General features: G+C 33.9%; 3 protein-coding genes across 6 annotated transcripts; 2 read left to right on the forward strand and 1 right to left on the reverse strand.

Annotated features, from left to right (window-relative positions):
* Nucleotides 1–3870: 3870 nt before the first annotated feature.
* LOC133174353 (trafficking kinesin-binding protein 1-like) lies at nucleotides 3871–33452 on the forward strand. Of its 4 annotated transcripts, none has more exons than XM_061309465.1 (17): nucleotides 3871–4041; nucleotides 10710–10913; nucleotides 16178–16254; nucleotides 16636–16752; nucleotides 17823–17917; nucleotides 18223–18319; nucleotides 18524–18602; nucleotides 18688–18818; nucleotides 19425–19499; nucleotides 19832–20055; nucleotides 20659–20937; nucleotides 23198–23347; nucleotides 23669–23823; nucleotides 28119–28265; nucleotides 28568–28664; nucleotides 28976–29014; nucleotides 30198–33452. In XM_061309465.1, exons 3-17 carry the CDS (start codon nucleotides 16204–16206, stop codon nucleotides 30871–30873), a joined length of 2412 nt encoding a protein of 803 aa, XP_061165449.1. In that variant the 5' UTR covers nucleotides 3871–4041; nucleotides 10710–10913; nucleotides 16178–16203; the 3' UTR covers nucleotides 30874–33452. The 4 variants fall into 4 exon arrangements, with proteins under 4 accessions (XP_061165449.1, XP_061165446.1, XP_061165447.1 ...); XM_061309462.1 differs by lacking the exon at nucleotides 3871–4041 and adding an exon at nucleotides 10128–10236; XM_061309463.1 differs by lacking the exon at nucleotides 3871–4041 and adding an exon at nucleotides 10128–10236 and having other exon boundaries at nucleotides 18226–18319.
* A 4797-nt stretch (nucleotides 33453–38249) lies between these two features.
* LOC133174059 (uncharacterized) lies at nucleotides 38250–48633 on the reverse strand. Its single transcript, XM_061309100.1, has 14 exons — nucleotides 48551–48633; nucleotides 47030–47110; nucleotides 46700–46796; nucleotides 45514–45636; nucleotides 45095–45161; nucleotides 44371–44508; nucleotides 43893–44277; nucleotides 42509–42920; nucleotides 41956–42178; nucleotides 41362–41558; nucleotides 39665–39843; nucleotides 39287–39465; nucleotides 38994–39081; nucleotides 38250–38570 (listed from the first exon to the last, which is right to left on the reverse strand). Exons 1-14 carry the CDS (start codon nucleotides 48585–48587, stop codon nucleotides 38302–38304), a joined length of 2475 nt encoding a protein of 824 aa, XP_061165084.1. The 5' UTR covers nucleotides 48588–48633; the 3' UTR covers nucleotides 38250–38301.
* A 6085-nt stretch (nucleotides 48634–54718) lies between these two features.
* On the forward strand, nucleotides 54719–58522 carry LOC133174060 (prolyl 4-hydroxylase subunit alpha-2-like). Its single transcript, XM_061309102.1, has 9 exons — nucleotides 54719–54757; nucleotides 55011–55175; nucleotides 55452–55504; nucleotides 55613–55733; nucleotides 56619–56669; nucleotides 56830–56925; nucleotides 57089–57157; nucleotides 58052–58148; nucleotides 58455–58522. Exons 1-9 carry the CDS (start codon nucleotides 54719–54721, stop codon nucleotides 58520–58522), a joined length of 759 nt encoding a protein of 252 aa, XP_061165086.1.
* The last annotated feature ends 2830 nt before the right edge of the window (nucleotides 58523–61352 follow it).

Here is a 61352-nt window from a genome sequence, read left to right on the forward strand (position 1 = left end):
CAAAAAAAAAGAAAGAAAAATAAATATAAAAATTAAAAAATCCATTTCCCAAAAGTGAAAAACACATATTCGTGGTAGTGATGGCGGGGTCCACGTTTTCTAGGGGGGTGGGGGTCCAAAGTCATTTTTTATTTGCTTCAGTATATACTTTTAATTACTATGCAAATTCCAGGGGGGGGGAGGGGGGTCCGGTGGACCCCCCCCCGCGACCCCCCCCCCCTTCTAGATCCGTGCATGGCCTCGCAACATTCTTAAGGGAATGTCAAAGAGATTTGCACTTTGATTAAGTTCACCCTATAGTAAATCTAGACCGGAGAAAGTGGCATGGTTGTTCCCCTATGCTATAGTTGATTTTATGGCACATATATACATTTCTTTCAATTCATTGATTTCGATTGGGAGCACCTATGCATAAATTGGTTGCTTTCCATCCCTTTTTAAATGCATAGATTGCATACATTGATTCTCTGTCCTATATTCTGTGTCATGTTAGCCCAAAGAAGTGTTTCCTGCACTTTACATTTTGAACAGTAGTAGCTGTCTATACACTGTATTTAGATGCATCGAGGAAACCATTGGGAAAAAAGAATAGAAAAAAGACTTGCTTTGTAACATGTGTAAAATTACTCGGAAAAATTATTTCATATATATACAGAACTGAACATTTTATTTCTAATTTAGAGCCCAGACAAGTATGAAATTATTACAATAATCAGATAATAAGGAAAAGATATGCCAACGAACAGCTAGCATAATAATCAGTAAATGACATTGCTCATTTCAACAATACTCGTGTACTGTTTAAGTTCAAAGCAATCTGATTAAAATCAGATCTTTGTTACGCTCCAAAATTCTGATTTTGGAGCGTAACAAAGATATGATTTTAATCAGATTGCCCTCCTCTTCTTCTAGAGGAAGATATGGATCCGCCACCCATTACTTACAAGTTTCTTTCACTGTGTATGATTGGTGAAAATGTTGGAATTTAACCAATCAAAATTGATTTTGCATTGCAAGAATAAGTTTTAAGTGTCATGGCGGACAAGGGTAAGTGAAAAACATATGAAAAGTATTCAAACGATAACTTTTAAACAAGTATGATGTTTTTTGACATTTCAGAGTTATAAAAAGGATCCATAACAAATATATTTTGCTTATCATTTACTAAGTACATGATCTGATCATGCATTGTTCGTATTAAATTGGTGAATCACCTGATAAATATTCATAAAGCAAATATTACTTTTGTTCAAATGTTTAAATTGGATACTTCCTTGTTCACCGTTTACCTTTGTATTAAGAAATTAAAGGCCCACTTATGTATTGTATCCGCAAATTTGGAACGAAATATTTACATTGTTTGATTATGTTCGAATTTCCTCTATTTACATAACCTCAGGCCAGAGGGAGATTTGAACAGGTTGGGACCAATCGCCCAAATAGGCTATAATAACCCATCTGAGATATAAAATCCCAAATGGGATGTAAATTTACAGTGCAAAAAATAAAATTTTTAATTTTGTTATTCCCCTTTTATATCCCAGTTCATTTGGGAGATGGTCCCAACCTGTTGAAGTTTGATAAAATGTTAATTGTTTAACTGAAGTCAAAAGTTCTGATATCATCAAAAAGATCATTGAAATACATTATTTTATCAGAGTTGTGGAAAACTGCTGGTCATGCCTGCAAAACCGATTAAAAGTGCATGTGACTGGTAAAAGCGCCATCGATGTAGGTCAAATGAATGCGGGTGGTTACGTTTCGATTACTTGTTCGACCCGCGTGGTTTCGACACGAATCCATGTTCGACCCAAGTGGTTTCGTTCCCCAGCAATTAATTAACAATTACTTGCTTCGGAACGAAATTAATTAACACTTTCAACAGTTTTACATTTTATTTTTTCGTCTACTTTTTTTTTTTTATATCGACCACGTATATTTGTGTTAATTATCGTATGTAATTTAATTTGGAGAAACGTACATTGTTTAGACAGTGCATATGCATGATATGTGATCACGGTACATTTGAAGAAGTATTTGATTAATTTTTATGGAAAACTGTTTAAATATAATTCATTACTAAATCAAATTTATCAACATTCATGCTCCGCGATAGTTGAAAAAAATGTTAGGAAACCTTCTCACTGCATGTTGACTACACATACGGAAACAACTACCTTTTGACACGCACATCTCTGAAGCCATACAATATACAGCTACCGAATATCCATTTGTTTACCTCACAGTGTATACCCCTGTACTCAGATATTGACATGTAGGGATATATATTAGCAGCTGATTAGAGTAGGTCGAAACCACTTGGGTCGTATCCACGCGGGTCGAACACGGAATCGGAACGTAACCACCCGACACCGGTCAAATGACAAGCCCTTTTTTTGGTTAAGTTTTGTTTTTGTTTTTCCTGTTATCATCACACTTTCCAGCAAAATTGTCCTATAAATATAAAGTGCGATTGCATAATACTTTTTCTTTATACGAGATTGAGGCTAAAGAAAGCAAAACCAGCATGGCCTGTGGCCCATTAAATTTACAACTGGAGTGAAACCAGGTAAAACACATAACTTTGAAATCACTTATCAGGCTGCTCACCTTGCTGCAAAAATGAAACCTCTCCTATTTTTGCCTATTTTGTCTATATCATATGACCTTTTTCTGGGAGAGGACTATAATTCCATAGGATCTCCATATTGAAGCAAAAACATAAATTTTAATAACTATGGGTGACATCAGGCAAAATAGATCATTTTTGAGTGAAGTTTCTATCGGATAAACATGGTACATAATTTTTCAATAGTAGCCATGTCAGACAGATCTCGCATCATTACCTGTGACTTAAACTTAAAATTTAAATAAATATAGGTGTAGACAAGTTAACCTGTGGTATGCCAATCACTAAAATATAACTAATTAAATGCATTCAAGATGGAAAGGATAAATTCCTACAACAAATGTCAGAGGCAAACTGTAAATGGACAACAAAGCCTTTTTAATATACATGACAATACATGTGGACATCCCATTGATTATTCTTTGGGCCAGGGAATGCATTTTTATGCCACATGAAATTTGTATTCATCGATAATCTAATGATATCAATTGTCCACAAATTGCCTTATACAACGTGTTCATTGGAGTGGAGAACACTAGAATTCTACATAAAAAAAACAGTTGTTTGTACATGTGAGAAGAGAAATATCGATAATAATGTACAAACCATTTCTAGTCTTTGAAATGCAGCATGGAAAAATACTGGTAAATGTGTCTTTCCAAGGTCTGTTTTTTTTTCCAAAGCATAAAATGTCTCTATTTTTAATTTTTTTTTGAAGAACTTAAAAATAAATCATTTTACCGATTCGTCAGTTTATAAGTCATGTTTCTGCCTCATTAGCATTTCCATGACCTGTTTGTAATGGAGAAGGGTAATTGAATTTTTATGTTTTAAACACATCATTTGAACTTCATGAAGATTTTCCTGATCACCACACTGTGATTTTCTGAATCTATATACATATACTGTACTAATTTCTGAAACTGATGATTTAGTACACAGTAAATATAATAATAAAAAAGTTCCTTGTAAATCTATTTTGTTTATATTGTCTGACTGATCCAAATAAATCACTATATATTTAGCTAATGGTAGAAGGGTATATATAATGAACTTATTAGCTGTATCACACCTTAGTGACAGGCCTGGATCATCAGATCAAACTGTACACTTCCTGTCTCATTTGATCTGATGATCTGCGGCCATCAACTCAACATGATCTGGCTCGTTTGATCAAGCAACTGTATCTTTCGTTTCAGGACCATATTGTTTGTTTCTCTCTGTACAATTGTGACACAAATCAAGGACAAACACCCACACCCTATATTTGAGGGTGTTTTGGAATGGTGTACTGTTAGCCAACAAACTGGACCCAAATGATGAAACCCTCTATGCAACATGTGATGTAAGCGCCCAAGATGGAGCCCCAAATGACCCCAACTTAGAGACCTCAGAAGCTGGCTGTTTGACTGGTAAGAAAAACCACTTAGCAGTCTTTGTTAAAAAATGTATAAATACCAAATATAAATAACTCTTGAGGGTTAAAAATCGCAATATTGATGGTAGATTCTGGGACTATAACCTATTACTTCAAGTATATGTGACAGTGACAAACCATATACAGTCAAACCTTGTTATCTCAGACTTGATGGGACTGAGAAAAAACTTTGAGATATCCGAGGGTTCAAGATGTAGAGCAGTGATTCATTTTGAAAATGGTTATCATGGGTCCAAAGGACCCCTCTTAATGACAGCAATGAGTCCCGTACCAAAATCAATGCGTCCAAATCGTACCGTATATTAGATGTTACAGAGGAAATTCTGTTGAAATAAAAAGGGGTAATGCACGAAAGTGCAAATGTTTTATTGTAGTTGTGAGTGATTTATATTTTTACTATCAATTGTCCAAATAAGAGTACATGAGTTTTTGTCATAAAAATAATATATTGTCCACTGTGCACTTTGGTTCTATTTTTAGATCGTACATACGATCTCACACATTGTATCAGTCATAAAATGCACAGAAGCAGAATGAAGTGAAAAAAAAAAAGCGTAAGAAGGAATGATAAATAGTCAGAAATAAAAATGATTAAATTTTATACTTCTTAGCTTTTATGGAAAAAAACGAAACGAAAAAAAAAATAATGATACAGGTTACAGCTTAAATACAAAGGTATAGTATTCGCTTCAGAAACGTTCCACCGTATAGACATAACCATTGATTATCAAACTATGCTATCTAACTTTCAAATATTTTCTGATAATTGCTTTTAACTTGAGTTGTGAAATCTGACCTGTTGTTGGCAACTTTATACCTGTTAAAATCGTTCATGCATATCGTTTAGCACGTGGATATGATGCAATCTGTCAAGTTTTGAATCAGATTATACCGAAATAATTTAAAATAGTACATGTCCTTCTATAAATTTATTGCGTTCATTGGGATGCACATTTATTGAAATAATGCTTCCTGGGCAAAATTTGTGCGTAATTTACGCAGGATGCACACCAAAATGAATCACTGGTAGAGGGTAAAAGACATCAACAAAAAGTGGTTGGGACTTCCAAATAACTTTATATGTCCGTGGTATTCAAGATATCAATGTTTGAGATACATAAGTTCAACTGTATAAGAAAAAGTGATATAAACAAGTTTATGCTAAAGCAGACTATAGCAGTTTTTGAATAAATGTTAGATTTTCAAAACTGATTAATCAGTCGCATAAGAAAACTGGTCAGAAATCATTGCTATCAAATTAACTGATCAATTACTGTGTACCAATTGATGTTTGTATTCCAATGCATCTTTATGCTATAGATATAAATATGGTACATAGTAAAACATTTAAACTTGGTGTTAGTTTTCATTGAGACTATACTCATTATCATCGTCTGTTTAAATACTTTCATATTTGTATGCTATGATTTTATGATAATATACAGGTAATAGAGGTATGGATGGTAAGTGTGAAAGAAAATGTATTCATGAATCAACCATATTTGGGAATAAAAACTAAAAAGAAAAGGATAACTCAGGAACAGTAACTCTTGCATCCCTGTATTAAAGATAGTCAACACCTTAAACTGTTAAGAAGAATTGAACTAGTCAGAGATACCATATTCCAGTTGGTTTATTATAACTGAATAGGGATGCCTTACTATTTGAACAAAATTTCAATACCAAATCTTTAAAAAGTTGCTTGTTCTTGCAATTACAAAAGTAGTGGATGAGCCAAAATGTATTGAATAGTCCATCAACTTATATGTATCAGCCAAGGAGTAATTTTTGTGTTGGAATAACTCCAGTTTGGATTTTTTCCTCAGGAATTGTGCAAATCGGAACAAACTCATCAATATGATGTGTTCCCATGGCAGCATTTTCTTTAACTATAAAGACAACATCCAAAGCAACATGGCTTTTTAATTAGCATTGAACTTTTATCTGAGTATGATCATATTTTTGTGTACAGGGGTATGAAAAATATGCTTTGATTGTGGAAAGTATCCAGATAGAGGATATATTTACAGGTATATATTATACTTTTTCGTGAATTGTTGAGAAAAACACTATTCTCTCTGAACAAAACCATGCCCTCCAGCATGATAGGATTTAGCAACAGTCAACATTGCTTGATGAAGGGTGATATGTTCCCAAAAAATATTGACTGCATGGAATTTACGCTTGCACGCTTGACCTTAATTTGTACAATGTATTTGTATTAAAACATTCAGTATTACCATGGTAATATAATAAATACTGCATGTAGTTGAGGGTTAACATTGAAAAATTTCACTCTAAGAAAAACCATTGTCAACCGAAGCACAGCCTTGGTTGACAGTGGTTTTCTTGGGGTGAAAATTTTCAATGTTAACCCTCAACTATATGCAGTAATGTGTATTTATATAATATATTAATTAATACAATGAAGAAGTTATGGACCTGTAAATCTTGTCCTCCTTCAATTTTGTTTGTTTGTTTGCATATATACACTTCACAGACTTCTTTCTATGGTAGAGCAAATTAAAAAAAAAGTTTTATGATCATGAACAAAGAGGGAGGTTTAGCCAAGATAAGAAAATGTCACATGTATGTTACATAACCAGGGGTTGATATGGAGAGAAAAATCTCAGGATTTTGCTAAGTTTGCAGAGAGTACATTTTTACCTGTACGTTCATAGTGACGTAGGTATTTAGGACAGGATATATATATTCTACAAGTGAACTTGAACTCACCTGTGCAAATGAATGCATTTACCATTAATTTGTTTGGGAGGTATGATAACACGATACGTATATAAATATAAGTACATCCATATCAAAGATCACATGTCACCTGGATTTATATAAACAGGTAAAGATTTATGTACATTGATTTTAATACTAATACATGTTTTTTTTGTTATACAGTGTATTTAATAATTTTTTTACACGATAGCATTGATAAACATATTTCACCATATTATTAATCATGATAAGTGTCCAAATAATCATTACTTACTTAGACTATATTAATTACTTTTACCTCTGTGTATAGATTTACATTTATAAAATTCTTTACAGACATTTTATCTTCTAGATCAATATAGACAAAGCAGGAAATATTACCCAGTTCACATTCATTATTACAGGGTTTTTTTATTGTTAGATAACCTAATTCCTTTCTTTTTCAGTGATATACCACTTAATATTTAGATTTACATATAGTCTAAAAATGATTCTATAATGAACTAAGCAAACTGCAGTGTTTCCTATTTTGACTAAGAAGGAATATAAAATTGCTATTTCAGGAAATCTTGCTGAATATTTTATGCATTATGTAATTAAGTATCTAAAGTGGGATTTTTTTTTAAAAATTTGATTGAAATTATGAAGGTTTAGAGTTTTGTAATTCATGATTATGAGTGTATAATTGTAAATACATTGATAAGATGATGATAGTCACATAATGTAGTAAGACAAAATAACAGAACTAAGGGTCACAAAATATAGGAATATAATTATCATAATGATGACAACATTATTGAAGTTCACTCATGCAGTACTGCATAATTATTTAAGATTAAAAAAAACAACTTAGTTCTCATATATTGGCATAAATTAATGTGGTGTATTAAATACTTTAAGATAGTGAGACAAAAGTCTAATGCGGGAAGTATGTTTTTTTAAATTACTCTGAAAAGGTTTTGTTAAATAGGATTGCATTTTACAGAAGTCAGATTGGACAATGTGTTTATATAAAAAGCATTTTGATGAATTATCCATAAATGCAGTGCACTCTTGGAGGTAAATACTTCAGAATTCTATTTATTGTCCCACTGGCATAACTCCTCATTTTATTGACTTTCAAGACATAAACTTTGAATTCTAAACTTGAATAAGTTGTGATGAAACATGATGGAACTATAAGGATTTGAATTATACATGTACGTATGAAACAGCAAAATCACTTTACATGATTTTTAGCTCTACTGGTCAGAGACCAGAAGAGCTTATGTGATAGTAAGGTGTCCGTCGTCCGTCCGTCTGTCTAGCTGTCTGTCTGTCCGTCCATCTGTAAACAATTTTTCAAAATGCTACTCCTCCTACAGTTTTGGTCTGATTTCAATATAACTTGGCACACAAGTAGACTACACTAAGGTACATAATTCTGTATATCGGTTTTTGATTTCAATGAACGGTGTTGCCATGGTTACTAAAAATAGAGATTTCTTGGAAATACTTTCAAAAGGCTATTCCTCCTACAGTTTTGGTCTGATATCAGTATAACTTGGCACACAAGTAGACTACACTAAGATACATAATTCTATATATTGGTTTTTGATTTTAATGAACAGTGTTGCCATGGTTACTAAAAATAGAAATTTCTGTGAAAAACTTTCAAAAGGCTACTCCTCCTACAGTTTTAATCTGATTTCATTATAACTTCACACACAAGTAGACTATACTAAGATATAAAATTCTCTTTATCGGTTTTTGATTTCAATGAACGGTGTTGCCATGGTTACTAAAAATAGAAATTTATGTGAAATACTTTCAAAATGTTACTCCTCCTATAGTTTTGGTCCAATTTCAGTATAACCTGGCACACAAGTAGACTACACTAAGATACATAATTCTCTTTACCAGTTTTGGATTTCGATAAACAGTGTTGCCATGGTTACTAAAAATAGAAATTTCTGTGAAATACTTTCAAATTGCTACTCCTCTTACACGTTTTTTTCTGATTTCAGTATAACTTGGCATACAAGTAGACTACACTGAGATACATAATTGTCATTATTGTTTTTTTAATTTTGTTGATTGATGTTGCCATGGTTACTTAAATAGAAGGCTACTCTCTTCCTACAGTTTTATTCTGATTGCAATAGATATTGCTACAAAAACAAAACAGACAAAACCAAGGATCATTATTATATTTATTACTGTAGCAAAGTTTCAAGTCCAATGCTACTTTTATCTTTCTTTATAAGTACAACCAGTAGAGCTACAGTCTCATCAGAGACTTCTGGTTACTTACTAATTACTTATTCCTAATTATAGTAAAATTAAGTATTATAGGGTTATTTAACTTATATTGGTAAATACTGGCACAAGTTGGCTGTACAAATGCATGAACTTACGTGTGCATTTGTACAGCAAACGAGCGCCAGTATTCACCAATATAAACTCTATAACTCTTTCATTATATAACTCAAGCATTTTCCTATTGATTTATATTAATTATTATTTAAATGAAATAACTTGAAAAATAATGAAAATTACTCAATATCAGTATTTACATTGAAAGTGTGCAATATTAACGTCTGTCCTGGAAGTGTTTCAAATGACCCTACCAAAGGTTGTGATATGCTTAATAGGTTTTTATTGATCGAGGCTTATAGACACTAAATTATTAACTAACAATTTAAATTTTGTGTAGAAATAGACCCATCTTACGTAGGTGCCATTACCCATCTTAAATATTGCCGGTGAGCGATTGACCAGATGACATTTTTTGTTTACAACAGCACGTTTGATATTGTATGCTCATGTTTGAAATGTTTTGGAGCTTACATAATGCAAACTCTGCATTCAATAAAACACCAAGATACTGAAGGCTGAAGTTCTCTAGACTTCTAGTAGTTTGTTTATTAAAGATTACTTATTAGCTTTATAATAAAAATAAGTTATTTATTTACGTATGTAAAGATTGTCACTAAAGTCCATATTGGTAAGAGAGAGAGGGAAAGTTCACAAAACTAATTAATTTAAAAAAGAAATCAATATTTCTTAATTTAAGCTATTTAAATGTCATGTCAAACTGTGCTATGAAGTTTAATATATACTAGAAGGTACAGAGGAGGAAAGTTTCTGCACAATCTTTAACTTGAATAATACTGAGGAACCATATTTAACAAGAAGCAAATAAGTTACTGTCAATTTATTCGGTTATGTTAGCTTTGATAATGATTAAAACACAACATAATCAGTATTAATATTGGAACACATCCCAGACACTGACTTCAGACAGAGTACAGTTTCTGATGCAAGTTATGCGCATCAGTGTCGATGATCCTGAGAATCAATGTCATTGAGGAGCTTTTGTATGTAATACAATGTTAAAGAGAACAGAGTGTATGTTTGTGATGTAGATTTCATAGGGATAAGCCTACAGCTGGTAAAAAATGTGGATATTGTCATATGTATTATATATAATATTGTGTGTATTCACTTAATATTTGTCATAGACAATTTGTAGGATGACTATGCTATGTCAGAATTTTTTGGTGCTTTTCGATAGACACATTTAATAATGTTTGATATATACAAAGAAGTTTATCTATAAACAACTTGCCTTTTTAAATAGCCAAGATATTTACTTTAATCTGTGTTTGAGCAAGTTGTTTTAAAGCAAAACTTCTTTGCCCCAGATTTCTTGGTTGGTAATGTAATGTCCCACATGGACCATAATCCATGTCTGAATTTAGCAGTACATATTAATAATTCACAGACATATATGTAACTATATAAATACAAAGACATCCCAATTTCTGCACTTGGTTTTTTTTTTACTGGGTACAGTGTATTAATTTGATATGATGTTTTCAAAGGCTGTCTTTATACGCTTTATGTATAAAATTCTTTGTTTTTTTTTTTTAGATGTGTGTAATCTTGCAAACCTCCCTGAAGTAGAAATCCTCAGTCTAATCGAGGAGCAGATCCCAAAGTATCGCCTGCGGGCCGACACCATCACCAACTTTTGTGGGTACGAGAACGAGGACTGGATCCAGACCCCCCTTATCCCCATTGACGAGGATCTTGAGCTCTCTAATGACCAGATCCAGGAAACGCTTAAGTACTTTGGTAAGGAACTGGGAGGGAATTCATTATGGGAGGGGTGTGTTTGTTAGGGCTGGATTTTGTTGACAGTTACAGAGAGAGAGAGAGAGAGAGGGGGGGGGGGGGAGGCACTTTAAAAAAAACTGTTTACCATGGACTGTTTTGTGTAACTATTGATTTTGTTGTACACTGATATAAAAGAACTTACTGAAATGAATTGAAGCAAGAACTGTATTGTCTGTGTGAGATTGAGTGTATAACAGAAATTGCTTCATCAGTATATGTATTGGGAAGGAGAATTTTTTTGAGAAATCATCTCCTCTCTCTGTGAATAGCTTTATTGACTTGTTAAAGGAGTTCTTGGATGAATTTCCTTATAAACAACAATGTGATTATTTCTCTGTAGAGAGATGAAAACATTCTTCATCAGAAGTTTTACTCTAAGTCTTTTATTCTTTTATGAGATTTACTAATTACTTTGTTTATTTACATAGGCATATTTTGAAATGTGTAAAAATGGCTGTGTTTTTTAAAGAAGATTATTAAAGTTCAGTTTTACCTTTAAGAAATTTAGTCCTATTCTTACAAGTTTTCTTAACACTTTTGAACTTGCTTGAACTACTGTGACCTATAATGTACAAAATTACAGTATATGGATCTATGTGTGCAAAAATGTTACTGAAGTGGATAATTAGATTAGCAAACTTGCATTTTTATATAGATTACATATACCTTGTGTATGGGAATTCAATAGGTCTTAAATAGTTCATCTAAGCCAATTGATCCATTCATAATGTATGTGCGAAACAAAGTTCTGTTCCAATAAGTACAAATGTTCTTTTCAATATACCGTGAGTATGTTAATGTATTTCTGATGGGTGTCACTTTCTGCAAGTTACGGGGGTGAATTTAAACTTACTGACCTAAACCAAAACTGAAAAGAATATGGTAACAGTTTTTGGGGTATAACAGTCATTGATTTCAATCAAAGGCCTATTTGTAAGGTGTAAAATTGTTTTGGCAAAGTGTCTTGCTTTAAAATTTCAATGGCTTTTAATTAACATATAAATTAAGATTGGAACTCTGCCATGTGGTGACTTAAAAACAGAGTGTTGAAAAATTCTTTGTCAGACTTGGATTTATAAATTATGGAATATTAATTGCTAACAGGATTATTTGATTTGTGTACATGTAAAGCTATTCAGATTGCATGAATTGACATAATTGGATTAGCATCTTGCTTGTTTTTGTTTGTTCACATATAAGTAACAGTTTAGGTTTGTGTTTATTTGAATCAAACTTTGACTCATCATAGAATCTTGACAAACTTGATAATGCTGATTTAGAATTACAAGGAGACTCAATTCTTTCATCTAGAATATGCTGGTACAAAATGGGGGAATGCGACTGGTTTCATCTATAATTCCTTCATGAAATAAGGCATTGTTTTGCAGTATATACTTGTTGTGTGTATTGAATGAAATTGCAACATCAGCATTTAATAATCTGACATCAATTCTTTGATTGGATTAAATGTCATTTACCTTGCGGATTTTGAGATTTCAGATCTGGTAATAATTCTGATAATAGGTAAAGGACCGGATTTTAATTCCAATATTGATGTGACTGCTCTGCTTTCAATAGTTGAGTTTGAACATGTATGCAAAAAAGTACCGAGAAAATTGATGCTGTTTCCAATAGCAACAGATGGGGACCTGTCATTTGACGGTGATTTCCTGGAATATTGGCTACCTGGGAATAATTTCCCTCATGGAATATTTATCCTGGTGACTGACTGTGTGTATTGGTGAGATGGCAATAGATTGAGTATTGATCTAGTGATGTGTATTGGTTAGACTTGTATTTGGGTGGATGTCGGCTTTGTGTAACAACTCTCCAGCATGTGTACTGGGATTATTGACAAGAACTATGGGTATTAATGTGTGTTCCCCAAGGTGACAGAACCATGGTCATCCCATTAACACTTCCTTTGATGAAAAACAATTAATTTAATGGAGATTTTGGAAATGTTAAAAGAGGGCAAAGAAGCTTAAATTCTTAGGAAATATGAATTTCTGTTTTAACAACTGGCTTTAAAGTTTAGTAAAATGATGCTTTGAATGTTTACTCAGTTAGTAGTGAAAAATAAACAAAATTGTGAAGCTTGAATTGCAACGTTTATTTAACAATGGAGTATGGATGATCAGTTTGAGTCGGGGAGCAGTGCAGACAATAACCTATGGAACCTAGCAGGTACTCAGTTATACAGTTAATCTCCATACACGGGGGTTTTGGCACATACTGCATGTCTTTTATGTAGACTGCATAAACATTATAATACACTCCATATATAGGCGACGTCAAAAGTTTATCGGCATGTTTTGATCTTTATTTGAATATGAGCCAGGCATTTAAATACACAAGATTAGTTCAGCAAATTCAAAACATTAAAAAGGAAAATTTTTGTGTCAAGTGTTATGTAATTTCTTAGAAATGAAGCATGCTAAACTAGATTTTTTTAAGCTTTGTAAACTTGACAAACATGTATTAATGGAAGTGAAAGATCCCAGTGAATTCAAATAAGGTTGAGAGATAAAACTAAATCATCTGGGTTAGACTATTTTGCCCATGATTACTCTGCCAACTGGATTTTAATACCAGGGTACATGCACAGGTTTATGCATAATACTTCAAGAAGTTAAGCTAGTTTGTTATTGGCAGAGTTTGCGTGGGTTGGCTGAATTTTTCATATTTTATGGTAAGGTTTTGGAATTGTTCATTTGAGAGTTATTATATCTTTATAAATAATTTTAAAATTAGATGTTAGATTCTCATTCTCAAATATTCTAGCTAGTAGTGTGTATCCCCATAGTACTAGCTTTGCAGTATTACCTAGTATAATGGGAGGGAAAGTTTGTATAATTGTAGAATTCTTTAATCTCTCAGACTTGGTATGGCCAGTAATTAAAAAAAAAAATAATCAAGGAATGAATTTAATAGCTACCCAAGTTTTACTGGTATAACCTGGGTTGGGGCAGTTTACACTTTGTAAACCGTGAAGCGATTTATAAAAAAGCGTAAACTGTTCCAACTCAGGATATACCAGTAAAACTTGGGTAGCTATTAAATTCATCCCTTTTAATTTAATTTTCCATCATTAAGTGTAATAAAGTAAGACATTTCTCTTCAAAATGCCTTCAAAATGTACACATTCTAAATATAACGTCAAGCAGATTGATACGTTTTTGATGTAAGTAATTGTGACGTAGGCAACCCAGGTTATACAATATAGTTTCTAATTTTTTTGTCCAATCAAATGACGTGTTACAACTAGGGATGTCAATTTTGTCAATAATTAATATTCGAATATTCAATGAAAGTATTCGAATATATTTGAATATTCGATAAAATAAATAAAATCTGTTTTATTTCAAATGTGCGTCATGAAAGGTTAAGCGTAGGTATACTTATATTGGAAGTAAAATTGTATGAAGACTTTTGCAGGTGTACAATAAGAAATTCCATTTGATATTTGTCAATGTTTGAAATAAATAATTGATTTAAATGTAGAAAAGTATAATTTTAACAAATGAAACTTGTATCTATAGTAGGAACCAGTCGTCTTACCAAAGGCAAGATATAGTCGTAACGGTATACTGTTCAGATTTCATTACGTGTAATGAATTACAATTATCTGCCTAATAAGAGATATGATTATAATCTTTGATACAATGTAAACAAATATTTCCATAGACAATTTTCCTAGGTAATTAACTAATTTCCTGATAATGAATATAAAATTCAGGATTATGTACAACCCGAGATAATCAAGTAATTTACACATTTATTCTGAAATTAAGCCCTTTACAATATTAAATACAGACTAATTCTGTCGGACACCCGTTCAATGCAATGATCAATTAATTTATACTCTTCATGCCTTTTAGACATTCTAAGATTTCATTTTGTTGTCCTCGATTCTAGATCCGATCATATCTAACTAAAAAAAATATGAAAGTACGTTTTGTATTATACATAAAGCATTATTGTACAATTCTTTAACACCTTACTCAAAACAAAATACATGTAATTAATAGTAGATCTATAAGATAAGAAAGTAGTGAAAGAAATCAGGCGATCAAAATTGATCGCTAGTAAATTAAACAGGGATAATTCCAGCACTGTTCTAATCAAAATTTATTAATCACAGTACTTCTTTTTATGAAATCTGAAATTTACCGAATATTCGAATCTTAAATTCATATTCGAATATCAACTCATCGAATGAATATTCGAATGTTTGAATATTCGTTGCCATCCCTAGTTACAACCAAAATTAAATTATTAAATAATAATGCAGGAATTTGACTTCTAAGTACATAAAAAGAATTTGCAAAAAATCAGAAAACAATAAAATGTGCTTCATATCAATTGAAACAAAATCATCGCAAAAATCCCTTTCTGCTGGCTCAAATATGCGTTTTCTCAGTTGTTGGACAAAATTTCAATTTTGCAGGATTTCTTCTTTGTATATGAATGTGAATAGTATGTAGAGGGTATTTATAGGCATTGCCTGTTGCCCAATCTATTCATTATTTTGAATAAATATTGTTTAAATCAATAGTATGTTTGGTATTTGATTTTTCTGTGGATTTTATGAGATATGGTCAGAAAGCAAAACATTCTTAATAAACAAGTTTATTTTTTATTCTTGGCTAAAGATTCTGTGATAAGAAAAATTGCAAAACTTAAAACTTTGAATCTGATGAGAAAAAGATTTTAATATTACTGGTAGTTAAAATGCAGTTTGGCGACTTTGATTGCTCTACATGTATCCATAATGAGTATGATGACCACACCAATTACAGATATGTACCGCTATTCAGATATGAATAAGATTATGAACTGGTTTCTCCCTTTTACACTGAAAGGTGTCATATGAGGACATCTTAATAGGTCTTACATTAATGAATATTCATGAAATCTTTGTTCTATAATGCATGTATCTCAACATTTGATTTGAAATGAGTAACTGGTCTGGGTAACAAATTTTTCGATGAATCTGTTTATTTTTTAATCATAGGACATTGTCAAAAATTTGCAAAATTACAGACCATATCACTTTAAGTCAACACTTGAAAATGACAGAAATTAGATTTTGACAGAAGAAAAGGATTCATTACTTGCTAGAAGGAACAACTTCACCCTAAAGATAACACACTTAGAAATGACCTCCTGTTTGGTATCTCTGGGATGCACATTTATTTCATTTTTGTTTTTTTTTTCAGTGCTATGTTCGGATCGTGTGACCCAGATGACTAAGACATATAATGATATAGAAGCAGTTAACAGACTTCTGGAAGAGGTACATGTAAATCCCTCACCACACAAGTATTGGTTCAAGGTTTACCCCTAAAAGAAACCCAGTTAAAAGTACATGCATGCACAACAACTACAGAACAGAAAAGGGGGATTTAAAAAAGACATGCAGAGTTGCAGGTTCATTGCATTAAGATCAAGGCATTGTTTGTACAACATTTTGACAGGAAGTCTTTTCAAATTTATGATGTCTGGCTTTGATATGCAATGGAGCCGGAGACATCCTGCAATATAAAAAAGACCAATTTGAGATACGACTTTCAATAATACCACCTTTTTACGTAATTTTTATCATTGATAGAAATTGCAGAAGTTTAATGCATCATTTGACATACAGAGAAATTTATAATTTTATTTTATTTTGCAGAAAGAAAGAGATTTAGAATTAGCAGCTAAAATTGGACAAACTTTACTGACAAAAAACCAAGAACTTTCAGAAAAGAATGATGTATTGGAGGAACAGCTAGTTCTACTGACAGAAAAGGTATATAATGGCAGCAATAACGGCATGCCGAGATAACGGAAACAATAACAGCAGTGATAACTGGTCAATCTCGTGCAATTTTGTTTGCAAGGGCACCATGTATAGGGGCAAAAATAAATGTTATATAGTGAATATTTTACAGGTTAAATCTTAAGATGCAATACTGAAGGCTTGTTTAAAATTTTAGTCAATTTGAATGCCTACCATTGTTCATAGAAAAAAGGAATAAAACAAACACATAGATTTTAAGTCCTATTAGGATAGTGACTGGTTCCTACACATGTACGTTTGTGTTTATGTGAGTGTTTAGGTTTCATATCAAGAACACCACCTACCCTACAGGACAGTATCTGATACCCATATGTGTGTGTGTGTGTGTGTGTACGCGGTATATGCAAATGGTTAGGTTTCATATTAAGAACACCACCTACCCTTTCACTCCCATACTCATTACAAAGATGATAGTTGGCTGGAGGTAGAGCCCAAATAAATGGTTATTTGATGAGGACCTTTTGTCGTAATTATTCCTCTCATATCTAATTGCTGGAATGCTAGGTTATTAGTAAAAGAAACTGATAGAGTCAGGTAGTCAAGGACAAAATAAGTGATTGGATATGTTAGTTTAGATACAATTTTAAGTTTTTGTATGACCATAGTCACCACATAGTGTTATACAATATACTTGGTATAAAGATTATAGATTGAGGAAAAGGGTCATGTCAAAGTCAGAATTCAGATTAAATATTTGTAATGTTGTGAACTTCACATCAGCATGATCAGTTTAACATTTGAGAAATTTTGTTCAGATTTTAAAATCAGTTTAGGAGGGATGTTCCACTCTGCAATACTTTTGTTGAAATTGATGTACAGTTGATTGCAGGTGTGAAGGGACCAAAAACTGCATGGATCAATATAATCCTGTATAAAACTTAATTATTATGTGAATGTTTGGATTAATGTTTGGATTTTAAATTGTAATTCAATTCCAAATTTGTTTTAGAAATATACATTATAAAATACATAGAAATACTTTGCATTTTAACTCATCATCTGTGTTTTTTTTTTTGTAGGTAAATCAAATCAAACATGAATTATCACTGAAGGATGGTCTACTCCAGGCATTCTCAGAAACAGCTGATTTGTCACTCAGCGAGGAATCGTCCAGGTAACACTTGACTAGTCATCATTACAGAGTTTACAAAGAGCATTAGTTTTATCCAAGATTTCTGTTATTATTTGTTAAGAATGTACATTAATGTTACTTAATTTGTTTTTTACCTGTACTTTCATGAGTTGGTACATGTAAGTTACATGTTTCTAATTACATGACTTGTGTAGATGTATAATCTGTAAATATAGTAATGACAGGTGTTACATTTTCTTTCATTCATATTTTAGTTACCTTGACATGATTTTCACCTGTGTCTGTACTTAATAAGTGTAACTTGAATTGTCCCCTGATATTTTCAGCAGCAGCAATGACTGTTTACAGCACATCGGAGGAGCTTGTGCTTTACAGACAAAAGTTAAAGATCTGGAGGAGGAAAATCTCAAGCTCCGATTAGAGGTCTCTGTTAGATTTAGCCTAAAAGTCCTTTATCTCTAGAGTTAATATTAAATACAAGTAAATAAATGTTATTAATCCAAAAGTTGAAATTTTAGGACAAAAATTTCAAATTGAAGAACAAGAAGCAGCTATGAAAAAATTAATAAGAAACTGATAAATACATATATATGTTAATGATTGTGTGTATATTCATAATTTGAACAGACTGAGCAGCTTTCTGCAGAAACCTCGAAGTATGAAGAGAAAGAGCAGAGATTAGTGGACGATTGTGTGGCACAGCTAAGTAAGTAAACATAACTCTTTAGATTTTTATCCATTGTTTGTGACATTGCATACTCTTTTACTAAACAAAAATAATTTATCATCAGATGCCAAGAAGAAGGAGTTGGACCTTCTGGTTGAAGATTTATTGAAGAAGACGGAGGAATGCAGTGGTCAAAAGGAGGAAATCACCAACCTGCTGGCCCAGGTGGTGGATCTACAAAAACGTATAAAAATCGTATGTATTTCTGTACTTGACTGATGGTGGATACACAAAAACACAAAAAGCTGTCGTGACAATTGGTGGACCTAATAAAACATTTAAAGATCATGAGGGTTTCTGTCTGCAATGGATCTGAATAATTTATTTTCTTTTTTTTTCCATTGTTGTTAAGAAGTTTTTATGTATATATATTTTATAATGAGATTACGTTCATTACACATATTTGATAAATATATAAATAAAAAAAACGTCTTCATTAATTTCATTAAACAAATTTTTGAAATGCCATCAATGTTTTCATAAAATATTTATAAAATGTCAAATGCGCGTGCTAAATTGCATCACACGCAGATAAGACATTTTAGCTTTAAGTGACTGATACCAGGGTGCAATAAGATATATGCTCTAGATCTCTAAATATAAGGCTAGATAATGTGTATTACACTGTGGGTAAGGTAAAGAGAAAAATCAATATTTCCCGGAGAGCTACGTGCTTTAGATGAGGATGTCAGTGGTCTTGTGTGACAGAACAAATCTAATGTAATGTATGGATTTACTGGATAATTATAAGATATTTATTGTAATTATATGTGTATATAAATGTTGTTTTATTTATTGTAGGTGACTTTGGAGAATATGGAGTTACAGAAACACCTTGAAGCTTCACAAACTGCTCAAAGAGAACTAACTTCAGAGGTCTGTAGCTAATCACATCCATTCATTCATTAATCTGTTCTTCATTAAATCTTTCATCATTCTTTCATTCATTCACTCAGTCATTTGTTCATTCACAATCAATTGTTCATTCATTCACTCATTCATTCATTCATACATCATCATCCACCCTGATCATGTATTCTTTTAGAAGTCTTTTTATTTATACAGTCATTCATTGAGTTTCATTTTATTTCATGCCTTAAGGGAAAAAAATACCCCTTTGAAATAGGTCTTTACCATGATTGTTTCTGTTTTTTTCCAAGATGCTAACCACATTATTAATATAGATTACTATTTTCTTTAATGACCAGCTTGCCAGTCTGAAGGATAAACATGATGAGATGTGTGCTATGTACGAGCAGGCTCAGGAAGAAATCCGTGAACTGCGACGTAAACAGAAGCCTGGGGCCGTCAGACATAACTACATGTCCTCATCAATGCTCAGTCTCCCATCAGACTCGCTGGCCTCAGAACTAGAGAGCTCGCTACGGAGCGAGTGTGATTATCCCCCAGGTTACTCACCAGCTGAGAGAAAGTAAGAAAACTTGGACTGTCCTCTTTTTAATCAAATTAAATTGGGGTCCTGTGAATTTACTTTGCTCTATCCGTAATTTGTTATGTCTGTATAATGAATTCATTAAAGTACATGCATATATAGTGAAAGCACAGTACATTTAAATACATGTATGTCTGCTGAATATGTTCTAGGAAGTATTAAATATAAAGCTTTTTGGAGAACTAAAGTTTTCTGAAGAATTTAATTTCATTTATAAATACTTACGAAAAATAATTTCAGTTTTTTTAAATTCTGTGATTTTTAAAAATTCACTTTAAAAGATATATATTTTGATATTTTTAACCTCTACAGGACATGAAATCAATTTCCTATATCTGTAAATATGTTATTTCTGCCTTTGTTATAAAAGTAAAATTTTACAAAGAATTGTTAAGAATTTTGCTGGGGATCCCAGAATTCTTTGCTCTATCTGTTCACTATATCTTTGTTCATACTAAAGGAGTTTTACCATATAACCTCACTGGGAAATATATCGGGGTAAATTCTGTAAATGCCTTTAAATATAAAAAATGTACTTGTTATATTCTTTCTGCAGAAGCAAAAAATTATTTCGTTCTTCAGAGTACACAACTGGAAGATCTTTGAGACTGCTAAAGCTGCGCTAAAGGCAGGAAATTCCCGCGGCTCTATACCTGGATCAAGAAGTTCTCTTGCCCCATCTGTTAGCCCGAGCATGCTGAATCTAGGTCACAGTCCCCCCGGGGCCAGTAGCCTGGACATGAGTCGTAACGACAGTGGTGGAGAATCAGCATCGGTTTCTACAAGGAGTTCTATGTACTTTGCTGACGTGGAGGGAAGTGAAGCCCCATCAGATTTGGCAGGACTCAACAGTCTGTACAGGTAATCAGAAAACAAGATTTACAGCATTCAGCAATATACAGGTGTAAATACTTAATTACAGGATTTTCAGCATTTAGCAGTCTGTACACAAGTAAATAGGTACAGGACTCAGCAATCTGCACAGGTAATCAGATAACAAGATTTACAGCATTCAGCAGTGTACAAGCACAGGGGCTTGCTCCCGGCGTGTAATAATTATTTATTTAAAAAAATCATATACGTTAATACTAAAACTACACAAGGGAGGACGCCATTTTGGACCCCTACCTCGCTTCAACCTCTGTTTTCGTTATATTTTCCCGTATTCTACTGACTCACCGCCTCGGATCTGTCAAGTAATGATTCTTCTAGGACATAATACAGGTAAACTTCGGTATCTCGACATCGGATATGTCGACAACCTGGGATATGTCGACATCCTTCCGCGGTCCTGGCAGTATTTACTATATAAATGATTTGCAAAAACTCTGATATGTCGACCTCGGTAATGTCGACAACCCGGGTTATCTCGACGTATATTTACAGTCCCAAGAGCAAAATTTACCTGGTATATGTCGACATCGGCAATTTTCTGCTCTACTGAACCTAACTGTTTGTCAGATAGGGTCGCTCGTCACGCACGGACGACTCCGGGTATCTCGACGTCGTCAAAGTTTCACACCCATGTTTTGACTGCACGCTGCTTAATTAATTTTATAGACTGTGTTTGTAGGTGAATCCCAAGCCCCTTCGGCGTCTTTGAGAAGTTGATTGAGCTTGGGTAATATCATTACTAAATCTACACGATTCTGTAAATGTACAGAATGTTATTTATATCGAAACGTAACATAACTTTTAAATTTGAAAAAAGATAACTAAATAACAATGAATAAAAAAACACACTGAAAAATTCAAACTAAGGAATTAAAAAAATGTTTTAATGATATTTTGTAGTTAAAATGTATTCAACAGGAAACAATCCAATTAACGACACGATTGACCGAATCAGCCGTAATTCGTGCATCTGTAACATCACTACGTTAGTTTAGATACACAAATCTCTTTTAAAAAAAATTAATTTTAATGTATATTCTTCCAGAATAAAATAAGAAAAAAATAATCCGCATTTATATTTTTCTTTTACCGTATATCGGATGTCGACTTTATACGGTTCGAAGTTTATAGAGCGCATTTCGTATCCTGTTCTGACGAAAAGGCAAGTTACACGCGAATGCAGCTCAATGCTGTAACTTTGTGCTGAAACTTTGTGAATTTAGAAATATTTCGATAAAGAACACGTTTCATAAACAAGATTTTTAAAATAACTTCTTAGATTTTTAATTAAAATAGAGAGATTCTGAAATATGTTGAGCTACAGTCTATATTAAAGTCATGTACATATAATAAGCTTGTCTGTTTGTCCAAACTCGCTCTTTAGGACAGTTGATAGGGACAGAAAACGAAAACACATTCGAAAATCTCGGGGTTTTTCTACTAGTTAACACAGCTGCTAATTATAAATTTGAAAAAACCGCGTTCTAATTCCGTATTCGAATGTAAAACGCCGAGGTTACTTTCGTTTTCTGTCCCTATCAACTGTCCTAAAGAGCGAGTTTGGATTATTATTAGTCTGAAATGTGTATTGTAGAGGCTCCAAGGGGAAAATTTAAGCATTGTGTCCTAGAAGAATCATTACTGTACAGATCCGAGGCGGTGAGTCAGTAAAATACGGGAAAATATAACGAAAACAGAGGTTGAAGCGAGGAAGGAGTCCAAAATGGCGTCCTCCCTTGTGTAGTTTTAGTATTAACGTATATGATTTTTTTAAAATAAATAATTATTACACGCCGGGAGCAAGCCCCTGTGGTACAAGTAAACAGGTGTAAACACACAATTACAAGATTTACATCATTCAGCAGTACAAGGTGTAAGTACATAATTACAGGATTTACAGCAGTCAACAGGTAAACAGGTTTAAATATAGGATTTACAGCATTCAGCGGTGTACAGATAAATAGGTGTAAAAACAGGATTTACAGTGTTCAACATTTTGTATTAGTAAACAGATAAGCACATGTTTTACAGCATTCCACAGTCTATATAGGTAAACAAAAGAACGAACATGAATTATATAGGATTTAACTTTAAGGTCTTTAAAACTGTTTGCTTGAAAATCAGATTTTAGGGAAAATTTTAAAAAGTAATTGCAAACTTACAGGTAGGACTAAATGTTGTTTTATTTGAAGGAAAACTTATAACCACAAAGACAATTCTTTTGTAGGAATGAGAAATGTCAGTATGGTAAACCAGGGATTCCAGGGTCGAATGACCTGGAGACGGCTCTACGTAAGCTGTCAATAAGGCGGGCTAACGAGCTTAATGAGCGTGACTTCAGGGAGGATGAGGAGAAAAGACAGAAGGAAAGGAATAGGTATGACGTGTTAAGGCAGAAGTAGGCTGGGTAGGGCCCAGATAGATGGAAAAAGAAGTTTTAGTGTTTTGTTTTAGTTTATTTCAGGGATAATAACATAATGACTATGATTGCAGAACAGTGACACTATAATACGATAAAAGATCAAATTTGTCAGGATCAGTAATTGTGTGTTGTAGTTTTGCATTCAAGTTCTCATTAATTTGAAAATGATATAAATCTTCTGAGATACATGTATTTGTTAATAAGATTAAGTTAAAAAGAAGAAAAAATTTTCTCAAACATGAACATCTTGCTGACAATATGGCTTTGATCTGACAGGACAGACAGTGATGTATACGACACCCCGGGCACCTGTCGGACTCCTGACAGTACCTTATCTACAGGAAGTGGTCTGTCACAGTTCTCAATGACAGGAAGTAACAACCCCTACTACCGTCTCCCACAGAAACTCCGAATCATCAAACCACTTGAAGGTACAGACAGACTTCAAAAGATCTCAAATTGAAGTTGCAGCATTTAACATGAAATTAACATTTTTTATCCCCCAAAACATAAACTTTAGTTGCCAGAGATACTCTCTAGATTCAAAACTCATAAATATGATAGACTTGAAGTAAATAATTAGTTTCTTGTGAAATGAAATTGATTTCTTGCACATAAATTTTACATGTACCTAGAGGATCAATTACATGGTAGTCAAGATAAATGGTAGCACAAGTGTAGTATCAAAAATATATATGCATGGAGTTATATATACTGTAAGGCACTTTTCGAGTCTGGTTTTGATGTGAAGGGCACATTTTGACTGTTTGGGGGTTTTCTGTACAAGTTTTGTGACCTACATTGATAGTTGATTAATATTAAGGGCACCTGTTGACTGGCTCTTTGGTTTTCTGTATATGTTCTGTGACCTACATTAATATTGGATTGTTGTTAACTGGTTATTTGGTTTTCTGTATAGGTTTTGTGACTTACATTGATATTTGATTGTTGTTGAGGGCACCTGTTGACTGGTTCTTTGGTTTTCTGTACTGGTTCTGTAACCTACATTGATAGTTGATTGTTGTTGGGGGCACCTGTTGACTGGTTCTTTGGTTTTCTGTATAAATTCTGTGACTATTACTGATAGGTGATTGTTGTTGAGGACACCTGTTGACTAGTTCTTTGGTTTTCTGTATAGGTTCTGTGATGTACATTGATAGTTGATTGCTATAAGGGGCACCTGTTGACTGGTTCTTTGGTTTTCTGTATAAATTCTGTGACTATTACTGATAGGTGATTGTTGTTGGGGACACCTGTTGACTGGTTGTTTGGTTTTCTGTATAGGTTCTGTGATGTACATTGATAGTTGATTGCTATAAGGGGCACTTGTTGACTGGTTCTTTGGTTTTCTGTATAGGTTTTGTGACTTACATTGATATTTGATTGTTGTTGGGGACACCTGTTGACTGGTTCTTTGGTTTTATGTATAAATTCTGTGATGTACATTGATAGTTGATTGCTGTAAGGGGCACCTGTTGACTGGTTGTTTGGTTTTCTGTATAGGTTCTGTGATGTACATTGATAGTTGATTGCTACAAGGGGCACCTGTTGACTGGTTCTTTGGTTTTCTGTATAAGTTCTGTGACTATTACTGATAGTTGATTGTTGTTGAGGAAACCTGTTGACTGGTTCTTTGGTTTTCTGTATAGGTTCTGTGATGTACATTGATAGTTGATTGCTATAAGGGGCACTTATTGACTGGTTCTTCGGTTTTCTGTATAGGTTTTGTGACTTACATTGATATTTGATTGTTGTTGGGGACACCTGTTGACTGGTTCTTTGGTTTTATGTATAGGTTCTGTGATGTACATTGATAGTTGATTGCTATAAGGGGCACCTGTTGACTGGTTCTTTGGTTTTCTGTGTAAGTTCTGTGACTATTACTGATAGGTGATTGTTGTTGAGGACACCTGTTGACTAGTTCTTTGATTTTATGTATAGGTTCTGTGATGTACATTGATAGTTGATTGCTATAAGGAGCACTTGTTGACTGGTTCTTTGGTTTTCTGTGTAAGTTCTGTTATTATTACTGATAGTTGATTGTTGTTGAGGACACCTGAGGCCTGTTCAACAGAGCGAACGATCGCGAGTGCTCGCGAACATTTCCTTTGGAAAGATAAGGAATTTAGGCGAGCGCTCGCGAATGTTCGCTCTGTTGAACAGGCCTCTGTTGACTAGTTGACTTTGGTTTTCTGTACAGGTTCTGTGACCTACATTGATATTTTGATTGTTGTTGAGGACATCTGTTGACTGGTTCTTTGGTTTTCTGTATAGGTTTGGTGACCAACATTGATAGTTGATTGTTGTTGAGGACACCTGTTGACTGGTTCTTTGGTTTTCTGTATAAGTTCTGTGACTATTACAGATAGTTGATTGTTGTTGAGGACACCTGTTGACTAGTTCTTTGGTTTTTAGCTCACCTGAGCTGAAAGCTCAAGTGAGCTTTTCTGATCACATTTTGTCCGGCGTCCGTCTGTCTGTCCGTCTGTCTGTCCGTCTGTCTGTCCGTCTGTCTGTAAACTTTTCATATTTTCGACTTCTTCTCAAGAACCACTGGGCCAATTTCAACCAAACTTGCCACAAAGTATCCTTGGGTAAAGGGGATTCAAGTTTGTTCAAATCAAGGGCCACGCCCTCTTTCAAGGGGAGATAATTAGGAATTACTGAAAAAATAATGGCATCATTTAAAAATCTTCTTCTCAAGAACCATAGGGCCAGGAAAGATGAAACTCATGTGGAAGCATCCTCAGGTAGTGTAGATTCAAGTTTGTTCAAATCATGACCCCCGGGGGTAGGGCGGGGCCACAATGGAGGATCAAAGTTTTACATAGAAATATATAGGAAAAATCTTTAAAAATCTTCTTCTCAAGAACAGCAAAGCCATGATGAGTCATATTTATATGGAAGCATCCTCAGGTAGTTTAGATTCAAATTTGTTCAAACCATGGCCCGCGGGGGTAGGGCGGGGCTGCAATGGAGGATCAAAGTTTAACATAGAAATATATAGGAAAAATCTTTAAAAATCTTCTTCTCAAGAACAGCAAAGCCATGATGAGTCATATTTATATGGAAGCATCCTCAGGTAGTGTAGATTCAAATTTGTTCAAACCATGACCCCTGGGGGTAGGGCGGGGCCGCAATGGAGGATCAAAGTTTTACATAGAAATATATAGGAAAAATCTTTAAAAATCTTCTTCTCAAGAACAGCAAAGCCATGATGAGTCATATTTATATGGAAGCATCCTCAGGTAGTGTAGATTCAAGTTTGTTCAAATCATGACCCCCGGGGGTAGGGCGGGGCCACAATGGAGGATCAAAGTTTTACATAGAAATATATAGGAAAATATCTTCTTCTGAAGAACTGCAAACCATGATTAGTCATTTTGATATGGAAGCATCCTCAGGTAGTGTAGATTAAATTTTGTTCAAATGATGACCCCCAGGGGTAGGGTGGGGCCCAATGGGGGATGGAAGGTTTTACATAAGAACATATAGAAAAAATATTTCTTCTCAAGAACAGAAAAGCTATGTTTAGTCATATTTATATGGAAGCATCCTCAGGTAATGTAGATTCAAGTTTGTTCAAACCATGACCCCCGGGGGTAGGGCGGAGCCACAATGGAGGATCAAAGTTTTACATAGAAATATAAAGGAAAATATCTTCTTCTGACGAACAGAAAAGCTATGTTTAGTCATATTGATATGGAAGCATCCTCAGGTAGTGTAGATTCAATTTTGTTCAAATGATGACCCCCAGGGGTAGGGTGGGGCCCAATGGGGGATGGAAAGTTTTACATAAGAACATATAGAAAAAATATTTCTTCTCAAGAACAGAAAAGCTATGTTCAGTCATATTGATATGGAAGCATCCTCAGGTAGTGTAGATTCAAGTTTGTTCAAATGATGACCCCTGGGATAGAGAGGAGCCACAATGGGGGATCAAATTTTTACAAAGGAATATATGGGAATTTTTTTTTAAAAATATTCTCAAGTACAAAGCCATTTGTTATATTGACATGGAAGCATCATCAGATAGTTTAAAATTCAAGTGCCCCCCCCCCCCCCCCCCCCCCCCCCCCCCCGGTCTTTTCAATACTGAACTGATTGTGCTTTTGCCTAGCCAATGTGCTCAGGTGAGCGATGTGGCCCATGGGCCTCTTGTATGTACTATAGGTCCTGTGATGTACATTGATAGTTGATTGCTATAAGGGGCACCTGTTGACTGGTTCTTTGGTTTTCTGTGTAAGTTCTGTGATTATTACTGATAGTTGATTGTTGTTGAGGACACTTGAGGCCTGTTCAACAGAGCGAACGATCGCGAGTGCTCGCGAACATTTCCTTTGGAAAGATAAGGAATTTAGGCGAGCGCTCGCGAATGTTCGCTTTGTTGAACAGGCCTCTGTTGACTAGTTGACTTTGGTTTTCTGTACAGGTTCTGTGACCTACATTGATATTTTGATTTTTGTTGAGGACATCTGTTGACTGGTTCTTTGGTTTTCTGTACAGGTTTGGTGACCTACATTGATAGTTGATTGTTGTTGAGGACACCTGTTGACTGGTTCTTTGGTTTTCTGTATAAGTTCTGTGACTATTACTGATAGGTGATTGTTGTTGAGGACACCTGTTGACTGGTTTTTTGGTTTTCTGTACAGGTTCTTTGACCTACATTGATATTTTGATTGTTGTTGAGGACACCTGTTGACTGGTTCTTTGGTTTTATGTACAGGTTCTGTGACCCTCAGACAGTGGCAGCAGCTAGCCACACCTAAGATGGACAATCTGTTTGAGTCCAGACCTGGAGTGGCCACTAAAGGAGAGAGGAAGCTGGACGTAGAGGTGGAGACGTATAACCTCAGTGACTTTGAGGAGGATGGTAATACAAATCTTACTACTCATTATAAAGCAGTATTCACCAGGTTGTTATTACTGTAACAGTTTAAGATTTATCTTTAAAGAAGAGAACAATTCAAAACTGAAGTGTTAAATACTGGTCATTATATTAACTTTGTCTGATGTAGAGAAGTAAGATGTATATTTTAGAATGTGGAGCTTGTTAGTTAGAACTTCACCAAAGAGTTTACATGTTCCAAAGCAAATACCGTAATCAAACAGCAATATCAGTAATGGTGTAGGTAATTTTCAGTAATGTATGTGATTGAGTGACTTTCATTATAGATGATTACCAGGAATGTCCAAGTAAACGGTTTGAGGAGAGTTCTACCATCAATACAGTGACAGACTCCAAAGTCCGACATCCATCAGACTACAGCAGGTAGGAACCAACATAATATACAGCATGACTTCTGTATGATTGTGTAATACTGTGTAGTTTAATAGCATTATAATTATTTGTTAAATGATTATCAGTTTATTATTTTAGTCCATTATTGTATTGAAAATAAATTTTATTTTATCAACATAAATTAAAAAAAAAAAATTATCATGCACTTGAAAGCATTCTCTGTCCTCAATTATTAGAGTTTAAATTCTTTTTCTATTTTTTAATTATATTTTTTGTTGCGGAAGCCTGTTTTTTGATTGGTGTGAATTTTTGAGTTTGATTTGAATGTTACTTTTAAACAGTGATGAGGAAGAGACACTATCTGAATGTGATAAAAATGAGTGAGTTATCTCCTCTTGAGTGACACAATAACTGGGATAAGATTGCTCTGTAGTGCTACTGATCTATATATAACCCATTACTGTGTGCATGAAATATACACCTGATGTAGTCCATGGTTAGGCCTTTATATTTGATTTAGCATGCATTTGTTTTATCCTTTAGAGATATCTGATCTGCACAAGCAAGTTTTTAAAATTAGAATTTTACAAAAAGAAATCTGAAATTTCATGCATTCTCCTAGAGTGGCTATGTTATTTTTAAAATTTTTCCAAATATCACCCTTTTCTCAGCCATTTAAAATTTAAAACCCTATTAATGCATCTATCCCTGCTCATGTGCATTAATGAGAGCAAATATACTATCATTGAAATAGGACAGTACAATGTATCAGTATTAGTTCACAGCTAGATCTGCTGATGCTGTGTGTCTGTGCTTATTTGCTTCATCTGATGAAAACATTGCATGTAATAGGTGTAGTCCTTACATTTTCCAGAACCAGGCGAGTTCATTTTGCACCAGGTACAGAAAGTGCCGTGTTCTATTGTTCTGGTAATGCTTTAGACTGTTCAATAATCTGTCACTTTAAGTGAAACAACGTGCAAGATTTCACTCCACATTTTTGTTTGTTTTTTCGATGTCACTGCATGCATTTCTGTTTATATGAGGATTTTGGTTCGGAAAACAATCTAACAAGTTACCACATTTAAATACAGTGGTGTTTTGAATTTACATGAAACAGGTTTTATTTTGAATTAGAAACTTTTATAATATGGAACACAAATTTTTCTAAATGCTATATAAACCAACTTTTATAAATATGTGACAAATATCTGTGAGATTGGCAATCAACTTCAGCTCACTTAGATGGTTACTGAAAAAGTCAACCTCTGTTTTGAATTTTATTAGTCTCAGACTGTTTTTTAGTGGGCAATTCACAAATATAAATTAAGATGATATGCACATCATTGGTTTACAATACAGATAATTTATATAGTTACCCATGAAATGTGAGCTTTATTCAAGGTACGATAATTATTAATAATTTTCTGACTACAATGTCAAAAATGAGAAATTTGGTTAAAAACATGGAAGTCGATATCTATTATTTTTATTACTAGTATATTTACTTATGATATTACTAAGGATAACTCTTGAATTTGTATATTATGTTCTTTTTTTTAGCCCCAGAGTTACTCCAACATCATTTACCTCAAGAATGGCAACAGGTCACCAAAGTCACAACAATGCCACTAGTACATTCAGTGTATCAATGGGGCTGGCATCCATTCTGAATGAGAGAGATCTTTTTCCACCATCAAAGGATCCGAAATGTAAATCAGAACTGGCAGGGAATCCAGAAAGGGTCGACAGCATTGTCTCCGATTCCCATTTTGAGTTTTCCAAAATCACAACGTCTTCCACCTACACCAGCCAGACAGAAAGCAGGACAGAGGTGTCTACTGGACTAAGTTTACCCACTTCTGGTACTGATACACCAGAACTGAGATTACCCCATCCTTCTGCTACACCGTATAGGGGATTACCATTTGATCATCTTAATCAGGGCACACATGTTTTAATGGACACCCTGAAACATACTGGATATTCAGTCTTAAACTCTAGGTACCTTGGGGGAATTCTAGGGTCACAGAAAAAAGAGACAGACACTGGACCTTCTTCTGTGTCCACTACTCAGAATCCAGTGTCTTCAACAGCTGACAAATCTGATGTAATTCATGTGACTGCTGGCAGCATGACAAAGACTGAAGTGTCAAGAATAAGTTCCTTGTTTGGGCGTGCCCTTCCAGGGGGTGTGTCGGGGGCATTAACACAGCTAAGGCAAAATGGGATCTTCTAAAGATACAGCAACTAAAACTCAGTAGAGGACATGATTAACAGAGACATTGACTCTGGGTGACGGGTTACTGTGGTGTGTGCCTTATCATCTAGCATTATAATTGTTTTCACAAGCATTAAATATCTACCTTTACCTGCGTACAATCATCTCTGTGGCATTTTTTGTTATTTGCTTTAGACGAATCATTGCAATTTCCAGGTATCTTAGTAATAACCACCTTGTTTGTCATGACCCTGTCTACTTGTCTATACATACATGTACATGTATTTAGTAGAAATAGGAATTATAGTGAAGGATTTAATTGGTACCAAACCTTGCCAAGGCCTTTAACAAGGTCTGAATTGTCTCACACTAGTCAGGATTTAAAAGCATTTACAGGAGAAATTTGGTTATAATTTATATTTGCTCGGTGGTATACATTTTATCTACTCCCCAGCAAAGTCTTAAATTAGCTCTTCCACAAGGTTAAACATTTAAACAGAAAGGAAATCATATAGATTAAAAGTAGAAGTGGAACTTTAGAACTTTTGCTCATTTGGTGATCTCAAGGGTTTTGTTTGAATACATGAAGGTAAAAAAGTTCAATTATTGAATTATAGTTAGTGAATTGTTCACATCCATGTAGGAGTTCCAGTGTCAATAGACAGACTGTAGATTGATATTCAGTCCATCAATTAGTGCTAGTCCATGGTGGGTTATTAGCAACCTTGTCATTTAACACAATATATAACAGTTACGGGCACACTGCAAATTCTTACTGCTGCTTAATTTTTCCACGATGGTTGTGGATTAATGTATCCAAGTGTGGAGTCAGTATAAGTTCACACACATTTACATCTACCTGCTTTATTAGTTAAGACTGATGTTGTAGTGTGGACCTGCCTATACAATCCTCAGTGAGGGAATTCAAGTCCATTTGTGCTTGTTTAAGTTTTCACTGTATACATTACTTCCATTAAATGATTTTGCTGTAGACCAGTAATTAGTCAGGGACTCCAATGTTTTTGTGATATAAGCTTTGTGATCATGTATATACTGACTATATATATACTGTAATAATTGTGGTGATCGTACTTGGAGTGAGATTTATCTTGAGTTTTATAAAATTGGCAATTAATGGTCCAAGACACAAAGTTGGGTCAGAGACTGACATAGTTAGGGCTGTGATGTGTCAAGTGTTGTACTAATTAAGTTTTGTGCTAATTGATACTGTGATTAAAGTGAGAATGTCAATTTACTAATGAATTTCTACCTAGTATGAAGACAAATTGGGTGCATTGTAAGAATCTCAGTCTCTTATAACAACACTTAACTGATGTTTAGTGTGAATTACAGCTGCTATAATGTAGATTTCCAAAGGAATGTCTTTCAGAATGTCTGGTTCATTTAATTGCTAAAATGACCCTTGTCAAATTTTTAGACATTGAAATTTAATCTACTACATGAAGTGTGAAAATGTTCAGAAAAACTGAAGTTCACGAATATATGTATGTATAAATAAGTTCACGAATATATGTATGTATAAATAAGTTCATGAATATATGTATGTATAAATGTAATATGCAAAAACTGAAATTTTAAAAGTACATGTAATATGCATGACTTTAATGTTGAGTCTGATTTGTTTTATTTTCCTTTAGTGGTCGTATCTGTTCAATGTTGATGACAGTTATCTGTTCTAAACGTTAACATTCACCTGTCATTCATTCAGACAAGAATTTTTGTAATCAAGTGCTTGATTTTATGTCCATTTTTTTTTTTTAAAATAAAGTTGGGTCCATTGATTTGTTTATTCCCTGTTCTGGAAGTTAAGCGGATTCGAACAGGGCCAGAATTTATTTGACAAAGAAAGCTTGTCACTGATGAGAATTTTTTTTTGTGTGTCATGACTTTCCTATTTTGTAACCAGAATATTTTGTGTTGTGATATATATTTTATTTTTTATTCCTAGGATATATTTACATTAAGGGGATTAAATAAATGTACATCTACACCTGTAAGCAGAATCTTGTAATCTTGATAAGGACAAAAAGACTGCAGGTCCTTAGTCCTAGGGCTGATTGAAATCTTGTTTGTTCAAATGTGCCAAAGTTTTAAATTCATTTCAGATAGATTTTTAGTGTATATATAATTGTCTAGAAGTACAATGTATATTCTGATTAGTGACTAGAAAGCTGTGTCTTAAGTTCTACCCTTTACCTGATTTTGTACTTAAATAATATTTTCCCAATAGCAGTAATGAAATCACTTTTTAAAAAAAAAAACCTTCAAATTAAGTTAATGTACTTGTACATGTATGTCACTTACAAATTCTTTTCAGAATCTTGTAAACTAATTTACAGAGTTTATATAAATGACATGTATTAATTAAGCAAAATTGACTAAATTTCCTGACAGATTTGTTGTTATGATTTGCGGGCTGTTGATTGTGGGATTATCTGATTTAGACTCCCAGTATGGGTGCTAAACTTGATGGAGGAAGCCTGTTTTTATTGTTTTTCTTTGATTACTATGCAACAGACCAGAGATTTAATATGTTCCCTGGATTCTGTTATAGAAATAAACAAAGATTAAAATATTGTTTTTTATTGTTGTATGCAGATGAACAAGGGTGTATCTGTGCCCTGCAGGATAAATACAGTCTGGTAAAGAAAACATTAAGAACTTTGGAAAGTACAGACAACTATGAGTCAGTGTGAATGGTAACAAAGGTGACCAGCTACTTGAGAGAAAAACTGCTTCATGTCAGCTGTCAAATTAGCAATATGAAATTTTGAACTTTGGTTGAATCTGGTCTAGATACTGTCCTAATAGTTAAAGATATGAGAAACTGAACTGTGGTTGAGTCTGCTTTTAGCTACTGCCCTAACTGTACAATATACATTAAAATATGGTTGAATCTGGTCTAGATACTGTCCTAACTGTACATGATGCACTGTACATGAAACTGAACTGTGATCAAATCTGGTCTAACTACTGTCCTAACTGTACAAAATACTTGAGTATGAGATATGTGAAACTGTCAACTTTGGTTGAATCTGGTCTAACTACTGCCCAAACCGTATATGTGAAACTGAACTGTGGTTGAATCTGGTCTAACTACTGCCCTAACTGTATATGTGAAACTGAACTGTGGTTGAATCTGGTCTAACTACTGCCCTAACTGTATATGTGAAACTGAACTGTGGTTGAATCTGGTCTAACTACTACCCAAACTGTATATGTGAAACTGAACTGTGGTTGAATCTGGTCTAACTACAGCCCTATCTGTACAAGATACACGAGTACAAGATACGTGTAACTGAACTGTGGTTGAATCTGGTCTAACTATTGCCCTGACTGTATAAGAAATGTGAAACTGAACTGTGGTTGAATCTGGTCTAACTATTGCCCTGACTGTATAAGAAATGTGAAACTGAACTGTGGTTGAATCTGGTCTAACTAGTGCCCTGACTGTATAAGAAATGTGAAACTGAACTGTGGTTGAATCTGGTCTAACTATTGCCCTGACTGTATAAGAAATGTGAAACTGAACTGTGGTTGAATCTGGTCTAACTACTGCCCAAATTGTATATGTGAAACTGAACTGTGGTTGAATCTGGTCTAACTACTGCCCTAACTGTATATGTGAAACGGAACTGTGGTTGAATCCCCTGATCTCTCACACGTATACTCTTTCTCATATATATATGAGCCAGTGAATGTATCAGTCTCAGATAAAAACTAGGACCGATATTAAAGCCAGAGAAGGGGAGAATGGTTGATGTTTTTTGTTTTTTATAAAGAAAAAGCTTCCTTATACAAAGGCTTTAGCATCTCAATGTATCTCAACAGCATACTTATTGAGCATAATTCAGGTTTGTTCAAATCATAACCCCTTGGGGGCACTAGAGGGGTCAAATTTTTTTTACACAAATCCTCCTCTGAAAATCAGCAAAGTTGCAATTCGTCAACTGACAATGAAGGCAGTTTATGTTTTAAATCTTTTGTTCTGACAATGAAGGCAATTTATGTTGTAAATCATTTGTTCTCGCATGACTTCCTGGACTTCAGTTTGGTCAAAGATGGGGTTTAGGGTTTATATATATGTATAGATACATGTGAGAGATAAAAATAATCCTTAAGAAGAGAACATCAATTAAATTTAATGCCTTCATTCTCATGTAGATTCAATTTCCTAGTCATGAACCTAGAACCAGGATAGGTCCACAATGGATTTGATTTCTGATCATGCAGATTCATTTGAATGTAACAGCAATGAGAATTGAATGAACATGATAGCCCTTCAGATTCTTGTTAATTTTTACAAACACTTCTCAACCAAAGCAGAGATTTAACTATTTATTTGTTAACAATAATGTAAAATTAGTCACAACATAAAAATTGTACATTTAAATAAACATTAACAAGAGCCCATGGGCCTTGGTGGTCACCTGAGTAATATTTTCTGAACAAACTCACTGCACACTTTTTATTTCATTTTTTTTGTCATATGCCAGCTTCTCAAGATACAGCATTGGGGAAAAACAATTAATGCTCAATTCTCTATATAATCATGTGACAAACTTTGTCTTTAAAATGTCCAATTGTAATTAAAAAAAAACTTTTAAAAATTTGATACATATTCAATTAATATGAATAAAGTAAAACACAGATTCCTTGGTTATAACTGTGTGAACTGTTTATCTGCCAGATGTGCAGGTAATTGGGGGGGGGGGGGGGGCAAAAAACCCATCAAAATGAGTTTAAATATTTTCAGGATTTTATTCCATCCCGGGTGGCCTTCAAGAATTGGGAGCTAATGACTTGGAGAACACATTTCCCCTTTTCTAATAGATACTATGTCATTGAAATTTCATATTAAGTAAAATTTTAGCGACTAAGAAGGGACGGGGGGAGAGAAGCAACTGAGCTCCTTCTTAGTTGCTAAAAATTTTACTTAATATGATCTTATTTACTTAGAACATAACCCATTTTTTCATTGGTTGAGCCTAAGCTCTGCACCAATTAAATTTTTCTCTTTCATCTTTGTTAGTCAAAGCTGTCAGGTGAAAATTATAGACATCACTGTGAACATAGAAAATTCTTAACGATTAAGTGAATCACTTAATAGAATATTTAGTGATTGCTGTCTGGATGAAAGAGAGAGTTATGTTCTAATAGCAGTAGATCAAACAGGTGACTCAGCTGAGCTAAAAATTCAAATCGCAACAAGCTGAGACATTTCAATTGTAAAATAATCAGTTAGAATACATAAAAAATATTCCCAAGGCTTAAAAATGCCTGCATTGATAATTAAATTTTAACACAACTTCACCTTCACAGCATTAAATAAAACATTTACTACGCAGCATTTTCTTTATACTTAATCTGTAGGAACTAATATGCTGAGGTCAGTAAAATTTTGTTCCCAGAACCAGGGAATTTTCATTTATTGATAGTTACCTGATTTTGACTTGGTGTTTTTAAAGTCATTGAATGTAAAATTTATCTGGCATATATACATGTAACAATTTATAAGAAAAATTATATCAGTGATGGTCCCTATATAAATTTCTACTGATCTTTATGACATACAAGGGGCTTCAAATATAATTGAATTGTCTTGTCTGTATGGAAATCAATTTTTTTCTATAGGATTAAAAAATTCAGAAAGAGCATAATGAGTACCAGAAGTACATCAATACCTGTATATTTTTAGTTAAATCAATACATTAGACAATCATCCATAAACAGGACATTTGACTAACTTCTGGGGCATATGATGGTCAGGTTTTGATGCTAGTCAGGATCCTATTAGGTAAGCATTGTGGCCTAAGGGCCTCTTGTTCAGTCCACTGCAAATATTGGCAAAATAAATTATTAGTTCAAGAAAAAGGGATAGAAATGGATGATCCCAAACTCAGAAAACTTAATCTACAAAATTAAGAAAATGTAAATATATCAAAAAACAACAACAATGCTGGATTCTTGTAAACATGGACATTAATATACAAAATATGTTCTGATATTATGCATGCATCTGAATATAAAAATACTTCACTGCACTTTCGGAACAGCCTAATAAGTTAATTATTAAAGATAATTAAGAGCTCAAGAGACTATAAACTTTGGCACTATGATAATGTTAAAAGTATAATTATAATATCACAAAAATCTCTTGAGCTTTAAAAATAAATGAATGAAAAAGCTATAAAACACTTCTGAAAAAATATAATGCTAATTGTACATGTATGACATACTGTAGATTCCTAAATATACGCGAGGAATTAATTATCGCGTAATTACGCGAGAAGCACCACTCGCGAAATAAAATTTCTAGCTTTTATTTTTATGGTGCTGAAATCAATGTAAAATCCCTTGATCAACCGTCCACTCGCAAATTATTGTTTTCGCGATTTGACATGAAAGAGCCATTTTGCGATAATAAGTACTCGCGAAAAAATAAGGAATCTACAGTACATAATCTCCATCCAATCAACCTAGCTGTTTTACACCAAGGTGCCAGCTAAAACAACCCTGAGCTATATGAGACAAAAGTATTTATATAAAATGGTTATTTCCTATATATTATAATAGAGGAAACTGTAAACATCTTTTTAAAAAAAATATAAAGTTATGCAAAAAAAAAAAAGACATTAAAAAACAAAAATCAAAAACAGTTACAAATGAGTTAAGGCTTATGATGAATGATAGTCTGGGCATTTAAGGCAACATGGCTGGGACTTCCAATTAATTCACAATCCAAAGTACATGAGATACAATATGGATCCACGATTGAGATACCAAAGTTCAAAGTTCAACTGTACACACATGTATTTAGCTAAACTGCTTTAATTTGCAGTTATTAATTAAGTAAACCTTATGTCCAATCCTTTTATAAATTTCTAGTGTGCCATTATACCACAAAGGCGGATCCAGCGCCAGGTGTCCCCCCCCCCCCCCCCCCCCCCCGTTTGAATTCTTTTTTTTTTTTTTTTTTTTAAATTTTGTTTGTATTATCCTAAAATCTAGGGGAAAAACACCTCTTATTTGCTAGAATTCCTCAGTTTCAGGGGCCTTCGCCCCCGAACCCCCACTAGGGCTTTGCCTTGAACCCGCTGAGGGCTTCAATTCAGACCCCAAACCCCCTGCCTTCTACTGCCCCCCCCCTCCCCATTACGAAATCCCTGGACCTGTACCAGATCAATTTATTCTTATTAGTAAGTTCTCAATACCAGTGCTATTTATTTCATAGTCTATGTGACATTAGTGCATGTGTTAAACATTGGTAAATATATTACATTTAAACAATTTTGTACCCAGTTTTTGTTAAAAGATAGTGTAATATTGAAACAAAATTTTCATAATCTACATTTAAATATTTCATTGCTCAATGCAAATTTACTGGTCAGAAAAACTGACCAATGCTTACATATATGTATAGATTTATCCTGCGGGGAGAGCTAGAGGACGATTGTAGATAGTCTCGTTGTCGTAGCCATAGGAACGGTACAATTTACCCTTGACAGCAGCCTCCTTGAGGACACGCATCATCAGGATGGATAGTTTGTGGTCCTCCTGTGTGATGTTCAGAGTGGTATACATAGAGGACAGAGCTCCGACATAAGCTGTGGTCAGATTCGCCTCGCGATCCGCCTCAGATATCACACGAATTTTCTCAGACTCTGCATTACCAGACTCTTTAATCTCATTGGCTGTGGAAACAAATCGTTCATACACTTATTTTTTGCAGGATACAAATAATTTTGTTAAAAAATGTATAAAACGTTTTTCTCAAGACATATACTACAGAGACTGGATATTTATAAATTAGAGTAGTGATTATTTTTCCTATTTAAACTTAATTAAGTCCTTCGGATAAGTTACATGAAAATTCTGTCAGCTCTCTGTTGATCTTTCTATTGATACTTGTGGGTGTTAAGTTTGTAAACCCTACCATGATTGTGAACTTGACTTGTTTGATGTTACCTTGCTTGCATACTTGTCTTGTTTGACATTATGTAATTCTTAATTGCATACTTGACTTGTCTGATGTAGTTTGATTCTTCTACTTTGATTGCATACAATTGAATTTGGTTATCTCAAACACTAATATCTTGAGTATCAAAGATGGCTACCTTGATTGCGTGCTTGACTAGTTTGACGTTCTGTAATTTTGTCTTCAACAGCTTTGTCTTGCTTCAACTGCTCTGTAAACACTTGCTCCTGTAAGCAATTTAACAAAATCCGTCAAAATATTTATGATGGAATTCTTGACATAAAAATACTGTTTTCATATCCAGTACTCCATTAACATGTAATTTTAAATGCCTTGTTTCTCATAAGGTCCAAATTTTCAGCTTTAACTTAATTTATATGTATATCTGGGTGGTACTCTTTTACCTGGAGTTTCTGGGTGGTACCCTCTTACCTGAAGTATAACACTTGTGAGGAACCGCTCCAGTACCTCCTGTGGTATGTCTACCTTTGTGAGTTGAAAGTACACTACGTAGATGTGGTATCCTTGGTTACATGTGGTGGGGCCCAGACAGGTAGAACAAACAGTGTTGTTAGTACAACTAGTGGGACAACAGCTCGGACAACAGTCACCTGCCAGAGTATATCAGTGGATGCACAAAACACATTCAATCTAATGCTACTACAAAGAATTTTATACAAGCCATTATCTGCCCCCTAAAATCAAACTTCAATCAACGAGGAAAGTTAAATTAGAGCTTAAGCAGCTGATTTCAGAACAAAGATTAGAGTACAATCTCTGAACTAACTTTTAAAAATACACTGTACTTACCCTCCAGTCTTTTCTTGAGTTTGTTGTGGAAATATGTTTCTAGATAAGCTCTCTGAAATCTGAAGTAGTCCACACTGATACTGGTGGCCGAGTTCTTTACTCTGCTTTCTGTGATGGAGCGGATAACAGAATCATATCCCATACCAAACTCTCTGTGTAATGTCCCTATCTCGGATCTTCTGTTCAATAAAGCAAACAAAAATCAACAGCATGCTTAAGAGAAATATGTGAGATAATTCTAATACAATACAGTTATGCACTTATACATTGGTTAATGTCAAAAACTCATTGGGACTGAAAAAATAACTTCCAGACATGAAAAAGTTTTAAAGACTGAAGTTCTTTAATTCATTAAGCAGTATAGATGTACAGACTATGTAGACCCACCTCCATATACACAATCATATAATATACTGATGCTTGATATGTACATGCATACAGCATAAAGTAGTTTTTTTTCAATTATATAAATTAATTGTTAATAAAGGTAAAATAAAATCTACACATTAAATATTTTAAACATTTGTGGACAATAAATGCATATACGAGGGGTTATCAAAAAGTTCGAGGACTAGTGCCATAAAATTAAAACCGCTTTAGGTACATCAATGAATTTTGACACAGTAAGTTAGTGTCATCTTTTCTATCTGTAGAATAAACCATAAATCATAGGTTTTAGTCGTTACTAAATTGTTAATGTTTTTGTAAGCAATGGTATGTCCAGTCGGTGCAACCTCCAACACGACATTTTTTTCTACCTGAGTGTAATTGACAAAAACTCTTTTGATGCAAACATTAGTCATCCAAAAAGCCTGTTAATTCAGGAAGGTTGTATGACACAATTGTTCCGTAAAATTTGCAATTTTTGCCTAATGCTGTAAGTTCTACAAAATTTTATCGTTCATTTTATATGGAGTGTCCAAACAATTAAAGACTTGAAAATTACGTCGAAAAGAGAGAGGGGTTTCTTTTTCCAACATTCTATAGAGTTTCGCCCTTGGAAAAACTGGTATAGATGTAGGAAATGTTTAAACGGACCACAGAGAAATAAAATGTATCCAGAGTACTTGTTTTTAAATGCAAAAAAAGATTCAGAGAGATGAGAGGTGTACAGTCAATGTGATTTGTAGTCAAAAGTCAGTCATGTTGAAAAGTGACGTTGATCATGAATGGTAAATATTGAACTCCGACAAGCTAAATATGTTGACATAATCAAGTGAGGCTCTTTCCCTATGTATAGATCCATTTATAATATTATATGCATTGAAAGCAGCTGTTCATAAAATCATATAAACAAGAACAGGTCTAAGTCCTTACTTAACTCCAGCAAATTGCATTGAGATAAGTGTATGAGGTAGAGGAAGCAGGCATCGAGTAACAATGACGTTGTCGGACGTCATGAAACTAAACGGAGACAGCCCCGGGTGATCATATAATAATGTCTTTTTTTTATTTTATAATAATTTGGAAAATAATCAACGTATCAATCTAAAATTTTCAACATTTCTTTAACTTTTGTTATTTTATGTTCCTTATAAATTTTGTAAGAACAGACTACATAGTTTTATCTCCTCAGTCCACGAACTTTTTGATAACCCCTCGTACATGTAGTTTTAACCTTCAATTTCTGAATTTAATGAACATTTTGTATGGGGATCTGAATGAACATTTTGTATGGGGATCATTTTATGATTTACCTGAGGAAGTACTGCAGATGGTAAGTAATTTTGATGCTCAATTTATCCACAGTGAATACTTCGTGTGACTTGGTGATAATGTGAGCACTGCGGGAAAATGTCAGGAATGCTGTACTAGGGCCAAGGATATAACAACCAAAATCGTAAGCCGTCGACCTATCGACTACACCAGTCACTTTGTTGTACTTTAGAGCATACTACAATAACAATTAAACTGCATAATTAATTATCTAATAACATCAGCAGCTTCTGACTGCAATGAAAATTCATACTGTTAAATATGTACCACTCATTAGGAGGAAATTGACCTCTGTGATGATTCTTACTAGTAAATAAACTTGTCTGATGAAATACTGAGGATTTTTATATTGGATGTTCCAATATAATTTGTACAACAGCATTTCTGCATAGCAATAACAATTCATACTCTAAGTTTAAATATGTCCTCAGACTTGATGCCTCAACCCTGACAGAAGACAACTATAAGCCTGCACTACAGATAAAAATGACAGAATAAAAATTTGCAACATACATTCTCAAAGATCTATAATCAATTATATTTTACCACAAAAAGACAAACGAATTCTATTTTACCTCGTGATAATCCAGATATACAAAACTGCTAGGGAACAGACCCAGGAATACAATGGCCGCCACAACTGATATTGTAATGGCAATAATACATTTACTTTCTCTTGAGGTCCAGTCCCTGTTTCTAAAAAGGAACCTCCAGAATCGAATCAGAAACCTACCAACCACTGTACAACAGGAGTTCAGGCAACACATGCGTTTACATTCAAAATCATCAGCTTCACTCCTGAAAAAGATTTGCATGATCTCATTAATATGTTATTGTTGATTATCAGCAATGTGAATCTACTAAACACATTATATTTAGCAATCTAATTAAAATCACCTGTTTTTAAAGCTTTGTTAATAAGTACTTCGTTTAGGAGCATTGTTAATAAGTACTTTGCTCCTAAACCAAGTGATTTCATCAGACCGAATTTCCGGTGAATGCAAAACAGTCAAATAATTTTCAAGTTTTAGCTATATACTCAAAAGTAATATGGAGTAATACTAAAAATTCTTAGTACTTGACATCACAATTCTTGCATTTATTACATTAATACTATTGTAATGTTACCTGTCTTCAGTGAGTAAATTTCCCTCCTCCAGTCTCTTGAGGTGTGTACTCCTGAGGTCCTTCATTTTATCCAGTAACGGCCCCTTTAACTTAGCATTTTTATCCTCTGGTTCTTTCTCCCCTGGACCCTCTTCAGTCTCTGGCTTCTCTCCATCTTCTTTGTCCATCACGGAGGAGATAGGTGGGAGGGATCTCCCCACCAGTGTTGTGTCCTCCCGCAGATGGTCTGGGATGCTGTCGACAGGCCCTGAATCTTCTGCATGGACTTTATTGAGGGAGGACATGCGCTTTAACAGAAGGGGAGGGAGGGCACGAGTCTCGTTTGTTTCGGAGGTACAGGGGGTCTTTGTTTCTACATAGGCTGCTGTAGGGATCTGAGGGGGGAGATTCTCCTGTTCAGGGAGCTCCTTACCTGATAATCAAAGTAAAAGAAACACCATTATCAAAGAGTAACTATGTACCTGAGGGATGTTTTGTTTTCTGTTTTTTTTGAAAAACAATAGCTATTACAGTATACAATACACTACTATACATGCCTTCATCATTTGAATTTGAAGGCAAAACTGGATTGCTTTTTCTCTTTTTGTTTTTTTTAAAGCAATTTACTACAATTTCGATTTGCTGTTCAATGAAGTATGAAAAAATATCCCACACTCAGTAAATCCCACAATGGATTCTCACCTGTCATTGCCTCTATGATCTCACAAAAGAATCTCACCTGTCATTGCCTCTATAACCTCACAACAGAAACTCATCTGTCATTGCCTCTATAACCTCACAACAGAATCTCACCTGTCATTGCCTCTATGACCTCACAACAGAATCTCACCTGTCATTGCCTCAATGACCTCACTACAGAATCTCACCTGTCATTGCCTCTATAACCTCACAACAGAATCTCACCTGTCATTGCCTCTATAACCTCACAACAGAATCTCACCTGTCATTGCCTCTATGACCTCACAACAGAATCTCACCTGTCATTGCCTCAATGACCTCACAACAGAATCTCACCTGTCATTGCCTCTATAACCTCACAACAGAATCTCACCTGTCATTGCCTCAATGACCTCACAACAGAATCTCACCTGTCATTGCCTCTATAACCTCACAACAAAATCTCACCTGTCATTGCCTCTATGACCTCACAACAGAATCTCACCTGTCATTGCCTCTATGACCTCACAACAGAATCTCACCTGTCATTGCCTCTATAACCTCACAACAGAATCTCACCTGTCACTGCCTCTATGATCTCACAACAGAATCTCACCTGTCATTGCCTCTATAACCTCACAACAGAAACTCATCTGTCATTGCCTCTATGATCTCACAACAGAATCTCACCTGTCATTGCCTCTATAACCTCACAACAGAATCTCACCTGTCATTGCCTCTATAACTTCTCTCTCCCTGATCTTCTTTTTCTTTTTTTTCTTGGCTTTCTTCCAAGATGATTCTTTCTCTCCGTCCAATGTCTCTCCCCCTGCCTTCTCTCCCCCTGCCATCTCTACCCCTGCCATCTCATCAGGACTGGTGTCACGGCGTTTCTTTTTCTTTTTTGACTTTTTCTTTGCCTGCTCATCTATGACAGAGTACTCTCCATTTGTTGACACTAGCATCAGTGGGCCGTCCTCGACAGTCTTTTCCTCTCTTTGTGACTGATCAGGAGAGTCTTGTAGCTCTACATCAGGGATGCCCTCTGCCTGATTCTGTACAGCGAGAGACATTTCTGTTATGTCTCTTTCACTGGCTTCTCTTTCCAGGAACTGTCATAAAATGTCAATATTAAGAGTTGTTTTTATAAAATAACACTCGTTGAAAATTTCCTCTAAATTAAATCCTCTTGTTTATAATCATACCCTTTTCTTTTTTTTCTTTTTCTTAGACTTTTTGGAGGAATCTTCACCCTCTGTGGTTCCAATTTCTGTTTCTCCATTCACGGCTTCAGTCCATGTGTGGTTGGAGTTATCCCCCTTTACCTCAATCCTCAGTGGAACCTTGAGGAATGAATTTGAACTGATTAATTTGATTTCACCTGAGTAAATTTCTACAAAAATTCCTCTTAAATGTACATGTACATTCATAATAATTTAGAAATCTCTTTTATTTACTTATATTTACATTTGCTGTGATTTTCTACTAAGCCAACTGTGAAATTGATTTGAAAGTCATTTTTGTGTATACTCACGCGTAGAAATATACATGGTAAAACTCACGCTAAAGTGACGGCACAATGAGGTTACAGAGACGTAAATAAAAATGTAACGATATAGGGCAGCAAGAAATTCAAATATTGAGTATATTTTTGGTGCTTTTAAACTTGTAAAATGTAAATATAAGGAATGTTTTTAAGTTTAGTGTGAATTATTGGTGTGTAAATCACACAGACTTGCACGTAGGCATATTTTTCATGAAGCGCTAGCGCGCTTCATGAAATATGCCTATGTGACAAGTCTGTGTGATTTACACACCAATAACTCACACAAAACTTAAAAACATTCCTTAATTAAAAAATCTAGCTGAAAACAAAATTATTCCTATCGATTATAAAATGACATATAATTGAAAATAAGAAATATTTACCATTTCTACGTTGTCCATGGGATCCATCTTAATCTCACTATCTTCACCATCTCTGCTTTTTGATCTTCTACAATTATTTACAATCAGACATAACAATAGTCTTCCCTGTAAAACAACTAAAATATGACAGCATGTTTCCCTGTTTATTACCAATGTCCCGTAGCTTTGAAATTCATACCTAGTTAAATTACTAGTTCATCATTTTAACATCAATACACAAACTGCTGTATAATCAGGTCTTTCAAAATCTGTAGGTACACAATCATAGTTTTACTTGGCTGAAATCAGGATTGTTTGATGGAAAAAAATTAGATAACATATTTAATCAAAATTACCTGTATTTTCACAAGGTACCTCCTATTTTCGTAAAAGTACTGCATGTTTCTAATCTTTTTGAATGCCCTGTATATAATGCTTACTTTTTTTTACTCTTTTTCCTGGTTAATTTACTTTTGTCTCTCCCCAGAAACACAGTTTCTCTGGGTCCTGATGTATTTCCCTCCCCAGCGTGGGTGGGGCTGGCATCCTCCGTTGAGTCCTTACTGTCAAAATAAAAATGATTTTAAAAACATGATTATAATTATGTCAACAATGAATAATCACCTCAGGCCATTCCAAGTTTTTTCTATGTTTAGCATCTGTGTGCGCCTTGGTTTTTGATACCCCATATCCAAAAAAACATTAACAAATTCAGGAGCCCTGAAATCGATTATTCTGGTCAAAATCTTTGAATACTGTCAATTTCTCGAAATATTTGTCTACAATGTCATATTAGTTATATTTTAAGCATTCAATACTTTGATCTTTCTACAAGAAAAATAGATTAACATAACCAAATTCTTTGAATGTCATTTTTATGACTATAAAGTCTGTTTTATTTCTTTGCTTGTGTGTTTTTTTTAGTCCCCTACCGGTGAAACCGGAGGGGACTATAGGTTTCCTCTGAGTCTGTCCGTCCGTCTGTCTGTCTGTCTGTCCCTCTGTCTGTCTGTCTGTCCCTCTGTCTGTCTGTCAGTCTGTCCCACTTGGTTTTCCACACTTTTTTCCTAAACGCTTGCAGATATTGAGCTGATTTTTGGTATGTGAGTGTATCTTGATGAGTTACAGATCAAGTTTGCATTTCGTTCTGCTTCATTGATTTTTGACGGAATTACGGCCTTTTCAATTTTTTGGGGTTTTCCGCAATTTTCTTCTAAACGCTTTCAGATATTGAGCTGATTTTTAGTAAGTCACTTTACCTTGATTAGTAATAGGTCAAGTTTGCATTTCGTTCCGCTTCATTGATTTTTGATGGATTTATGGCATTTTCAATTCTTAACGGGAACCAGATTACACTTGCCGGTAGGGGACTAGTATTGCTAATGCAATACTCTCAGAATGCTTGTTTTTTTGCAGATAGGTAGGTAAGTTTTTGATAGATGGGTGGATGCTTAACATAGAAAAAAAAAACTTCGATCAGCCTAAAACTAAAAAAAAATTGTTGGAAAAAAAAAATCACTCATGAAATTTTTCCCCATAATTTTTTTTTTTAAGTAATAGCAGTCATAGATCACATCAGATAGAGTTAACAGGGGAGAGCAGATTATAGGTAGAAATACAACTTACAGTCCTTTATATCCCCGAGACACGGCCTCCTCATATGAAGGTAGTTCTTCCTCTGGAAACACTGGCTCAGGATGAACAAAACTGTCCTCTCTTTGTTCTATAAATATCAAAATACAGGAGATTAAGACATTAGTTTATAGCAAGCTTTTTATGAGCATGTATTTTATTAACATCAGTAAATCATGGTCAAATATAAACTGAATTCAATGAACTATGAATGCATGTATCAACCAAGTAATGGATGAATCTTGAGGTCTGGTATAATGAATTACATTAACTGTCATACCTAGCCTAATTTTTCTTTTATATTTCTCTGATACGTGATCTTACCATTATACAGATGTCTGAGGGTCTCTCTGTCCACTGGAGCTATTGACAAGGTGTTACTCTGTATTCTGTCACGGACTTCATCTATGTAATTTACCGGGTACATAATGAATAAAGCTTCATTCAGGGATAGACATTAACTTTCAGATTTACTTGCCCTTCGGGCAAGTGGTCTCAAACTTTGACTTGTCCGAATGCAAAACTTTGTTGCCCAAAATAAGGAAAGAACTTCAGAAGAACTTTTTTTATTACTGTAAATGTTAAGACAAGAAAAAATGTGACCAAATACACTACTGTCAATTTGGCAAGGTGAGGTACCTGAAAAAAATTCGATGCTGAATGTATACCATTGTCCTTGTAAATTTAACCTGTTAACACACACTGTCATATAGCAATAACCCTCCGTTTTAATAAAATTCATATTTTTAAAAATTATTTTCGGTAGGATTCTTTTGTGAATCGTGATTTTCTGAGATAACTGTGAAACAACGCTGAAGGAAGATAGTTGCTACGTAACATACATCGATCTTTACCTTGATCAGGATACATCATGTTACACTGTACTTATATTCTGTGAGTGAATAAATAATCTAATTTCCAAATAAGAAGTAAAAGTTTAGATGTTAGACAAACAGCATATTTACCAGGGAAAAAACGGAATAACGAACCCAATTTTCAAATGAAAGGTATAATCCAGAAATTGCAACAAGGAATTCCGAATGCAAAAACAATGTCAGTCAGGTACCTGGCGGAAATCAAGTCTTCAAGTTATTGTTTTTTTTTTTTTTTTAAATTAATGTAAACTAAATAAATATGTACATTTCTATGAGAAAAAATCACTTGCCCGATTGGACAGGTACGTCGTAAGATTCACTTGCCCGAACTGAGAATTTACTTGTCCCGGGCAATCGGACAACCGTTAATGTCGATCCCTAGCTGTCATTATAACACACCTCAAAGGACAAACATTTTACCAATGATACACTGGGACTGTTCAATAACTTGCTTGTAATTTTTTTCATAGAACTCAGTGGAAGTTTGGGGGAATTTAACAACTGAAGCAGGTTACTTTTCATTTTTATGGACAAGGTATATACAACCCATATGTTAGTGAACTTCAACACCCCCTCCCAAGTTTCTGTTGCTGAAAATATGATAACTGCATTACATTATATGTCCCTACAGATGCATGACCCTTAGGGGTCCTTCATGTCTGTTTTTGTTGTTAATATTAGTTTAATCAAACACCAGTATATCATTTGACTTTAAGAAAGTGATATAAATGCAGGAAAAATCCTTCTCAAACTGTGTACACATGTACAAATATTTACAGTACATATATATGTGTTTCATTTTGTTTGAAAATGATTTTACTTAATATTACCTTTTTCAAACAATTTATATTTACCGGGTACAACAAAATCTAGTAACTGTTCCCCTTTACCAATTTTTTTAAGCACCAGGTATTTACTTTGTAGGTAACAGAGGTACATGTATATGTACATAATGTTTTGTACTTCTCACCATTTCTGTCTGTAGTGTGACCTGTGTGATCAGCCATTGCTTGACTTAATTTACGATTGTGTCAGTACGTGCCTCCATTTTCTACAAAAATTAATACAGCTGTGTCAATCATGAGTGCCAATACTATTAGTTTACACTTGAAAGGACTATATTTGGTCACAGTCAATATCTGCCCCACCCCAAAAAAAAGTGTGATGGGGAATCTTATTAATTTAAATTATGTTCTAAGCCAGGAGGGTATCTGTACACTTCAAAACATTAAACAATTTCACCCACTGTGAAATCATAAGTTAGATATGACATCAAAAAATGACATAAATTCTATATTTCAATGATTTTAAAAGAAAAAAAGTGTATTTTATGTTGATAATTTGACAGCATGGATCAACTATCTATAGCACAGGTCTTCTCAGACTCCATCTTTTGATACATATAATGCGTAGAATGAAAATATCAATGAATTTGTGAAAATAAATCCCGGTCAAGTTTGCACTCTATAAAAACTAAGGTCAAAATTGAACCAAATTTGTGCATTTTTCTCTCTATTTATAACAATAACAGGAAACTCAATAGTTTGTGCCAATATTTTTCTTTTTGTGGTGGTGGTGGTGGGGGGTGGGGGGGGATCTATACCTTTACCAAATAAAGTTCTTTCTTTAACCATGTCAACAGCCATTAAAATGCTGATTAGATTTTTCTTGTGTCCAGAGTCAAAAAGACTATCAGAGTGCTTTTATATCGAAACATACAAGGTATCTGCAGGTCATAACCTTTTTTATATACTTCAAAAAACTTTGTGTCGACAGTCTTCAATTCAATACAATCGTGATGTATTGATAATACAGTGTCTGTGCTATGTGATGACATCTTGTTCATAGTCTACTCTACCCCATTTGCTCCTTGTTTGATCTCCAACTGACATCTCTGAAACAAATTTTCACAAAACACAGCATACAGTAGAACACGTGATGATGTCAACTGGCAAAAATGTGTAAATACAATGTAGCCAGGTAGCTGCATGAATAAGTAGGATCATGGAATAGGAGTACGATGTTGGAAATGCATTTATTTATTAAGCAATATATACAGATTTATTCATTACAAAAAGATAGATGTACCTTTAAAGTATGTCACAATATGGTCATTTCCTCACCTGTCACTGTGTCCACTGACAGATAATCAGATTGACTTTGTTTTAGGTACAAGCGCCAAACATATTCCAAACGCTTGAAAGACTGACATACACGAATATTTAAATTTACTGGGACGACCTAATTTATTCCGAATTTGTCAACAGGTGCCCGTTACTGAGACAAGGAAAAAAATTATGAATATTTAAAAAAAGCTGCATTTCTTTCTGTTTTATTTTTTGCTTTATTTTTTTCCCTCATATTCTATGTATTACATGTTGCACATATACACAATTTACTTGAGCTTTGAACAAAACACTAATGTGCATGAATCTTGAATATAAGGATTGGAAGAAAAATTAAAATTTAAAATGAACCTACTTAACAATTAAAAACTGATCCACTGTTCATGAATAAAAATCCATAATTTTTAATTATATGTATTGAGGATTCAAATTTTAGATTGTGTACATACACGTAAACTTGTCATCGCTTTGAATAATCTTTGTAATGAAATATGAAGATAACGAACAGTAATATTTAAAGCTCAAAAGTCCATTGAAACAATACAGATTTGGAGCAATGCAAACATGGACCTCTAAAACTCCAGAGGTGGGATCAGGTGCCATGGAGGAGGAAGCATCCCCTGTCGACCTGTCACACCCGCCGTGTGCTCCTTGTCATGATCGGACAAACGGAAAAATCCGTAGACATATCTGTGTGAAAATAATGGCCTAACAATATGTATGAATAACTTCAGTCAACATTCGACTTAATGATAGTGTATTTGAAAAGAAATTGCGTAAGGTTGACTTAAAACGAGACTGATCATATTCTTGTTTCATCAACTTATTTGTCAATAGCTTGCCTCGTTTTAGAATTATTCCTACGTAAAGCATGCTCTTGCGCATCGAATCAGTTTAACTGGGAGACATAAACTCCATATGCAGGTGATAGTTTGCATATTACTACATAAATAGGGGTGTTGACGATAGAAAAGTTTGTCATCACGTTTATCATAATGTTTTTGTAGTTAGGTTAGTACGTCTTTTTCTAGTAAAATATATGAAATATGAAACAGATGTGTCAGACTCTGTGGTTTCTTTTATTTCGAGCTCAAAGGGATACATCGAATCAATGTAGGAATGAAAATGAATACTGTTAATGTGATCATAAAACGTCGTCGGTATATCTAAATGATGAAATGAAGGCCACAGCAAGAGACTTCTTCTTTTCATGCAGATGTAAGTACTTCATAATAGCCCGAAGTGCCCAATCAAAAAGATTTAAACTGATCTTTCAGATGTAAAATGCAGATGACAAGAGAATCTGAAAAAGGCTATTTGTATGCATCTCCGAGTGCAACATCTTTGATGGTTGGTCATTGTCAACCTTATAATCAGTTGGGAATAAAACCCTGTCAGAAATTTTAACCTGAAAAGTACACATGTATATATAGATGAAATACAGCATCTCAAAGCGGAAACTTCATTAAGATATCAGAAGCGATATACATGTTACACATATATACAAATATATGGAAGATAAGTCAATGTACGGTAAATGTAGGTCGAATTAGTCTACTTTAGAATTCCAATTATCATAGCATCAAAAGCAAACAATATTTCATAACCGATATCATCCATGCAAAGGGGGTTATTGTACGATTTTTCTAACAGTTTGAAATTGATCATATATATATATACATGTAGGTCAAAAACAGCATCAAAGGTATGTTATATAGTATAGACCAACATCTTTCTTAATTAACAATGCATGCAGCTAAACGAAACATGACTGCGACGTAGCATCGTATATCCCATCTTGAAAGATTGGTTAGATCTAAGCTTTGCGAGTGAGCCTTTTCCAAAGAGCATGTACATTCGTGTTTAATCATTACAAATAATGGTTATATCATGTTGTAAATTTTTATTGGTAAATTCAAAATTTACAACATGACAGTTACATGCAGAATATCCCAGACATGATTGAAATTATAAATATGCATCCTTATTTTCATCATCCATGTAAGTTTGCCGATGATAGAAATCGTACAGCTATTCTTCGAAATTGTTACTTGGGTCATCCACAACATTATTGAACATTTACAATCTTAGCGTATAAAAGTATCCAGTATTAAATAGAATTTATATTTTAAAATGTACAGAACTGTAAACAAAAGCTTTCATTGTTTTTGATCCATATATTTTTAGGCGGAGCCAAACTCAAAAGTACAATCCAAGGATGGTCAAATAAAAAATATAGAAGGAGAAGCGATGATAAGAAAGTGGATGACGGACTGAAGGAGATAACATTCATATACCCGAACTTTCTTTGGAACTGGAAGTGCGGGTACATTAATTAATACGTCCGTGACGTAGTGTGACTAAAGTAGTAATACAATTTCCTGAGGCCATCGTGCAAATGTTTTTAAGAATAGAACTTACAATTAGGTTAATGAGTGGCTTCTTCCGGGTGTTGTGTGGGTGGTCAGAGTCAAAATGGGGCTTTTGTCAATGTGGAAAATTCTCTTACAGATATTTATTATTTTGTGTCTTTGTGATTCACCGTCAGGGTTATATACATCTACGTACAAGATTGAAAGTTTGACAAAAATGGATTTCGACTTCTTCAACGGTCTTCGACGATACAACGAACACCAAAGGAATTGCTCTCTTGAGGTTATACCAGCTATCCAAAGGTAATATATAGACATTGTCACACATGCAAAAGATCACCGAGTATCAATAACATTAATATTGACTAAATGGATTTTTCTTTGATTGCTCACCGTAATGTTCGCTCTTTGCAACGCTTTTCACAAAATTCTTGAGATTAATCTTTTGGAATTTGTAGCTTTCTAAACAAAGAATTCACTGTGCCTCCAAACAGAGATTCTGTCGGACATCCAGTAAAGACATTCCACGTCCTGAAGAGAATCATGGGAGACTGGAGAAATATTGCCAGCCTGGTGTTTAATAATTCCGAAATCCAGGAAAAACAAAGCACAAAAGGTTCTTTATTTATTTAATAAATAATTTACATGCCCCCCAGGTATGTTGACAGATTCTACACTGCCTGGATAATTCTTTAAACACGAGTTAACCTACATAGTAACTAAACAAAATATTGCATAATTGAGGTTCATCGACCCTCTGATAAGAGAGGTAACTCTCACTTGGTTAAATAAAAAAAAATAACTAAAAAAATCATGAAATTGATAGACATATCATGTTGTAAATTTTGAATTTACTAGGGGGAGGTAAATGCAAAATTTACAACATGATAATGTTGTAAATTTTGCATTTACCTCCCCCTAGTAAATTCAAAATTTACAACATGATAGACAACTCCAAATTTTCTGTCCAATGTATCTATGCCGATATGAATATATTCAATTTATGTAAATATGAAAAATATATGATTGAATTTTTATAGAAAAGTGTGCTATAAAATTTTCTTAATAATTTCTTTTCAAAGAATTCCGAGAATTTTACCGCAAGAAGGAACTTGAGATATCAAAATGGCCGACGATAGACGACATTAATGGCGCTATGACAGGACTTCTCCGTGTTTGGTCAGTTTATCAGTTGGATGCAGATGACGTCATTGCGGGTGTCATTTTTGGTGTTACCTCAACACCGTTGTCAACAGATGATATGATAATGCTGGCTGAGCACGCGAGGAAACTAGAGTTCTACACTGAAGAAATTGCTCTTCGCCAAAAGTGTCTGAAACGTCTTCATTTGGAAGAAAAAGAGTATTTAAAACATACTTTAAAGTTAGCAAAAGCTTATCACAACGTGAGTTCATCAACATTACATTATAATCTGACTTTTTATGCATGTATAATCTCTTTCTGTTTACGGAAACTGACGCTTTTGTGAACTTTACATTTAGATAAAGGTGTCAAATACAGCAATGAAACTTCTATCACCCTTTCTACTGACAGGTTTGTAATAAAATATGAAGGGAACGAACAGCATAACCATTGCAAGCTCAGAAGTCCATTGAAATTCGAATATTTTTTTGAAAAATATTTCGGCTGAAAAATAGCATATGATTTTTATTATGATTTTTAAAATCATTTCAGCACACAACAAAGTTAAACCGCTCCTGATAAAATATGAACAAGCGGCAAAAAATCAGATTACATCGACCGGGAAAGTCTACAGAGAAAGACGTATTTTTTCTGAAACAGACCAACTTTGTCAGAAGAACATTAAGGTGGTATTTTATTAATATTCAGAGTAATTTAAAGGTATAATAAATTATGAACTTGTAACATATATGCAAATGGAGATTTAAGTTTTTTTGGAAAATACTTTATGTGTTCGTGATTTCTATAGAGGAACTGGGCTCTTGTTCTGTTTATATGGGTCTACTTGTTTAAAAAAAAAATGAAATCTCCTAATTCGAACTTTCTAAAGAAAATTGGGGTATATTGTAGTTATCCATATACGTCCGTCGTCACTCTTTCTTTTTTAAAATGATACAATAAGGATTTTGTATTTTAATGAAGACCATAAGGAACTCTTGATAATTCAGTCCCTCTGGACTTGAATTATATAATTCCCTATGAAAAGTTGTTGGAATGTATTCTGGAATTTTGCCATGAAAAACTTAAGCCAAGGTTGCAGCTGTGCAATAAGGTTTCCAAGAATGCTGGAAATGACTAACATTTTCTGAATGAATGATTAAAATTCTTTAACAGGTCTATTAAAAAAACCCCATGATTTCTATTTTAATGAACCTTACAAGAATATTTATAATTAGGATTCATTTTAATATATATATGTAATGATATGAACTCTGCGTGCTTGAGGCCTATATTGTCTGGATGAGTTACCATATGTTTGATGTTTTCGGAGCAGGTCACTTTTCATGTAACTATAACCTTGACTAACCTTGCATTGGTGTTGCATCTTGGGATGTATACTACTATTCATGCTTTGGATGCTGTGTGACCCATAATTTCAGGATCAATGATCAGATAGATGTTTTGGAAGCAGGTCTGATTATTATTGTCATTCCTTAAATGTCGAGAGAAGCTTCTATAGAGTTAATTCAGAGCACAGTGAGAGATAAGTTTTCGAAACACATCCCTCGTCGTTCAATCCGGCTGAAATGAATCTTTTCACTTGCCTTTTTTGTGACATATGAGAACATCGTACGGTGCAATAAAATCAAACAGAGAGCAAGGGAGAGGGCTAATATAGATACTATTATTCCAACCTTTGATGTTGGGATTTTATAAGTTGAACTTGGTATATCAAATCTGAACGATATATAAAAACAAAATTAGTAATAAACTCTATAAACCTTGACAGACTCCAAAGGAACTTTCAGAACTGTACTGCTCTATAAGGAGAACTAAAATCCCATATTACTTAGTCAAAGAAGAGGTCCTTCATGTTCACCCGAGAGTGTCGCTTTTTCATGAGGTCATATCCGAGGACGATATCAGAACTTTGAGAAGATACACTCTTCAACAGGTGAGGTAAAAGGATCGCGGCTAAATAATATAAATCAATAAATAGTAAATATTTTCCTTAATAAATTTTGATTTTTACCAATTTCTTTATCTTTAATTAATTATGATAACGTCATATTGTGTTGAAGAGAAATAACACAGGATATCAAAGAAATTTGATCAGGAAATTAAATTTTAGAGATGCAGTGAGTATGTATGTATGTATATGGATTGTAACAAGCTTTTGCTTGTCTTTGATTTATAATACATGTATATAATTTCCTTTCTTTCTGTGCAGGTCAATAAACCTTCGCCAGCTGAGACTGAATTCGTCGATCTTGGAATGACCATGTATGTATATGTCGTACTAAAAATTAAGCAACCTCAGAATACACTCATTACATACAATACCATTTTTATGATATATAACACACATGCTTTTCTTGCGGGTTATTTCAGATATCAGTTAAATGAGAGAAAATTTAGGAGGTTGTCGGACAAATTAAGCAGGAGAATGTCTCTAATTACAGGACTGAGTACTCACTTAAAGTCGTTACAATCCGATGTCGAGGACTTTCAGGTAATTAAATAAACTGATTTACAACAGTGAAGGTTTCAGAAGACAGTCATGCACTAATTTTGTACAATGTTATCTGTATAACATTGTGAAAATATCACCTAAATCTCATCATCTTTTTAGTACATCTCGAGTAGTAATTTTCTGGATACCATACAACAATAAAATACTGCAGCTCTGAATATAATGCGTATAACGGTATATTATCCGACTGCAGCGAGTCCTATATTTGAGTGATTACACTATTTTGAGTAACTTTTGATGCTTTTATGACATAATTAAGCTATATGCCTGAAAAGTTATATATCACACAATTGTTTTCAGTCCTAAAGCACTCTGGTCGAAATTTAATAAATGACACCACAGAGTCTGACACGTCTGTTTCATATTTTGGTATTTTACTAGAGAAGGAAATTGACGGCAAACTAACAACTAAACTTTGTGATAAACGTGATGACTTCAACTTTTCCATTTTTTGTGTAGCAATGAACATTATCACCTGCATATAGGTTTATGTCTCCCAGTTGAGCATGTTCTATCTACGAACAATTTCTAAAATGAGACAGGCTACTGAGAAATAAGTTGATGATACGAGAGTATCAACAATCTCGTTTAAAATTAACATTTGGCAAATTCTGTGGTCGGTACAATGACTTTGTTTGCAAATACAAACTGTTGTTATGTCGAATATTGACTGACTTTGTTTTTTTTAAATATTAATTCCATTTGAAAGGAAATATTGATTTACATTACTGAATTAATGGTATTCTATTTTTGCATTAAATGAGATATTAGCACTAATATATATTATAATCCCATGAAAAATATTGCAAATATCAGTTATATGAGTATAATTTCTATTCTTTTTTCCTTATTACTATTCGTAAGGTGGTCAATTACGGAGCGGGTGGTCGATTTCCTCAGCACAGCGACTGTAGGGTATGTAGCAGATTCCGACTCCTTCATCAATATACTGATTTTCAAATAATCATGACAAAAATGGAATATTTTTAATTTAAAGATTTTACGTCTTTTTTTTTTTTTGATCATCTGAACCTGAGATTTTAGTTATAGATTTGATTGATTTCTTCTTACTCAGTCGGAGCCACTATGGACGAGCACGGACGATGACCAGCTATCCCTGTCTCCCTATATCAGATTTTCAGGTGACAACATAGCTACCTGGATCAACTTCGTAAGTCATATTTTTTAACTTCTCATATATTTATCAAACACTGAATTTTACCATACGTGTGACAATATTCTGGACCAGAAATAAGGCTTTTGTTTCCATCAGCAGTGCTCAGAACCCGGAAGGTTAAAAGAAATAAACTCAATTCAAGTTATTAATTTTACAGATGAATGATGTCCGGGAAGGTGGTGCTACAATAATGCCAAATCTGAAAGTCAGAGTAACCCCTGTGAAAGTAAGCAAATACACATATATCATAATTACTTCATATTCTAGGAGATCACAATTGTTAATATCTCCTATGTCATATCACTTTGTAAAATTTCATTTAAAAAAGAGAATATCTTCTCGCAAAGAGTAAGTTTTAATCAACACATCAGCTTGTACATCAAATTAATTCATTGGTTTCAGAATCACTCTCTGCAAATTTGACAGGTAACTGGTTTGGACTGAAGTCTGTAACTTATTAATATTATTTTAGAATATGACTCTATACCCAAATCAAGTTTTCGCTTAAATTTTCTTTAAACTAGACCTTCACATGCCCCAAAATTTGCCTGCAATACTGCATTGAATTCTTGCAAGAAATTCAGCCTGTAACATGTGATTGAGACGATTTCCCATCATTAGTTGTTATTCCAAGAAAAAATGTTTCAAGTATTTTAGATCTTGTTCACAACATTATTTGTCAAAACCATTTCTTAGTCCTTTTTCCTGAAATGAAAATTTTTGTCGGTAAGTGCCCAGTTTCAGAGACCCTCATTATTATGTATTCATTCCAAGAAAGAAACCTGGCATCAAAAGTAGATTAAAGCTTGCTTACACATGATTAGAAGGAAGGATAGAGATTAAGTCAAATCAAGCAAGTACTTAATGTTCTAGGACTTTCAATTACTAAAAAATAGTGTACATGAATTTACACTAATACACACAATGCTATTATGGTACTAGAATTTCTTTCCTTATAGACATGAATCTGGTTCACACTGTACTCTGCATAATAAAAAAAAAACTGAAATCTACCGTTTTCATGGATAAAGTACCGGGATGGAGCTGTTCGTTCAAAGCATTTATTTGATATGTACATCCTACAGAAAATCATCAAATCAATTCGATTACATATTTGTAGGGATCAGCTTTATTTTTCTACAATTACAAACGCAATGGAAACTGTGATTTACGTACTCAATATGGCACATGTCCGGTGGCTTTAGGGACGCGGTGGGGTAAGTGATTGATTAATTATATGTTGTTTAACGCCGAGTCGGCAGTTTTTCCAGCCATTTTTCGGCTGAGTTAGTGCTTTGATTGATTGACTAATTAACGCCGAGTTGGCAGTATGTCAGCTTTCGGTGAAGTAAGTGGTTCGAAGCCGAGATATTCCTTACGTCAATTTATATAAGATTTAATGATTAGTTCTATTATAAGGATTATCTACTCCTGTAAAATTCTAGCTGTAATATTTTAAGAGATTAATCCTTATCTGACTTTGAATCATATAAAACGTTGTCAACACAAATATTTATTTGCAGATGCTGTAAAATTGATTAAACAAGGCGGACAAATTTTCCGAAGATTGTGTGATATATCGGTGGATTAGAGGCCGACTAAATTTGTTAAAATGTACACTATACTCACACTGTGCATAATAATCGTTAGTGTCTCATTGTTTACTTTGGCTACTATTGTATTTAATAAAAAATCTGAAAAACTTAGTCGTATACTGTGACTTTCAAAAATGAGGAGCACGCGGGTCATTCAGGGAAGGTCAGTATGTCATGCATGATGAAATGTGATGGTAGGTAAGGTACAGCTACTATATTTTGTAACTTTATACGTATATGTTGATATGTTTTTAAATTATCTGTACCTAAAATATGGAGACTTTAGTCACATATTTATAGGTACTTGTAACTTTGATTTATTTAATAAAGTTGCTATAACTTCATCTTGAGAATATTTATATTATTCACTCCCTGAATTCGGATACAAGAAAGATCTCTTGTTCCTTCAATATCTTTATTTATTATTAAACTTAAATTCATTGAAAAATCTTTCAAAATTCATGATTTCTTAAAAAGTTGCTTGCGTAAAAAATTGTGTTTCTAAATTCATTTTAAAAAGATTGTAACCGTTTTTAAATTTATGTAATGAAGAAAAGAAATCGCAAAAGTACATTTTGGTCGGAGTTGTAAGTTCTTAAGTAAAACGGGGCTCTGATGTCTGCAGTTTGACTTAAAGATTCGAGTTTTTTTCTGTCGTTTTTCTCACTGCCCCCCCCCCCTAAAAATCTAGGTTTTGTTTGTTTTGCGGTCACTTTCATACTTCATGTTTATCTTTAACTTAATCTCTGTACCTGTTCAACTCACTGGACACTTGTATTCACTTCAGGATTGATGGAGAAAGTCCAAACTCTTTCATAACGTCCTCAATTTGAATTTTCTTAAAAGTTCTTTTCTGTTTGTTGTTGGCCCAAATCCTTTTCCCTTCGTAGTTTAATGTTGTTCTGTGAGTCCTTTTTATGCTTCCATTTTTTTCCTTCTTTTGTTCTAGTTTTATTTTTTATAATATTATTTTTTTTGTATTTTCTTAAAACGCGAACATGTACATGTATTAATTTTTTTCGTGAAATATGTGGAGATAACGGAGCTCAAAAGTCCATTAAACATTACAAAATAGGAGCAGAGCAAACACGGACCTCTAAGATATCAGAAGTGGGATTAGGTGCCATGGAGGAGTGAGTATCCCCTGCCGACCGGTCAGACCCGCCGTGTGCTCTTTGTCATGATGTCACGTCCAGTTATATAGAAAATTGTGTTTTTTTTCCCTGAACTGCTTTGTTGAGCTCGATGTCCCTGTACAAGATCAACAATCCTCATGTTAAGCACAATATCTCATATTTTATATATTCCTAGAACTACATGTATAAGTTGTGTAATTTAATTCTTGTAATTTTTTTAAGGTTACCATTGCTCTCATGCATGATATGTATTTATTTCTCCATAAGAGACTGATGTAATCACCAAATTTGCAACATCTTACGAGACCATCAATGTTTTACTCCCGTTTATTGATGCTATACATGTAAGAAATGTCAACAATTCTCATTCTTGTGAGAAGGAAGGAACCGAGATGGAACAAAATTAAGCACTGATTATTATCATGTCACAGACGAAGCATAATTTGTTCATCCAGACATCTATTTATACTGTACATATTTCTTGCACTATTTGCGTTTCACATTTGAAGCTTTCCAGTCCATTGATTAGTCTTGTTTTGGTGTTTTTCAAATTATAAGACGTTTGCCTTTACCTTCGAAGTTTATCTGAACGACTGGAATAGGAATTTTTAAAATCCTTTCATCAGGTTCTCTGTTATGTCTCAGATGTTCTGTCTAAATTCTCAATTTGCCCCCACCCCCGCCCCAAGGATAATTGCGCAAGAATATAACACCAATCTATTTAATTTAAACAATATTTTATTCACAGATGTAAGAGTGAATAGGATTGGGCAGCAGGCTCAGCCTATTTTAGCCCTCTCCCTACATCAAGGTCAAGGCAAATACATAGTAAATTAATTATTAAAGCAAAAGTAAGAATGTACAAAAGAAGAAAGCAAAAACAAAAATGAACAAAGTTACAGAAGGCAAAAGAAGCAAAATTACAAAAGAAAAGAAAAATAATAATAATAATAATAAAAAAATAAGCAAGAGTACAAAGTAGTACCGGTTTGGAAATATTGAGAGTATTACAATATACCACATATATGTATATGACAGTGATTATATAAATTTCAAATGAAATTATGTAAATTATCTTGTAACTCGTGGTAAAAGCCTTGCATCTATAGCCTTGTACCAATTCAGTACTGAGGAAAAATATTTATTGAATTACTGTAGAATATTAATTGGATCTTGTTTATTAACTAATTTTTGAAATTTTATTTGAAGCAAAATTTAGAGGCTATTCAAAAACCTCTTGCACTGGCCTTTAATTCGACATTTAGATTTATCGACGAATTTTGATAAATTAACAACATTCATTTTCATGATTAGATATAGCCAACAAAAATCGAAAAAAAAGACACCAAAGTGCAGCTGTTTCATATTAGGTACTTCACTAGACAAAAACATTGGTGGCAACTAAACTTTCTGATAAATATGATCAATTCCATTTTTTCTATCTTCAACTTTCCTTATGTATGTAGCAGTATATACCAATGTCACCTGAATACGTGTTTCTGATTTCTAAATCCAATTTCTAAATCAAGACAAGCTACTGACAGATAAACTGATGCTAAAGGGTATCAACAATTTAAACTTAAAGTCAACATTTTGCAAAAATTATAGTCCTTAAAATGACTTTATTCACAAAAACAACCTGATATTAAGTCAAATGCTGACCGATGTTTTTAATACAAATTGTAAGGCC

This window comes from Saccostrea echinata, unplaced genomic scaffold (assembly GCF_033153115.1).
Source record: "Saccostrea echinata isolate AGI-Se365-2 ecotype Australia unplaced genomic scaffold, CSIRO_AGI_Sech_v1 ptg000057l, whole genome shotgun sequence".
Taxonomy (NCBI): Eukaryota; Metazoa; Mollusca; class Bivalvia; order Ostreida; family Ostreidae; genus Saccostrea; species Saccostrea echinata.

Coding starts and splice junctions, on each gene's coding strand:
- LOC133174353 (XM_061309465.1), top strand. CDS start 16,204: ATGACTAAGACATATAATGATATAGAAGCAGTTAACAGACTTCTGGAA. Junction 20,938..23,197: donor GGACTCAACAGTCTGTACAG/GTAATCAGAAAA, acceptor ATTCTTTTGTAG/GAATGAGAAATGTCAGTATG. Junction 23,348..23,668: donor AGACAGAAGGAAAGGAATAG/GTATGACGTGTT, acceptor TTGATCTGACAG/GACAGACAGTGATGTATACG.
- LOC133174059 (XM_061309100.1), bottom strand. CDS start 48,587: ATGGCTGATCACACAGGTCACACTACAGACAGAAATG. Junction 47,111..48,550: donor TCACACTACAGACAGAAATG/GTGAGAAGTACA, acceptor TAAATTACATAG/ATGAAGTCCGTGACAGAATA. Junction 39,844..41,361: donor CATCTGCAGTACTTCCTCAG/GTAAATCATAAA, acceptor TTTATTGAACAG/AAGATCCGAGATAGGGACAT.
- LOC133174060 (XM_061309102.1), top strand. CDS start 54,719: ATGTCGAGAGAAGCTTCTATAGAGTTAATTCAGAGCACA. Junction 55,505..55,612: donor GTCGATCTTGGAATGACCAT/GTATGTATATGT, acceptor GGGTTATTTCAG/ATATCAGTTAAATGAGAGAA. Junction 55,734..56,618: donor CCGATGTCGAGGACTTTCAG/GTAATTAAATAA, acceptor ACTATTCGTAAG/GTGGTCAATTACGGAGCGGG.